At 33.6% G+C, this 72,089-nt stretch overlaps 3 protein-coding genes across 3 annotated transcripts; 1 reads left to right on the forward strand and 2 right to left on the reverse strand.

Annotated features, from left to right (window-relative positions):
- The first annotated feature begins 21,764 nt into the window (after nt 1-21,764).
- LOC105795931 (receptor-like protein 54) lies at nt 21,765-35,221 on the forward strand. The gene is made up of 5 exons (XM_052628922.1): nt 21,765-21,961; nt 29,142-29,213; nt 29,272-29,927; nt 29,969-30,138; nt 34,928-35,221. The coding sequence occupies exons 1-5, from the start codon at nt 21,765-21,767 to the stop codon at nt 35,219-35,221; spliced, it is 1,389 nt and encodes a 462-aa protein (XP_052484882.1).
- A 377-nt stretch (nt 35,222-35,598) lies between these two features.
- Nucleotides 35,599-38,363, reverse strand: LOC105794521 (uncharacterized). Its single transcript, XM_012623717.2, has 4 exons — nt 38,155-38,363; nt 37,936-38,042; nt 36,898-36,932; nt 35,599-35,853 (listed from the first exon to the last, which is right to left on the reverse strand). Exons 1-4 carry the CDS (start codon nt 38,155-38,157, stop codon nt 35,786-35,788), a joined length of 213 nt encoding a protein of 70 aa, XP_012479171.1. The 5' UTR covers nt 38,158-38,363; the 3' UTR covers nt 35,599-35,785.
- A 4,126-nt stretch (nt 38,364-42,489) lies between these two features.
- LOC105794519 (receptor protein kinase-like protein ZAR1) lies at nt 42,490-46,779 on the reverse strand. Its single transcript, XM_012623710.2, has 2 exons — nt 45,140-46,779; nt 42,490-43,447 (listed from the first exon to the last, which is right to left on the reverse strand). Exons 1-2 carry the CDS (start codon nt 46,653-46,655, stop codon nt 42,813-42,815), a joined length of 2,151 nt encoding a protein of 716 aa, XP_012479164.1. The 5' UTR covers nt 46,656-46,779; the 3' UTR covers nt 42,490-42,812.
- Between the last annotated feature and the right edge of the window lie 25,310 nt (nt 46,780-72,089).

Here is a 72,089-nt window from a genome sequence, read left to right on the forward strand (position 1 = left end):
AACACGCAGATCCTAAGAAACGGGTCGGGTAAGTGCGCGGGTCAGGCCAAAACGACGTCGTTTTCTCTCCATTCTCCATTTTCTCTCAGGCCATTGCCTAGAATCCGGCCATCGGCCACCGTGGCAGCCGTTGGTCACCGGCGACGCTGCCGCCGTGCACGGTGGTCGAAAAATTGACCCAAAACATTTTAAACCCCTTTTTTGTGTAGAACACAGATCTAGGGATAAAAATATCGAAAAAGCACTCCGTGCTGCAGATTCAAGATATGCAAGCAAGAAATCCAAGAATATGCCTCGGTTACTTTACTACTTTACTTACTAGTTAGTAGTACTTACTTGAAATTAGAAATAGAATTTTTATTGCTGCTATCTGTGACTCTGTTGTTTGCCGAAATATGGAGAAATAGAATTTTGTATTTTCGTTTTCTTATGAGTTGTGTTGTGAGTTTTGAACTTTGTTTGGAGTTTTTATTCTGTTTATTTGGAGTTCAGTATAGTGTATATATGTTTTTACTTTTTTTTGATTGAAAGCCCTCTGATTTTGCAGGTAGGGGAATATATTCCCTTTTGTTTTATTCTAAAGTACATCACTATTCAATATCTACATCTCTTGATTTTTTTAATTTACGGTAACGGAAAATAACGGGAATAGCGGCCCGTTATTGCCGTAATTGACCATTATTTGTTAAGTTACGGCCGCTATCCACCGTTATCGGTGTGACTCCGTTTCACTCCGTTATTTTCAGCAATTGAGGTTTCGGACGGTGGCGCTACCGCTATATAACAGCCGCTATTCCGAAATCGGTCCGCTATTTAAATCCCTGGTTTAGAGAAAGCTGCAATCAATAGGATTTTCCTAATGCTCCCTTCTCAAAAAGAAGAACGTGAAATTCTTTTTCCTTTCTGTAAGGACCAGGAGATTGGATCTAGTCGTAAGAAGAATGCTTGGCTAATAAATAATTCACTTCTTGGTCTTCAACCCACTCAGTCAATATAAATGCCCTCAATTTGTGCAATGAGATGTGTCTATTTATCTATATCTTGACTCGAAATGGGAGCAGGTTTGAAAAAAAATCTTAAAGTGTTTAGGGTTGGGCCAAGAGGGTCTCTTAACACCTTTTTTTTCTTTCTATTGGAGTTTTTTCTTATTTCATAAATACTTGCCATGGTAAGAAAGAAGGGGGTAACAAGCACACTTGGAGAGCATAGTAGAATAGAGAGTTGTATGCTGCGTTCGGGAAGGATGCATGCTCCTGAAAAGGAATCTATTCATTCTCTCCCAATTGGTTGGACCATAGGTGCGGTGATTTACTTCATGGGCGAGGTTTCTGATTCAAGTCCAGGATGGCCTAACTACACTAAGGAAAAGAATAGAAGAAACATCTGACTCCTTCATGCATGCTCCACTTGGCTCAGGGGATATAGCTTAGTTGGTAGAACTCCACTTTTGCAGTTGGGTTGTTGCGATTACGGGTTGGGTGTTTAATTGTCTAGGCGATAATGATAGTATCTTGTACCTGAGTCAATGACTTATTTTTTTAAGTAATAGGGAAGATGACCGAAACATGCCACTGAAGGACTCTACTGAGACAAAGATGGGTTGTTAAGAATGTAAAAAAGGTAGGATGGGCAGTTGGTCAGATCTAGTATGGATCTTACATGGACGATAGTTGGAGTCGGCAACTCCTCAAGGTTCCCCCATCTAAAATCCCTAGGGAAGAGGATCAAGTTGGCCCTTGCGAACAACTTGATGTATTATCTCCCTTCAACCCTTTGAGCGAAATGCAACAAAAGGAAGGAAAATCCTTGGACTAACCCCATCGTCTCCACCTCGTAGAAATTACGACATCACTCAAAGGACGCCTTCGATATCTAAGGGTTGCGGACCAACCATAGAACCCTGTTCAATAAGTGGAATACATTAGCTACCCGTTCTCGGGTTGGGCAGTAAAGTTCGAAGAAGAGCAATCACTCATTCTTAAGACCAAAGAGTTGGATGGGGGAAAGCTTTCCGTCGTTCCTGGTTCTCTGATAGCAGGATCTTCTAGAACCACAAGACTATTAGTTAGAATGAGATTCTAACTCAGCACCTTTTGAGATTTTGAGAATAGTTGCTCTTTGGACAGCACAATACGATAAAAGTTGTAAGCTGTGTTCGGGGGAAGGAGTTATTGTCTATTGTTGGCCTCTACAGTAGAATCAATTGAGGACCTGAGAGGCGATGATTTACCCTATGGCAGATGTCAACGGTTCAAGTCCACTTATCTCCAACTCGTGAACTTAGCCGAAACAAAGCTATATAATAGTACCTAATATTTCTGATTCGGCAGGTAGTTCAATCTATGATTTATCATTCATGGACGTTGATAAGATCTTTCCATTTCATTTAGCAACACCTTAGGATGGGATAGCCTTAATGTAAAGTAAAGTAAAGTTAAGGGTGAAGTTCAAACGAGGAAAGGCTTACAATTGATACCTAGGCACCCAGAGACGAGGAAAGGCGTAGTAAGCAATGAAATGCTACGGAGAGTTGAAAATAAGCGTAGATTTTGAGATTCCCGAATATGACCTTTCAAATTGCTGTTGAATCCATGGACAGACAAGAGACAACTTGGCAAACTGAAATATCTTAGCAGTCGGAGGAAAAGAAAGCAAAAGCGATTTCTATAGTAGCAACGAGCGAAACGGGAGCAGCCTAAACTGTGAAAATGGGGTTGTGAGAGAGCAATAAAAGCGTCGTACTGCTAGGCGAAGCGGTGAAATGTTTAACCCTAGATGGGGATGGTCTAGTAGCTAAAATCATCACTAGCTTGCGCTCTAACTCGAGTAGCATGAGGTATGTTGGCTCCTATGTGAATCAGCAAGGACCACCTTACAAGGTAAAATACTCTTGGGTAATTGATAGTGAAGTAGTATCATGATGGAAGGGTAAAAAGAACCCCCGTCGGGGAGTAAAATAGAACATGAAACCGTAAGCTCCCAAGCAGTGGTCAGAGCCCAGGGCTCTAACTGCGTGCCTTTTGGAGAACGAGCAGACGTCTCATAGGCAGTGACTTGGTTAAGGGAACCCACCAGAGCCGTAGTGAAAGTAAGTCTTCATAGGGAAATTGTTACTGCTTATGGACCCGAAACTAGGTGAGCTATCCATGATCAGGATAAAGCTTGGGTGAAACTAAGTGGAGGTTCAAATCGACTGATGTTGAAGAATCAACAGATGAGTTGTGGTTAGGGGTGAAATGCGACATGAACCTAGAGCTAGCTAGTTCTCCTTGAAACCCGGATCACCAGCTAAGTCCCCTAAATGACCGCTTAATGATAAAGATGATAGGGATGCAAAGACAGCCAAATGGTTTTCCCAAAAGCAGCCACCCTTGAAAGAGTGCGTAAAATATTTGCTGAAAAATCATCCAAACATCAAAATATACTTATCCAAAAAATAAATTTATTTTTTAAAAATTATTTTTTATAAACTATTTTTTATGAAACAAACGTGAAGTGCATTATCGTTGGCTCCCAACAACACTCAAGAAAGCCAAAGCCTCTTATCAATATCCATAGGTACTCACACAATTAAAATCAGAGATATAACAGCCCCTTTTTTAGTGATGTCAAAAATAGTGGTTTCGGGGCCACCAAATCCGATGAGTAAGTTCGTAAATATTATTATTTAATGTTTACGAGTCAAACATGGTTTTAAAAAGGTTTTTTATGTAGTGATTTTTATTATATAAGCGATTTATTAAGTGCAAGTGATAAGTCCTTAAGGTCAAAGTGGTTTTAGAAAATGAGGAATCGGGACCTTATTTATATAAACCAAGCTATAAATATTTTTATAAATATTTACGGAGTTTCATTAAGGTGGTAGTAAAGTTCCGTCGAAAAATTTTAATGTTTCGATAGTTAATTAATTAAAAGGACTAAATTGTAAAAGATGTAAAATTTGATCACTATTTGATTTCAATGATTAAATGGTTAATTGAATAAAGGAAAAGGGACTTAAATGGTAATTAGACCATTCAAGGAGTTAGTGAACAATTATGGGCATGGATTTGGTGTTTTATTTAATTATTAACCAATGTTAAAATGGTAATTTGGTATATTAAATTAAAATAAAATAAAAACAAAATGTTAAATTCTTATCATCTTTTTATTTTCATCTTCAACAACCTGAATGTCCATAGAAAACCTTAAGCTAGGTTAGGCCATGGAGATTTTCTCATGCATGATCAAGATCGGGTGAAAAATCGAGGAGAATAGAAAATTACTAAAATGCCCATGTACTTTGACATTTATGCAATTTAGCCAGGTAAGTTCGTACGGTTTAGAATTTAATATCAATATGAATTATTGAATAGATTATCATTGAACAACTTATATATTTATTTTTAATTGTGGATATTGAATAATAAATTGATATATATTATTAATTTTGATACTCGGTTTGGATTGAATACAGGATTAGAGTACATTCGTGTTTTGGTGTAATACGAAGGTTTGGAGTGGAGATGGTATTAGAGGAAGATATCTGTATATTACCCAAGTAAACCGAGGTTCAGCATTTGTTGCGAACTCTCGTGTTATACTTTCTGTTTGGTGTGATTTGGGTAGATCAGCTCTTTTGAGCTTCTGTTTAGCTCTTGTGAGCTTCTGTTCAGCTCTTATGAGCTTTTGTTGACGATGTACTCTTATCCATAAGTCGTTCTTAGAATGGAAAATCTCGGTAAGTTAATCTGTTTAATGAATTTGAAATATTTTTTATTTATTGAATATTGATCTGAACATAAATAAATTCATCAGTTGAGATTGTGGTTGATGCTTAGGTTCGTGCTAGCTTATGGTTGCATTATGTCATGTTTAATATTAATGATATACATTGAAATGGTAAGTGGTCAAATGAAAATATGCTTATGTTCATGAAAATGTGGTAAGATTCAAAGGGGTATTTTCTTATAAAATGGTTTATCATGTGATTGACCTCAAATCAGTTATATACATAAAAGCAGTAACTTGTGTATTGATGATGGTGATTAGGCTTATGTCAAGCTTGAGATTATGGTTGATGTTTATGCTCATGTCTGGTATTATACAAATGAAACGGGTAAGGAAAGAGAATGAAACAGTAAGTACATAAATGGGATGTATTATAATGTTATAAAAGGTTTAATGTGATAAATGATGTATTTATATGTGAGCAAATTGCTTATGTAATGTATGAATATACTTATGTCATGGATAAATACACTGAATTGGGAATTAATAATGTTGTTCGGACTTATGATAAGCATTGGGGACGGATTGAAAGTAAGTAAATAGAAAGATATATAATCTTATAAAAGGTTGGTGATTATATATTATGTCTCATGAAATCCTATCATGTTATGAATGGTCAGTAAATATGTGACATTAATGAACTTATTCATTTGTGAGTTGATATTTATGGTTTGATATATCTTGAGATATTGATATAGGTTTATATTTAACCTATAAATTTTATTATTGAAATGGAATTTTTTTTATGCTTAAAGTTTATATGAGCTTACTAAGTATTCATTGCTTACGTAGTTATTTTCCTTTACTTTACAGAATATTGGATGCTCGATCGGGTTGGAAGTTAGTCGGAGATCCATCACACTATCCATCGGCTATATCGGTAGATTTTGATGAGTTTGAGTCATGGTTATAATGGCATGTATAGGCGTCTTTGTTTGATGAAATTAGCCATTATGCTTGGTTTGTATATATGCTATTTTGGGTGATGAAATGGTTGATATGATATCATGTATATTTGGCCTTATAATGGCTGTTATTTTGGTGTTGTGCGATTAAATGATGGAAGTTGGTATGGTAGTTAAAATATGTATGTCATGAGTTGTTCTTGTTATGCTAAAATGTGTATTTGAAATGTTGGTTGGTATTTAATGAGATGGTATATCAAGTTGTTAATGGCTAGTTTTGGTAGCCTTGAATGTATTCGGAATTTGGTAAATTTATTAAGATAGATGATATATGTGGAAATAGTCATAATGATATTTGTTGTGCATGGGATTGGTATGTGAATATTATGGTAAATGTAGTATTTATGTTGTGCAATTGGTTGATTGAATTATGGAGGAATTTAGTAGATGTTTAATCAAATTTGATTGTTGAAATTGAGGTGCCATTTTGGCATATTGGTTGAATGGTTAGATACTATGATATTTTAGTGAATATGCATATGTTAAGTGTGTTTTGAATGCATGAATATAGGTACATTTGAGTTGTGTAAGTGGCTGACTTTGGGTGAGAAAAATGGCTTGGAAATGGCGTATTTTTCGTCTACACGGCCAATGACACGAGCGCGTGTCTTAGCCGTGTCTGACACACGGCCTTGCGACACGGCCATGTGTCATCTGTAGCTTACTAAGGGTTGCAAGTCAGGCTGTTATACGGCCTAGCACACAGGTTGGCACACGGACGTGTGAGGCCATTTCGAGGGGTACACGGCCTAGTACATGGGCGTGTGGCTTGGCCGTGTGACCCAAGTCAGAAAGTTACACGGGCACGAATATAGGGTGGGACACGGCTGTGTGTCCCTATTTCGAATGTCCACACGGCCTGAGACACGGGCGTGTGTCACAACCGTGTTAGTCATACGGCCGTATGACCCCTACAGTTTGAAAATTTTTATCTTTTCCCGAAAAATTCTATATGTTCTCGATTTAGTCTTGATTTGTTTATAATATGTTTTTAGGGCCTCTAGGGCTCGTATAGGGGACAATATGTATGTTATCAATAGAGTTTGCTATGATTGATGTTGTGAAATATATGATTTAAAATTTTTGATTGTTTTGAAATGAAATCACAAGTAATGCTCTGTAACCCTATTCCGACGACGGATACGGGTTAGGAGTGTTACAAGAGACTTGCATAAAAACCTTGGCTATGGTAGAGTGAGTGTTCGATTGAATTGAGTAAAAAAATTCGAGTTAACCGAGTTGACAAGTCCTATTTTATTATCCTAACTCGATTTGAATTTTTTCGAATCGAATTGAGTGAAATGAAATTTGAGTTGAACTGAATCGAGTGAAATTAAAAAAAATAAACATGTCAAATTAAATTTGAAACTATATATATTTGAAAACTTTTTAAAAGCAAAATAGTAATAAAAATATTAGTATGAAAAACTTGAAACATTAATTAACGTATTTAGGTCTCCAAAATTATTATTTTAGAAAAATTTTAAAATTTAACTTTCTTTATATATTCTTTAGATTTTTTAAAATTTTAAAATTTTAAAAATATAAATTTTGGAATTTTTATAAATATTTTAATTTTTTTAAAATTATTTTGAATTTTCTTAAATTTTTGTTGAGAGATAGACCAGTTTTCTCATTTTTAAAATTGGCAGGGATCAAAGGGGTATTTACACCAATCTGTTGTTCGAATTATTCAAGTTATTCGAATTGTAAAATTCAACTCGACTCGAATTTGAAACTTGAATTACTTATTCTAGTTTACTCAAATAACTCGATTCGATTAACTCAAAATTTAATTTTTTTTATTTTTTTCAAATTAAATCGAGTTTTACTCATCTCTACCGAGAAAAGGAAATCCATAGAAGCGAGTTACAATGAGTTATTGTCATATCTTTCAGATTCAACAACATGCAATACCTACATAGGTATGTCTTCCACCCAGTATAGATTAATAGATATTATAATTAGTTAAGTTTAATTTTTATTTAAATACCATTTATATTTAGATTTTGTAATTATTAAATTTTATTTTTACCAAGTTAATATTTATATTCTATTTCGTATTAATTTGCGTTTTTTGACACACTAGTTTAAATATATTTTATGTCAAATTTGAATAAGCATTTAATGTCTAAATTGATTATTAGGTGACAAAAGAACTTAATTGATACAATACTAATACTACGAAGAATCAATATTTTAAAGCTTAGAGTATGTTTGGGTGAGGGATTTGATTTGTATCAATTTTCAAATTTCTAAAATAAATTTACTTATTTAGATAAATATATTGAAGAATTTCAGACTTGTGAGTAAATTAAAGAGGGATTTCAAATTCTTTTTCAAATTCCACCTAAAGAGGTAGTTTTCAAAATTCCTCATATTTTATTTGATTTAATACAAATGGTTCCACTATAAGATAAAAACTTAATTTAGAAATCATTTTTATTTAATTCTAATATATATTTGATAATTTTTAATTTATTAAAATTATTTATAATTTTTACTAAAATGATATTGGTGTTAAATATTTTTATATTATTTTATTTATTTTAATATAACTATTCTTCTTTTATAATTATTTTTGAATTTGTAAAATTCTAGTAACATAAATTTTCCTAAATAAATTATTTATCCAAACAAAATAATTACAAATGTTAGCATTTTATATTGATGGAATTTTAAAATGGCATTTTAAAATCTCAAAATTTTTAAAAAGTTTAATCTAAACACACTCTTAAGGACTAATTTGAAATCTGTGTGGTAGATTGAGGACATTTGGTGAATTACTCCCAACATTTATATCTATTCTCTATTATAATAAAGTTCATCACGTAATTGGTGTGGTCCATCAACCAGGTTCCAACCTAGTTACGAAATAACAAAAACTTTTTTTTTACAAAGTACATTAACAAAAAAAATGACACATGAAGAGATATGAATCAACGATATTATGAATATTAAATCTTTAATTTTACAATTTCAACTAAGGAACCATTTAACTTGTGACATCAATTCAATCAAAATATTATTAATACTAGATTTTATCACACCCATGATGTGGGTGAACGAAAATACTTTATATTAAAAATATATTTATAAAAATATTTTAATAAACGATTATTTGTGGCGTGGCAAAATTTTTTTATATGGATTTGTTAGTCTTGTGTTTGATTTTCAAATAATATTTTTGGTTGTTTTATTTTAAGATTACATACAAATATGAAAAGATGAAAATGACTTTATAATAATATTAATTATCCTTTAAAGTAAGGGTATTTTAGTAATTTCAAAATCGAGTTGGTATACATAGTAAGTATAAATATACAATTGATGGAGGTAATGAAGTGAGTATAGTAAAATTAAAAAAATATATAAAAAATTAGGTCCAATTGAGCCCTCATTGACCCAAAAAAATCAATTTGTCCATTTCGTTAACAGAAATCGTTAGTTGACCAGTTTGATCGTTAACCATGCTGACGTGGCTGATTGAATCCACCAAAAGCTACCACGTGGCAATATGATGATGTGGCATGCTGATGTCAACAAAAAATAGAAATAATTAAAAAAAATTTAAAATGTGCATATAGAGTGAATATAAACAAATTGCTCCAGATTTATTTAAATCTAGACAACCATTTGTTCAAATGAAAATACCTCTATAATAATATTAGTTATCCTTTAAGATAAGGGTATTTTAATAAATTCATGATTGAATTAGTGTCAAGTTGACTTGTAAACACCAACTCAGTCAATCCCTTTATATATAGTAAGTATAAATATACAATTGATGGAGGTATTGAAGTGAACATATTAAAATTAAAATGTATAAAAAAATTAGGCCCAATTGAGTCCTTATGAAAAAAATGCACTCAATTGAGCCCTCATTTACCTAAAAAGAATCAACTCACCCCCTTTTGTTAACGAAAATAGTTAGTTGACCGGTTTGTCCATTAACCATGCTGACGTGGCTGAAGGAAGCCACCAAAAGCTGTCACATAATAGTATGCTGACATGACATGCTGACATTAGCAAAAAATATTTTAATTTTTTTAAAATAATTAAAATATGTATATAGAGTGAATCTGGACAAATGACTCCAGATTCATTTGAATATGGACAACCATTAGTCTAGGTTTATTTTGGACTAGCGCAAAATTTAAAAACTCTAAAAATTATATAAAAATATAATATTAATTATTAAAATTTTCTAAAAAGTATATAAAATTTCAAATATGCAATCCTTATTTTAATTCAATTTTATAATTATATAATTTTATAACTAATATATACACTAAAATAAATAATAATTCTTTGGTGTTTTCTACACACTTAAAGTTTATATATTAGATTTTTTTCATAATTATTAATATATATTTTATAATTATTAACTTTTTTAGTTTTTAACAAATCCAAAATGGATTTAGACAAAAATTTGTCCAGAGTCCTTTTATATGTACTTTTTAATTTAAAAAATATTTTAAATTATTTTTAAAAAAAATATTTTTTGCTGATGCCAGTGTGCCACGTTAATATACTACCAGATGACAATTTTTGGTGGCTTTCGTCAGCTACGCTAGCATGGCTAACAGTCAAAACGGTAAAATAACAGTTTTTGTTAACAGAAGGGGACAATTGATCAATTGGGTGCACTTTTTTCATAATGGCTCAATTGATTTTTTGATTTTCTACTAAAGGTTTTTTCACCATTAAATCAAAATTTTAAAATAAAGCTTGAGTGGTAAATTTAAGATTTTACTAATGTAATTGGTATGAGTTCAAATCACACCATAAGCATTTTTTTAATAAAATGACTAGAGTAAGGCAAATATCTTGACCTTAGTTTCATGAATCTGAGTAAGGCAAATAATTGGGTTGAGGCTGTTAACATGCTTCCTTCCCTGACGACGTTGGACTTGTCGTGGTGTGAACTACAGGATTTCGCGGAGTCTTTGACAATAAACTTTACTTCACTTTCAGTGCTTGATCTTTCTTACAATAATTTCAACACTGCTATACCTTGTTGGTTATTTAATATAACTACTCTTCAATGTGTTAACCTCCAGAGATCTGAAATTAAAGGTTCCCTACCCGAGGTTTCAAGGGGAAGCTTGTGTAATCTTCGTACCTTGGATCTATCATTAAATGCGATTAATGGTAAAATAAAGGGTTTCATAGATGCTTTGGGTGGTTGCGCCAATAATACCTTAGATTATTTAGATTTGAGTTCCAATAATCTCCAAGGAAAGTTGTCTGATTCCTTAGGAAATCTCAAGTATTTAAGCATTCTTCGACTTGCCCAAAACTCATTCTCGGGTTTACTTCCAAGGTCTATAGGAAACTTGTCCAATTTGGTTATGTTGGACCTATCTTTCAATTTCATGAACGGGGCAATTGTAGAAAGTATTGGACAACTGACGAGGATAGCCACTCTTACGCCATGTTTGGTTTGGTGTATTGGCTATGCCAATACACCCCTAATCGGTGGGCCCCACCTAATCCCTCTCTATTCCGTCGTTTGGTTCAACGTATTGCTAATACGCGTGTAATCCATTACTTTCCTAATTGGTGAAAACCACAAATTTCTATTCCCCCTCTTTTGCCCAAATTAGCTACCGCTTCAGCAAACCCTCCATGTTTTACCCTCCCCCGATCCCCTTTGTTTCTCTTCTGTTCCTTCTACCTTCATCCGATTTGCTTCCTTCTTTCTTTGCTTTTCTTTTCTGCCGATTTGCTCCCAGTTTATTTTCTTTTCTTTTCTTCTCTACCGATTTGCTCCCCCCGTTTCTTTTCTTTTCTTTTTCGGCCGATTTGCTCAGTTTCTGCCGATTTGTGTCATCGGTTAGTTTATGCATCCCGACAGAATAATATCCTTTTCTATCGTAGATGAAAACAATATACTTTTGAGGTAAACCTTTTCTATTGTTTTTATCTAATCGGTTTCCCCTTTTCTCATTACAAGTTCTTCTTCATTGTGCCCCGATTTGCTCATTAACAGGTTAGTTTTCCATAGTTATTTTGTTTGTATTGCATGTGCGATTGAAATGTGTTTTGTGTTGTTGGTTAGGCTTAAGAAATGCATATTGTTGATTTTCTATTATTGTTATTATGGATATTGTAGGGAAAATTATGCATGTATGACTTTTCATCAGCATAGGACCGACAATCCTTTGAAAACAATAGTCGGATTAGGTTTAACAGATGATCCTTTGAAATTGTTCTCTCTTCTCTGCTAACCTTCGCTTTCGATTTTTTGTTTGATGATGGATGGTTGTTTTATAGCCGAATTATGAAGTTTGTTTGATCGAATTTCGATAACTTTGAAGTGGTTCCCAGGGTTCGAAGTTGTTCTCTCTTCTCTGCTAATCTTCGATTTTTGTTTGTTCTGTTGTAATTTTCGAGTCCTTTTTTGATCTCCAAAACCGAATGAGATTTCTTCTTTTGTTTGTTTGTTTAAATGGCTGAACTGAGTCGTTTTTGAATTTGGTCCTCTGAAAGTAGCAAAAATAGGTAAGATGAAAATTAGAGATGATAACGAATGTTCAAAATAATTGATAATGTTAAGAATATTGAATTTCATGCTGAGTGCAGATCATAGAAACTAGAAGCTGTTAGATCTGTGTGTAGTGTATAGTTTGGATATATGTGTGAAGATACTGATACTGATACTTCAATATCTTTCAAGTATTCCATTTTTTCTAAAATAATTATACATACACATGGTCAGTTACATAGATATCAAAGACCTTATGATTTCAATCTTGTAGGTAAGTTAAAGTACTTGTACATTACAAATTCATGTTTGAAGAGTTTATAGGCGATAAAGATTTTGTTGGTTTGTTCTGGAAATTGTTTTGATAGTCTGCTAGAAAATGTTATTAGTTTGTTAGTGAGTAGAAGATGAAACTGTTCTGGCAGTTGTTTTGATTGTCTGCTGGAAATTGTTCTTAATTTGTTAGTCAGTAGAATATGAAACTGGAACTTGATTTGTTCTTGATTTGTTAGTCAGTAGAATATGAAAATGGAAATCAAATGTTGTTTGGGAGTTACTTGCAGGACCACTCTGTTTATAATAATTTAATTTTATTAAATGTCAACCAAGTTGTGATTGAGTGATAATGTATAAAATGAGAAATTTAAAACCTTGCTGTAACAGGCATATAGATTGGGACGAGCATAGGATTTCAAGAGCATGTGTTTTGAACATAGGCCATGATAATACAAAGGAAAAAGTCAGCCATTAAAATAAGCAAGTAATTAATTTCATCAAAGAGCATTCAAAATAAGCATTCAAATTGGCTTTCAAAAAAATTGTAAAAGCATTCGCTAAAACTTGTAAAAGCAAGTAATTAATTTCACTAAAATACCTTTCCTTTAATTAATTTTCATGCCCTTCATGATGTTTTAGGGTGAAAGAGTTTGTAATCTATTTCTAAATCTAAATTATCATTATATTTTTCTTTATATGACATTTCACCGACCAAAGTAAGCTAATTGAATGTGATTAATTGCTCTCTTTTTTATTATGGTTTACGTCACTAGCTCTCAAACCATATTCATTTCTTTTACTTTTGTCTCTAATTTTTTTATATTGGTATTTAAATTATTTTTCGATTATTATTTTTAGTCAAAGAATTTAACGAGTTTAAAAATAAATAATCCATTCGATCGGTGAGAATGCACCACGTGTCTATTCTTTTTCTTTTTCATGTCATCTATGAAGTGTTCATATATTGATGGCATGATTATTGACTGATATATATATCTAAATCTAGATCAAAATAAATCATATATAATAAAACTAAATTAAAATAAGACCTAAATGAATGAAAGTCAAAAAAAAAATGTTGCTTAGAAAATATTTTCACATTTGAACCTACCATGTGAAGAAAATCTAATTAAACTTGGGTCTCCAAATTCATATTTATTGAACCCTTTTTACTATTTCTAAGGAAAATTATATATAAATTTGTTTTCAAAGTGGTCAATAATGTGAAATCATAAAATAGCAATTCCTTCAATAATTATAAACCTTAATTATTTTAATCAATAATTAAAATAAGGACTTTAATATTTTATTATTAAATCAAATCCTCATTCTTTATTTTATTTGTTTTAAAATTAGAAAACCTTAATTAAACTAATCATAAATAAATAAACTAATCAATGTTCAAACTTTGAACATGCTTTATTAAACTAATCAATGTTAAAACTTTGAACATGCTTTAATGAACTAATCAATATATTTATACGAAATTAAATGTTATAAAAGTTTTAAAACTTGAAGTATACATATACCAACAATTAATTTTAGGTCAATTATACATACACCAATAATTAATTTTAGGTCAATTATACATGCTTTAATGAACTAATCAATATATTTATACGAAATTAAATGTTATAAAAGTTTTAAAACTTGAATCATACATATACCAACAATTAATTTTAGGTCAATTATACATGCTTTATAATTCCTTTATTGTTTGGGTGATTGATAAAGAAATGAAATTAAAGTTGCAACGATATCATTTAGTAGATACTTTTTTGCTTCATGTGTTCTAAATTTGTATTGTTTATTTTTATTTGATAATGTGTAATTGCAACTTCAATTCATTGATAGTGTATTCCAATTTTAATATGTTGCAGTAATGGCTCATCTGCCTTTAATTGCACAAAGTGTGAGGCGTAAAAGAATTGGTATTGCTGTGACAATATGGTTGGGAATCTGTATAATTGCGATTTGGTTCTTATTTAGAATGGGTGCCAGCCTTAACCTACATAGACCAAGGATTAGGTCCTATACCTTAGATTTTTATGCAAAACGGGATTATGTGAAAAGGCTTGTATATGCTAGTGACGAGACCTGTATTGAACAAGTTAGGATGAATAGAACTGTCTTTTTTAAACTATGTGAGATGTTAGAATCGATAGGGGGATTGAAGTCATCAAGGTTCATGCTTGTTGATGAGCAAGTAGCAATGTTTTTACATATCATTTCCCATCACCTTAAAAATCGAGTTATCAAGCATCACTTTAGAAGGTCCGGGGAAACTGTTAGCAGAGCATTTCATAGTGTTTTAAATGTTGTCATACGCTTACAAGATGTGTTATTTAAAAAGCCGGAGCCAATTACAGCCGATTCTTCTGACACAAGGTGGAAATGGTTTAAGGTATTAGACTGAGTTTTATATATAGCTTGTACAACATTTAGTTGACTTAGATTTAAATTAGTATTCTAACTCAAGGTTTTATATCATGTGATATAGAATTGCTTAGGTGCTCTTGATGGAACCCACATCAAGATTAGGGTGCCAACAGTTGATAAACCTAGATATCGAACGTGAAAAGGCGACATAGCAACAAATATGCTAGGTGTTTGTACACCTAAGATGCAATTTGTTTATGTTCTTCCTGGTTGGGAAGGTTCAGTTGCCGATGGACAGGTGCTTCGAGATGCCATTAGTAGAAGACATGGACTAAAAGTTCCTCATGGTAAAGTGTATAGTTAGAGGAATTTGAATTATTCATTAAGATCAAACTTTGTGTGCTGAATTAATCATTTAAAAAGAAAATTATTTTATAGGTTGTTATTATCTAGTTGATGCTGGATACACAAATTGTAAGGGATTTCTTGCACCATTTAGAGGACAGCGATATCATCTGAACGAGTGGCGTCAGGGTTATCAGCCAAGTTCTCCGCAAGAGTTTTTTAATATGAAACATGCCTCAGCACGTAATATTATTGAAAGATGCTTTGGCTTATTAAAACTTAGATGGGGAATACTTAGGATTCCATCGTTTTATCCTGTAAGGGTGCACAATAGAATTATTATTGCATGTTGTTTGCTCCATAATTTTATTCGAACCCATATGAGTATTGATCCCATTGAAGCGGAGGTGGGAGAAGGATTACCTACTAATGTGGTGGATGACGATGAACCGAATATCACAAATATTCATCCATCAGATGCTTGGGCTACTTGGAGGATGGAACTAGCCAACCAAATGTTCGATGAATGGCAAGCATCTAGAAATTAGTTAGGTTTAGGGACAAATTGAGTTTGAATTAATTTGTTGATATTATTTTATGTATCTAGTTTATGAAACTTTGGTGGTGCTTGATTAAAATTCTGTATTGTACTAAACTTTGTTGAATTATAATTTAATTATCTTTTCATTCAGCATGTGTTATAATTTTAAATTTAGTATTGAGCTTTTGATTCATGATATTGAACTAACGATATAATATTATAAACTGTTCACCTTTTGATTCATGATATTAAAAATAGTAAATAATGTTAATTTGTTTTTTTTCTTAAGATAATTATGTCAGGTGTTCCACAATCACATGCTTCTTCTCAAGCTTCTCGAGGAAGTAAAAGAAAATGGGTTCCAGAAGAAGATGCAGCCTTGGTTTCTTGCATGGTGGACTTGCACAATGTAGGAACATTTAATGCTGATACCGGGTTCAAAGCCAGTTATTTGAACGAGTTGGAAAAAATGCTAGAGAAGGCTTTACCAAGAGCAATGTTGAAGGCGAAACCAAATATTGAATCTCGGATTAGGTGCCTAAAAAGGGAATGGTCAGTCGTCTATGACATGCTTAATGGCCAAAACAATAGCTGTTTTGGTTGGGACGAGCATAGGCAGCTCGTTGTTGTTGAAGATGCAGTTTGGGAATCCTATGTAAAGGTAAAATGTATTTCAAGTATTTATTTGTTTTTTACAAAACTCATAACTAATATGATTTCCTCATTTTTTTAGAGTCACAAAGAAGCCGCTCAGTTCAGACATCGTTCTTTCCCTTACTACAACCAACTTACTGCCATATACGCAAGAGATCGAACAACTGGGAAAGACGCTCAAACAGCTGCTGATGTTCTTGAAGAAATACATGCTGAGGATGTACCTACTACAGATATGAATGAAGAGAGAAACACATTCTATGACTGCGAAGCTGACGTCTCTTTAGACGACATGGATGTTTCTGGTACGGAGCCGCGAGGAGATAGAGACCAAGGGGGTTCCTCATCTTCAAACAAGAGAAAGAAGAAATCTGATGCTCGTGATAATGTGTATTCTTCATTTGATGAGGCTGCCACTTTGTTGGCCGAAAACATCAAGGCCGTTGGCGATCAAATCAGTAGGAGTATTGCCTCCAAGGTGGTAGTTCAGCAGAAGCCAGAAGAATATCAAAAGATGGAAGAGAAAGCTTCAAATTTATATTCAACCTTATGGGAAAGTGAAGGTTTATCCGACGATCAGCGGTATGAAGCTTTGACTAAAATTCCAGATCATCCAACTCAAATGATCGTTTTCTTTAGTTTACCTTCTGCTGCACGATTAGAATGGGTCAGAAGATTTCTTTCTCACCATTAAAAATCGATGTTCAAACTTTTTGATGTTGTAAAACTATATAACATATGGATTATGATGTAGAATTTCATTTTCATCTAACCTTTTCTTAATATAAGTTAATTATGTTTATGCAGAATATAATTCTCAAGTTATATTTTGATTTTAGTAAATTCATATAAGAACATTTTATTATTAAGAATTTTATGAAATTATATATCATTATTAAATTATATTTAATATTAATTATTTTAAATTTTATAAATTCATATAAGAAAAATTATTATCAATAATTTTATGAAATTATATATTATTATTAAATTATATGTAATAATAATTATTTTAAATTATACAAATTCATATAAGATAATTTATTAGTTATAATTATTTTAAATTTTATTAAATCATATATTTTAATTAAAATATATTTAATATTAATCATTTCAAATTATCTTTTATAGTATCATATATTATGATTTGAGTAAATTCATATAAGAATATTAATTATTAAGAATTTTATTAAATTATATATTTTAATTATAATATATTTAATATATTTAATAATAATTATGTTTAAATATGATTAAATTATTTATTAGTGATAATAATAATCTTATTAAAATTTAAATAACAATAACAATAATCATTTACCAAAATAAATTTATGCTAAGGGTATTCTAGTCATTTTAGTTTTTTCCATTATGCTATTACACCTCTATTCCATTCAACCAAACACAAGATTACTATTACGCCTCTATTCCATTACATTCAACCAAACAGTTGATTTGCTATTACACCTCTATTCCATTACACCTCTAATCCAATACAGCGAACCAAACGTGCGCTTAATCTTTATGGAAACATATGGGAAGGGACCATCACCGAGAACCAATTTCGGAACCTCTCGAGATTATCCATTTTTGCTTTGTCATCCATAGGCAAATCCGTGGTCTTCAACTTGAATCCAGATTGGGTTCCTTCTTTCAGTCTATATGAAATCGCTATCAGTAATTGCCAATTAGGTCCTAGGTTTCCAACATGGCTCAGAACTCAAGTCGATGCTTTTGAAATCATACTGTCTGGTGCTGGGATTTCAGACATCATACCTGTTTGGTTTTGGAACCTAACTTCTAGACTTTGGTGGGTGGATCTTTCGGATAACCAGTTTAGGGGAAAACTTCCCGGTTCAGTTAGCTTTGAATTTGATAATATTACTGGAGCATGGGTAGATTTAGGATTTAATCGCTTGGAAGGATCCCTTTATGGCCAAATGTTAGACATCTTTCTTTGAGGAACAATCTTTTCTCTGAACCAATTCCCTCAAACATAGGCTAAAGGATGTCCAAAGTGAGAGATTTGGATTGTAAAAGGCCAATTTAGCCCGGGCTCATAAAAAATAATAAACCCAAAATAATAAAACAAAGTCCAAAATTATATTATTTGGCCCGATCGGGATGGCCTTTACTTGAAAAGGTTGAAAGTCTATCTACAAGCTTGATGCATATGGAAACATAATCTTCAAGGATATGCAATCTTAGATATGATATGTAATCTTAGATATGAAATGCAATCTTAGAAGATATGATTTTGTAATATTAGAGATTTAATTTGTAGATACCTTTTAATCTTAGCCGTTGATGTAATTAATCTGTACCGTTGGATTTGGGGAGGCTCAACTATAAATAGATGCCTCTCCCTTCATTGTAAAGGACGGAAGTGGGGAGTAATAATAATTCTTAAGAGTATTTACTCAAATTTCTCTCTCTCTTGCGTTCTTATTTTGTTGATTTGTGTATAATTTATTTATTGATTTGTATATTGTTGATTTCAAATCTCTTTTCCTTATTATTCATTTTCAAATTCATTATTTTCAAATTTATTTACATTTTATTTGGCCTTATATATTTTTTATTTTATACTATTTGTTTTAAATTCATTGGTCTTTGATTACTGATGTTATTTAATCCTCTATTTGTTATTTTAGTTTTTTATTATTAAATTAATTATTTTAATATTATTAATACTATTATGTGGCATCATTAATCTTGTATCATTATTATTATTTTTATTTTTATTCATGCATGCATAGTTTATATGTAATATATATATATATATTGTTTTATATATAATATCGTATGCTTATATATATTTTATACATATGTTTTTATTTTTATTTTACTTCCTAACTTTTATATACATATATATACTTTTATATTTAGTTTCAATTTTTTTTACTTTTGTATATATGGACATGTATGTATTTATATATTTTCTAATGAATATATATATATATATATATATATATATATATACATACATGTCTATGTTTTTATTTGCTTAAATACAAACTTATATTTTCAACACATATGTTATAATATATATATATGTATATTTATATATTTTCTTTATTTTCATAAATGCATTATATATTTTTGTTATAAATTCTATAGTCCAAAATTTTATATGTAAACCCATGTGTATGTCTTTTATTCTTTATAATTTCATGTATATATTTTGTACCTTTTTTCTCTTTATATTTTTTTTGTTTATTTCCTTCATTTGCTTATTGATTTATGTTTTCATTTATATTTTGTTCATTTGATACTTTACATGTCATTGTTTTTATGTACATTAATTTCGTTTATTTCTATGCCATTGTTGTATTTATTATTGTATTTTACACTTAATGTAGCATTACATCATTTTTTTACTCGATTTTAAAATTTTCAAAATTGAGATAATACTCGTATTTAGGATTTTCAAGGAAATTGAGCCATAACGTATTTGGTTTTAGTTTTCTTCGTTAAATCTAACAATCGAGAATTGCTCATTAATCAAAAAATAAAATGAAAAGCTTGTTGTTGGGAATTTAATATGTTGTATCCTAACGTATTGGATGTGACGTATTAATTTCTTGAGACAAATATTTTTTTTAAAAATAATAATAACAAAGGAAATATTCCAAGTTTAGGATTTTGAGAAATTGTGCCCTAACGTATCGGGCCACGATTTCTTTATAAATCTTAAACAAATGAATATTCTTTTAAATTTTATTACACGAGTATTTCGGACTAATTCATTTTTGAGGAATTAGAATGTCGTGCCCTAACGCATTGGGTGTGACATTTTCTTTCTCCGAAATAATAAGAGTCTTAATAAGTAACGTTTTTTAAGTTTTTATTAAGGATCATATTTTTAAATTTTCGACATGAAGACACTAATTAATTAACTAGGTACCAATTTTGGGCGTTACGAGGGTGCTAATCCTTCCTCGTACGTAACCGACTCCCGGATCCATTTTTCTAAAACTCGTAGGCCAAAGCTATTTTTTTAGGTGGTCCAATCACACCTCAATAAAAGATTGGTGGCGACTCCCAATTTTTGTTTTTTTAAAGTCGACAACTAATTTTTGTTTTTTTCCAAAATAAAAGTTGGTTTCGACAGCTTGGCGACTCCGCTGGGGACTTTTTTAAAAAATAAGAGAGTCGAGCCACAAAGTTGATTAATTTTTGTCTTATGGTCGAGAAAATATTTTTTTTTTAAATCATGAGATCCTTTTGCATTCATTATTTTCTTGTTTAATTGATCTTTGCATTATGCATTACATGAGTTGAATGATTTTACCCTTTTAAGTGGGAGTGAGAAACTATTCCTTCGTGAGGTTTTCACCTCCGTATAGGATAGTGGATCGCTTTTGGAATACATCGGTACCTATGCCTTCGTGAGGTTATCATCTCCGTATAATCATACGGAAAATGTGTTCTCTTGAACTGAACTTGATTTATATGAGCCTATAATGGGTGAAGATCGATGAATCTGTTGGTTCGGGTACCTTACTTTAGAAACCAAACCACATATAGTGAACCTTAGGAACTTGCCCTGGGTAGAGCTATGCCAAACCCCTAGTGGTCACTCGAATAGGTTTTCTATTTATTCTTGCTTTAGCTTTGTACTAACCTGTTTTCTTTTTGGTTGCGATTGAATTGCATTTTCATCATAAAAAAGAGGTCACGTTTAGTTGCTAAATAGAGAGTTTGTCATAAGAAAATGAGTTTCTTGATAAAATGGATGACAATATGGTTGTCCAGATATGGTCCAAGAAAACATGAGAAGAGAAGGAGGATAGTTTAATAGAGGACTACATGACTATGGTTCCGTTGCCCAAGGATTCAAGATGACAAAGGTTATTCGAGAGCCGCTGAACTTTCTTAAAGAGAAGCCAACGAGCATCATGCGGATGAGTAAGCAACGAGTTGCGACCCGGGTCGAGCAAAAAGGAGATAGAAGAGACGTCATTTTTGAAGAGTTCATGAGATTTATCTTAGCGCTCGAATGAAGAAGAGGATCGAATGTTTCTGCCTATAAGGGCAAGGCCATATAAATATCTATTTTATGTAAAGAGATTTGTTTTCTAGTAAAGTTTTCTAAATGGAATTGAATCAGAATCAACGTCTCTTTATGCATTCATTACATGCATTCACATCACATGACATCATACACATTAAAGTCCACTAAAAGAGCCTAATCGATTAAAATTATTCCTCAGTTAACCTGGAAACCAACCAATCTACCAAACACCGCTACAGTACTCGATAAAAAACAAAAGACATGGACCAAAGGATGGAAAGGCTAGAACAGTTCCAAAAAGAAATACAAGGTCAGCTTCAGCAACAAATGAAGGAGCAGCTTGAAAAGATTCAGCAAAATATGTTGGACAAAATGATGGAATCTCAGGGGAATATGATGGCTAAGTTGACTCAGTTACTGACTGAAAGAATTGATAAAGGAAAAAGCTCTGTGCTTAATGTTGAAGAAGGAGACAGTGAGGGACCTGTTTATCCCCCAGGCTTTACCCTTCAGCATGTTGAAGTGTATCCATGCAAATTTTCTATCACCATCAAGCCCCAACAGTTTCAGGACGGTGCTGTAACACCAATAAATTTTCAAGTAGGATCAGGCTCTAACCCCGTAGACAACCTTGTTAATCCTGCTATCCCTGACTTCGACGAAATAGCTGAAAAAGAGAAAATGAAGGATGAACTGCCAAAACAGCTAGAAGAAAAGTATAAATGGCTGGAAGGGAAATTTAGAGCAATGGAAAGTGCTGAGAGCTACTATGGGATTGATGCTAAAGAATTAAGCTTGGTTCCGGATTTCGTACTCCCTTACAAATTCAAAATGCCTGAGTTGAGAAGTATAATGGAACTAGTAGTCCCAAAGCCCATATTACTATGTTTTGTAGGCGGATGACTGGGCATGTTAGTAATGACCAGTTGCCGATACATTGTTTCCAGGATAGCCTCACAGGGGCAGCGTCCAAGTGATACAATCAATTGAGTCGTACCAAGATTAATTCATGGAGAGATTTAGCACAGGCATTCATTAAGCAGTACAATTATGTAACTGTCATGGTACCTGATAGAATCACTTTACAAAACATGGAAAAGAAGCCCGGTGAAAGTTTTAGGCAATACGCACAGAGATAGAGGGAGGTCGCCGTCTAAGTTCAACCACCGCTCCTGGAAAGAGAAATGACAATGCTATTCATAAATACATTGAAAGCTCTATTCATCACACATATGTTAGGGAGTGCCACAAAAAAGATTTTCTGACATAATCATGAATGGTGAAATGATTGAAAGCACCATAAGGAGCGGAAAGATTGATGCTGGAGGAAATAATAGAAGGCAAGCCTCAAAAGAAAAAGAAAATGAGGTGAACAACATGAATACGTACAGGAAATCGATTGCTAATTAGCAGGGTTCATCAAGACAAGAATCATGTGTGAAGCAAGGTACTGAAAAACTCTAGTTCACGCCAATTCCAATGTCGTACAAGGAGCTGTATCAAAGCTTATTCAATGCGCATGTTGTTTCTCCTTTACATGTGAAGTCTCCACAGCCTCCGTATCCCAAATGGTACGATGCAAGTGCACAATGTGATTATCATGCGAAAATTACGGGACACTCAATAGAGAATTGCATTACCTTCAAAAAGCTAGTTGAAAAATTCATCAACATGGGTATTGTCAAGTTGGATGGCTTATTCAATGCAGAAAATTCGCTACCCAATCATGATTGACAATGGGGTGAATGTAATATATGAGGAGATATTGGGAAGTGTTCACATCAATGACATATAGGAAGACACAAATGAAAGGGGGACCTTGTTAGATATCCGCCCTTATAAATCTGGGAGTGTTTTAAGTAATTGAACTGCGGAAGAAATCCCTGTAATTTTTAGAGCTTATTTAGAGTAATGTTTAGAACATTTTTTTGTTTTTAGCCTAAAAATGATAGAAATTCCTTTGTGAAATAAGCTCATGTCTGAACGTCATTATTCTAATAAAATACATCTTTGCATTCATTTTTGAGCCAATATTTTTTCATTCTTTTTGAAATAATTATGCTTTCATTATTTTGGATTTTCTTCCACATCATTCTTTCATTCATAATTATATTGTACAAATAGTTATTCATAAATACATTCTTTTGTATATTCTTTTATATTGGGTCTCCAGATATCAATAACATGAGTGACGCTGCTACAGGCTTAGAATTTCATTTTGAGCGAGGCATGTGTTTAGAGAGATTTCATGACTTTGAAGATGACATAGATTGTAGCCTATTTTCGAACTTGTTAAGGATGGTAGAACAAGTCGCGAAACGGATCTTACCCTACAAAGAATCATTGGGATACATGACTTCTCCTTATATGGGGCATAAAGGTCATTTGGTCGATCTCGCCAAAAGAGTCTGACGGTCATTGATTAATCTTTGTGATCGTCAGTTACTTTACTAAATGAATGGAAGCTGCTTCATATGCCAATGTCACAAAGTCGACAGTTAGCAAATTCGTGAAAAATCATATGTCAGTATGGAACTCCAAAAGGATCATATCTGACAATGTATTAAATTTGAACAACAGCATAATATCAAAAGTTCGCAGTCTGTTCACGATTAATGTCATATCGCCAAAAAAAAATATGGCGCAAAAAAAAACTCTGCCGGGGCAATGCCTTTCTCTTGGGCCCATCGCAGTTTTGCCTATTGAAGACAAAATTCTTTTTGAGTTTTTGAATCCAATTCCGATTGAAGAGGAATGTTCAGAGTTGTCCATCATGGTCAAATGCGTCAAAAGCAAATGATGTAAGTTCACAAAAAAGGTCCATCCTAGAGAATTCCTTGAGAGGGACCTAGTATTGAAGAAGATCCTTTCCATACAAAAAGAACTTCATCCCAAGCTGGGAAGGACCTTATGTGGAAGGCCTTATTTGGAAAAGCGTCGATTTTGATCAAAAAGGATAACAAGGACATGCCTAATCCTATGAGTTCAGATTCAATCAAAAATATTTCAAAATATAAAAAAAAAGTAAAAAAGAGAGAGAGAGAGAGAGAGAGAGAGAAAAGAAGAAAGAAAATGGAGAGGCCAAGGTGAAAACCCGCAAAAGGCGCCTTGAGACCAAAGGGGATTTGAGTTGAAAACCCAAAAAGGACGGCTCAAATATTGATCAGAATGGGGTATGAGGTGGTCAGAGCAGTTTAAATTTTGATCAGATTGGGGCATATGATGATCTTGAATCAACAGGAAAGGGTAGACAACATCTTGGGACATCGACAGAGTACTGTAGATCTCCTAAACACATGTCAAACTCAAAAAGTTTGTATAGAGAAGTTCAAGTTGTGATATCTGGGGCATCCAATTTTTATATTGAATTTGCTATTTTTGGAATACTTCATTCTTTTCCAAGATACACATTCCCAATCAATTTCTTTGTTATCCTTATTTACTATTTTTTGATAATCTATTCCTTTCGAGCTATGCTCAGAACCAATTGTATTCTCATCCATTGTTATACCCTTTTTGCAAGCATGTTGCATTGTAATAATGATTAATGGACTAATAAAAATTTCACAAGGGAAGTTTGGTATATTACTCTAGAAGTTTCTAAATAATATAAGAACCTGAAACAGGACTATTGTTTAAAACGCACCATGTTTAAAGGTTGGAAATCTGAAAAGGAAGAGTCTAAATTAGGACTTTCTCTTTGGATTTTGTTGTTGAAAACATTGATTGAACAAAATGACAAAACTTAAATAAACAAGTAAGCAATGATCACCAGACAGTAGGAAGAGGTTTCCTCGGAGAAGAAAGTCTTTATTTATGCATGAGCATTTAGTACGATAACCTGGGAATGGTGTAAGGGACCAGAGAGATTTAGATCCTATATCTTTGAATTGTGATAGGAGAAGATCGAGAAAAAGCCATATATTCCTACCTTTGGGTTACAGTGGGAGGATAATGATACAAATTTTGCGCCCCAATGAATTGAACTTTGAGGTTTACAGTGGGGGGCAACCTGCCTAAATGTTTTTTCAGAAAAGTCAGCCAAGCAAAAAGGCGTTGTAGCACATCAGTGTTAAAGCCTTAATAAACTTTGAGCAATGACAACCTAAGTGGGATCATTCTCGGAAAAAAAAATTTAAAAATTATGCATTCGTGCAAACACCATTCACACATGTCTAGTTAGGAGCATTTGATTCATTTTATGCCATCCTAATCATTAGGTATATTTAGATTCATTATACAGGTCATGTTCCCTAAAGAGCAGATCAGTGAAGATAACAGATCTGGCCTTCCTGCACCGACAGCGAAGCAGATCGAAGACACTAGCCTTGCCTCCCTGGGTTGCAGCAGAGCAGGTTAAAAATAGCAGATCTTGCCTTCCTGCACCGACAACGAAGCAGATCGAGGACACCAGCCTTGCCTCCACAGGTTGCGTGGGCGCGAGTTAAAATAGCAGATCTTGCCTTCCCTGACTGGCAATGGGCGATCGAGGACACTAGCCCCGCCTCCACGAGTTGCGTGGAGCGAGTTAAAATAGCAGATCTTGCCTTCCTGCACCGACAGCGAAGCAGATCGAAGACACCGGCCTTGCCTCCCTGGGTTGCAGCGGAGCAGGTTAAAAATTGTAGATATTGCCTTCCTGCACCGACAGCGAAGCAGATCGAAGACACTAGCCTTGCCTCATTGGGTTGTAGCGGAGTAAGTTAAAAATAACAGATATTGCCTTCCTACACCGACAGCGAAGCAGATCGAAGACACCAACCTTGCCTCCTTGGGTTGTAGTGGAGCAGGTTAAAAATAGCAGATCTTGCTTTCCTGCACTGACGGCGAAGCAGATCGAAGACACCAGCCTTGCCTCCCTGGGTTGCAGCGGAGCAGGTTAAAAATAGCAGATCTTGCATTCCTGCACCGACAGCGAAGTAAATCGAAGACACCAGCCTTGCCTCCCTAGGTTGCAGCAAAGCAGGTTAAAAATAACAGATCTTGCCTTCCTGCACCGACAGCGAAGCAGATCGATGACCCCAGCCCTATCTCCCTAGACAACAGTGGAATAGGTTGAAGATTGTAAGTCTTATCTCCCTGGTCAGCAGTGGAATAGGTTGAAGATGGCGAATCTTATCTTCCTGAAGTTACAGTGGAGCAAATTAAAGCCAATAATCATATCTCCCAGAAGTTGTAGTGGAGTGGATTAAAATCACATATCTTATCTCTTTGAAGTTGCAGAGAGCAGATCACATCGAGTCTTATCTCCCTGAAGTTGCAGTGGAACAGACTCAAGAAAGCGAGTCTTATCTCCCTGAAGTTGTAGTGGAGCATATTAAAGCCAATAATCATATCTCCCTGAAGTTGCAGTGGAGCGGATTAAAATCACAGATCTTATCTCTCTGAAGTTGTAGAGAGCAGATCGCATCTAGTCTTATCTCCCTGAAGTTACAGTGGAGCAGACTAAGTAAGCAAGCCTTATCCTCCTAAAGTTGTAGTGAGGCAGACTGAAGATGGCGAATCTTATCTCCCTGAAGTTGCAGTGGAGCAGATTAAAGCCAATAATCTTATCTCCCTGAAGTTACAGTAGAGTGGATTAAAATCACAGATCTTATCCCTCTGAAGTTGCAGAGAGCAGATCGCATCGGGTCTTATCTCCCTGAAGTTGCAGTAGAGTAGACCCAAGAAAGCGAGTCTTATCTCCCTGAAGTTGCAGTGGAGCAGACTCAAGAAATCAAGTCTTATCCCCCTGAAATTGCAGTGGGGCAACTAAATAAACAAATCCCATCTCCCTAAAGTTGTAGTGGAGTGGATTAGAATCTCTCTGAAATTACAGTAGAGCAGATCGCATCAAATTCATCTTTAAAGTTGCAGCAGATCAAGTTGAAGCTATAAGTTTTATCTCCCTGGAATTGCAGTGGAGCAGATTAAAGATAGCAAATTTTGAAAAACTACAACGTGCAAATCCTATCTCCCTGGCATTGCAGTGGAGTAGGTTGAAGCACCAGTTCCTATACCTCTAAAGATGCAATAGGAAGGAATGAGGCTATTTGAAGAAGAAGAAGAGCGCTAAAGTTTAGCACGGCCAGGCAAAGTTGGTCATTTCTAAAGTCTTTGCTCCGTTCTCGTTACATGATAATGAACAAAAAGGGGCAGCTGTAATAGGCTAATTTAGCCCGGGCCCATAAAAAATAATAAACCCAAAAATAATAAAACAAAGTCCAAAATTATATCATTTGGCCCGATCGGGATGGCCTTTACTTGAAAAGGTTGAAGGTCTATCTACAAGCTTGATGCATATGGAAACATAATCTTCAAGGATATGCAATCTTAGATATGATATGCAATCTTAGAAGATATGATTTTGTAATCTTAGAGATTTAATTTGTAGATACCTTTTAATATTAGCCGTTGATGTAATTAATCTGTACCGTTGGACTTGGGGAGGCTCAACTATAAATAGATATCTCTCCCTTCATTGTAAAGGACGGAAGTGGGGAGTAATAATAATTCTAAAGAGTATTTACTCAAATTTCTCTCTCTCTTGCGTTCTTATTTTGTTGATTTGTGTATAATTTATTTATTGATTTGTATATTGTTGATTTCAAATCTCTTTTCCTTATTATTCATTTTCAAATTTATTATTTTCAAATTTGTTTACATTTTATTTGGCCTTATATATTTTTTTATTTTATACTCTTTGTTTTAAATTCATTGGTTTTGATTCTTGATGCTATTTAATCCTCTATTTGTTATTTTAGTTTTTTATTATTAAATTAATTATTTTAATATTATTAATACTATTATGTGGCATCATTAATCTTGTATCATTATTATTATTTATTATTATTTTTATTCATGCGCATGCATCGTTTATATGTAATATATATATTGTTTTATATATAGTATACGTATGCTTATATATATTTTATACATATGTTTTTATTTTATTTTACTTCCTAACTTTTATATACATATATATACTTTTATATTTAGTTTCAATTTTTTTTACTTTTGTATATATGTACATGTATGTATTTATATATTTTCTAATGAATATATAAATATATATATATATATATATATATATATATATATACATACATGTCTATGTTTTTATTTGCTTAAATACAAACTTATATTTTCAACACATATATTATAATATTTATATATATATATATATATATATATATATGTATATTTATATATTTTCTTTATTTTCATAAATGCATTATATATATTTTGTTATAAATTCTATAGTCCAAAATTTTATATTAAACCCATGTGTATGTCTTTTATTCTTTATAATTTCATGTATATATTTTGTACCTTTTTTTCTCTTTATATTTTTTTTTTGTTTATTTCCTTCATTTGTTTATTGATTTATGTTTTCATTTATATTTTTGATTAACTAGGTACCAAATTTGGGCCTTACGAGGGTGCTAATCCTTCCTCGTACGTAACCGACTCCCAGATCTATTTTTCTAAAACTCGTAGGCCAAAGCTATTTTTTTAGGTAATCCAATCATAACTCAATAAAAGATTGGTGGCGACTCCAAATATTTATTTTTTTAAAGTCGACAATTAATTTTTTTTTTCCAAAATAAAAGTTGGTTTCGACATGGATCTTTCAAAGCAACTTTCTTAATGGTAGCATCCCTGCTTCAATTAATGAAATGGAAACCTTGAGCTTTCTCGATCTTTCAAGTAATTGTTTATCAGGAACAATTCCCAGAAGCTTGCAGTGCTTGAGAAAATTAGTGATCTTAGATCTGTCAAAAAACAATCTATCAGGTGTTGTTTCCAGCTCTCTTTGAACATTGCCTTCTCTTATCTTTTTGAAATTGAGCAGTAACAATCTCTCTGGTGAGCTTTCTTCAGTCTTGCAGAACTGCTCTAGGTTGTTCTCCATTGATCTCGGAGAAAATCGATTTTCTGGCACCATTCCAGACTTAGTTTCAGCTCATCTGTTCAGTTTAACCTACTTGGGATTACGAGCCAACTTCTTGAGAGGCAACATTCCTGAACAACTCTGTGAATTTCCTTCTCTTCACATCATAGATCTTGCTCAAAACAAGTTATCAGGGACCATCCCCAAATGCTTGGGCAACTTGAAAACTTTTACTTACCTGGGTCCTTATTTCGATGAACTACCCTCAACTCTGCATATAGAATTCCGTGAGCATGTGGAGATTGTCTCAAAAGGTAGACAAACTGAATACACAAAGATAATTCCACTGCTCAATGTCATAGATCTATCGGCCGATGATTTAAAAGGAGAGATACCAGATCATATAACAAAGCTCTCAGCATTGTTCACTCTGAATTTGTCGTGGAACCATTTGAGTGGGAAGATACCGGAGAACATTGGGAACTTACAACGGTTGGAGAGTCTTGATCTCTCACACAACAATCTTTCAGGCCCAATTCCTCCTAGCATGATCTCAATGACTTTCTTGAACTATTTGAATCTGTCGTTCAACAAGTTATGGGGCCAAATCCCAACAGGTAACAGTTCCAAACTTTCAATGATCCTTGTATATATGAAGGAAACCCAGAGCTTTGCGGTCCTCCATTATCAAGCAGTTGTTCAACGCCGACCAATGGAGATGGAGAAGATGAAAATGGAGACTCAGAAAGTGAAGTGGAGAAGTTTGGGTTTTATGTAAGCATGGGAGTGGGATTCGCCATAGGATTTTGGGTTGTTTGTGGGAGTTTGGTAATAAAACAGTCATGGAGACAAATTTATTGATGAAATGAAAGATAGGGTGTATGTGTTCATTGCAGTGATGATAGCTGGTTGCAGGGAGAAGATGAGATGAGAAGCTTGATTTCAGGTGTGCTTTTCGCATTTCACTTTGCTTTTTATCTTTTATTTACATGTCAGTTTCTTTAGTTGTATTCGTAAGCTTGATGAAGTTGGGTGCATATCATATAATCCCAATTTTAGTTACATCATTTTATTTTAAATTTTATTGAATTATTTAGTTTGATTATTAGATGGGTATAACTTACATTAGGATCATCCTAAAATTTAAGGTTTTCAGGCACCAATAAAATTTCGCCACATCCTCAAATTTTTAAGACATGAAATTATTATTATACTGATTATTTTATGGACCTTTCTCACCATATTATTCATGGTCCTTTCCTAATTATTTAATAACATTTCAACAATTGCACCCTAAAATTATGTGTCAATCACATGAAAAAATTGCACAAATTTTTTTTTTTGAATTGTTGCAAAAAAATAAAAAAATATTAACTTATGAGAAAAAAACAAAATGGTTAAAATTTATAAAAAGAAGAAAATGTTTGTTTATAATTTAAAAAGTAATTTATTTAAAGTTAAGGAGAAGATTTTAAATATAGATGAATGTATAATAATATTTTATTATCTTTAAAATTTAATAATGTGACACTATTTTATTAATGTATAAAACTATATTTTAGGATAATCCTAATATAATTTATCCCATTCTTCTAGCAGGCGACAACTCTCCCTTTCCTTCATCTCTATGTGAGTATTTAGTATATTAATAGTGTATTTTTATTCCACAATCAATCTTAAAAATTTGATATGTGTTTTTCTAATATTATATTATACCTTTATAGAACATTTGTCAACTCCTAATCCTATTTGTAAAATCTAAAAACTTTATTGATAATATACCAAATATTTTTCATATATATAATATAAAAATAAAAACTAAAAGGAATGGATGTTATAATAATAATAACATAAATTAATAAAATCCTTAAATAAAAAGAAATAATCTTAAAATTTTGTGTTGTGCCGTCAACTCGAGTTCTAATGTTAAATCTTCGTGTAATCCGCATATTTATTCGTTTCTCGACACACTTTGAATAATAATACTTACATAGAAAATGATCTATTAAGATCTAAATTAAATAAAATTCATGTTTACAATTAATTAAAATAAATAATAAAAACATGTCAATTACAGGCATTATCAAGAATTAAAATAAAGTTGATAGGATGTTGAATATGTAAATGATTTTTTATGTACATGTATGTGAATATGTATGATATTTTTATTTCTATTTTAGGTCGTGTTTTAATTATTATTTTCGTGTTGCACTGCATTGTATTTGAATTCAGTTCAATGATATTTTACATGATTTGTTTTTAATAAAATTGTTTATGTAAGATATTAAAATGTTAAAAAAGTTTTGATTGAATTAAAAATATCATCTATATCTGTTACGTTTCATTGAGATAAATCTTTCTGATGTTCATAGTTGCCATTATCAACAACGTCAGTTCATGGTGCATCTAAAAGATTAGATATGCACATCCATTTACAGCTCGATTTATGTTTCATACTTGATTGGTTTGTAAATTTTTATTTGTTTATTTTTAAGGAATAATATTTGATGTATCAAGTCTCGTGCACCAACATTGACTAATAATATGACACACCATCATTAAATAAAATAAAAAATTATGGAGGACTTATAAATAAACACTAATAATTTTATTTAAACATAATTAAATACCAATTAATTATGTCTTACAAATAAATATCAACAATTCTCATGTTTAGGGTTTAAGGTCTCCAGTTTAGGATTTGGGGTCTTGTGTTTATGATTTTAGTATTCATTTATAATTAATTACTATATTATATTTAAATAAAGTTATTAATATTTATTTGTAAGTCCTCCACTAATTTTTGTTTTATTCAATGATGATACATCATGTTATTGTTTATTGATGGTGCATGAAACTAATGCACGATAATGCATCAAATATTATTTCTATTTTAACTGACATGTCGAAGATTTTGATCTATTTACTCAAAAAATTGTTATTTTAATGTTTAAATAATTCCTATTCACTTGCTTTATGAACCTATTTAAGATTTATACTTAAATCTACACAATTATTATGAATTTAATTTTATAGTTAAAAATTAATTTAATAAAATTTAATTTAAAATTAACTTTAAATATTAAATAATTATAAAAATATATATATTGAAAATTCCTGGGTAAGCGGGGTGAAAATGGTAATATAATAAAAATCATATTATAATACTAGTTTTTTACCGGTGCGAATAGATATATTTTAAATTATTATGATAGAAAATACAACATATATTGTACGTCCAAAATATAAAAAGATCAAATTTATGATCAGATTTATGCGTTATATATTTAATATATTATTTACCTAATGTCATATTTTTATATTGTCGAGAAAGGGTGATATATATTAATTAATTTTTTATGAAATAATATATAAAATATTTAATAACTAAAATTGGTTCAGAAAGTAATAATCGAAAATATTAAAATATATGCAAATAATTTGATTAGATTATATATAATTTGAGGATATTATTTGCTGTATAACACAATTACATAAAGATATTAGTTTAAATACTGTTTTAAGATAAACAAAATGACATTTATACTACTATATATGAAGGGCCTTCCTTTTTGACACCTGGCTTGTTTTTTTATTATTTTTTTTACATTCTTAACAATGGTTAATTTTCAATTTTGTTCCTCCACTTTTTGACACATGGCTTGCTTTTTTTCTTTTTACATTTTAACAACAATGATTAAATTTCAATTTTGGTCCTCTATTTTTAATTATATAAAAATATTCAAATTTCAATTTTAGTCCCTATATTGGAATTTTTTATATAATTTAGTATTTCAACGTTTATAATGTCATTAGTTAGTCGAAATATTTTTATTCTAATTAAAATGCTTACCTAAATTTAAAGAATTGTTAACATCATTAAATTTTTGTTAAACTCTAGTCCATTGTAATGTCATTTTTGTGACATGATTATCGAGTGAGTACATTTAAAAAAATTAGAATGTCACACCAACAAATTTAACGGAAGAATTTTAATGGTGTTAACAACTGAACCTAAATTTTATATTCAAAAATAGAGGAATCAGATTCTTAAAATAAAAATCAAGGATTAAATTTCAAATATACAGAGAGTACGAAACTTGGAACATATATGTAACATCTAAAATTTAACTATTTAGTCCAAAAATAATTAACCCAATATGAAGCGTGAGTCGAAAACCATACTAAATATACATTAAAAGTAGATTTATTTAAAACTATTAAATATATTTATATTTAAAAGTAATTTATAAATATAGAAGCATTTTAGTTAATTTTGTTATGAGGTTTACATTATGAGAGTGAAAGTATAATTTTTAAAGAATATTTATTTGTTAAGTGGAAAGATATGATTTTGTTGTTAAAGAAATATTAAATAAAATAATGTAGATATGTTCAATATGTAAATTAAAATATTGAACTAAACTTGTTTATATATGAAATATGTTTATTAATTTAATGTAAATATATTTCATATTTAATTAAATTAATACTCATAATTGATACATGTTGTTTTATCTTTTATATTATAATTTAGTTATAACTTTCTATATTACTTTCAATTTTTTATTTATAAAATATAATTAATTTTAATTATTACTTACAATAAATCTGTTATATATATTATTTATTTTTATTTTTATTTTATAAAAAAAATAAATGCATTTATTCACCTACAACGTAGAGGAGAAAGAAATCTAAAACCAAACATCAGATGAGGAATAAAAGCATTTTAAAATAGGAGATTTGATATTTATGGAAAATTGATCCACTGCTGACATGATCTAACAAAACAATCATGGCAGTAGTGGACAAAGGTTAGACACATTTGATGCAAAATTCCCATACAATCTCACCTTATATTCCTTGTTTATAGACTGTACTTCAATCCTAACGTGCCTTGCCTGCCAATGTTGCTTGCTTCCTGTTTTAGGTTTCCAGGTTTCCCTAAACAGCCTTTGGGTATCTACAGTACCTAAACGGCAAGTTATATAACCCCTTTCTTTTTGTTATTCATGAGTTGACAAGTAAAAAAGGACGTGTTCATATCATGTACAATTATTCATTTTGTAATTAAATAACTGCAAATTTATAATGAAAAGGAATTACTTTGTGACCCCATGCTTTCATTCAAATTTTATTTTATGTAATTCGTTTTACTTAATTCCTCAATAATTTATATGATATAAGTTATACAAAGATATAAACAATATTGTTGACTAGTATGATAAAACATAGAATTGGTTTAAATCTAATTATTTAATTGAAGTTTAGATGAATTTAAAGTGATGGCTATGTATGAAAAAACTTTCAACTCCTACAATGTCATCAACAACAAAAAGCCGACAATGATTGAAATCCAATTCATAAAGATAACCAAAAGAAACCCCAGCAAGGTAGCATTGCAGCAGATAATAATAATAATAATAATACATGATTCCATCCTACGGAACTTCATAAAAACCATATACTATAAGGTATTGCCATCATTTTCAACTTCTCTTCATGTCCTTATCTTCCTATCCCCTACCCCCAATTCCCATTATATATATATGTGCATGCATAAATGCCAATTTAACTAATCAAATTCTATGCTATGGGTTGCAATTGCAAAAAGATTGATGTAGTAGACGGGACGAGAAGTAGAAGCTTTCGCTACGAAGATTACAATAATCGAAGAGCGTTTTTGCGGAGCTATCCTCTTCAATGGGGTGAAGACGAAGATGAACAAGAAAGAGTGACGGCAACCAAAGAATGCAGTACTGAGAAAAAGCCTATAAAGAAGTTCATGCAATCTGTATATCATTGGAGTGGGGAAAAGGTTGTGGTTTTGAGGAGATTCAAGGATAAGCTAGCTGTTTATGTTGTTGCCTGTCTTCCAATCCGCTTTAAGTCACCTCTATTGCCCTAATTTCTGTTTGATTCTTCTAAATTTCTCTTCTTATCTTTATTCTAAATTCCAGGTTTTGATATCATGCACATCATAGGCATATGTATGGTATAGGTATCCTCTAAACCCTGGGTTTAACTCAATTAATTCGTATACCCATTCTGAAAGTTCAAATCTCACCATTTGCAATCATTAAATGAACTGAAATCGCAAAATCAGCAACACAAGGAGTTTCAGTAAAACAACTGGGAGATGATGAAAAGGAAGACAAGAAGGTTTAACTATATAAACGAAAAGAATCAAATTAGGCAATTGGAGTAGTCCATTCACCATAAATTGTAGGCACACCGCAGGTAATGTTAGATGACAATGCAAAATGCTAACTGAAAAATCATCAATAAAGAACAATCAGCCAAAGAATGCTAGGGTGCTTTTGAAATAAGTTTTTTACATAGTTCTTCCAACAGTGGTAAAACTCTTTTCATCATCCAAACACTTTTAAACATGTTAAATTTCAACAAGAACATTAGCTCACATGGCAAAGATTGGATCCCTCCTCCGAACAGTAGAGGGTGTGCTCCTTGTTCAGAAAAATATTATTGAGACACCCATTGTGAAACATCCTACAGCCACCCAGGGACTTAACCGTTCACCTGATTCAAGAAATATACTAGTTAGTCCCACAAATTGTAATGCATTGCTAATGAAAGGGTAACATCGAATGAGTTTTGGATTTTTTTTTTCACAACCTACATTCCAAAATGGTTCAACTAAAGTTCCACATCATTGGGATCCACTCTAATTCAATCCCAAATACATGCCTAATTTTCTACAAGAAATAACCTTTCAAATGAAAAGGAGTCCAGGACACAAACAACTAAAAGAACCTTTTAATGAAGCAATAATACCAGTTTGCAAATGTAGAGTATATATTTATTTATGGCAAGAATTATGAGCTACAAATGAAATATTTGGCGCACATAAATATTTAAATTAACATGCCCATCTGCACATATATGGTCTTGAACTTAAACGGCAGGTTGCAAATGCAACTCCACTACACAAATAGCTCAAGAGACATCTTATCTCATTATGGATTTCCGACAAACAAAAACTGATATTGTATAACAATCATAGTTCATTCACAACCAATTAAAGCAGTAAACTCACAAGTCAAAGGCATTTAAGTTGGTATAAACAACAAACGGAACAATTCAGGTGCTTCTTCATGCCAATTATTGCAAAACTGGATAGAGCATCAATACAAATAATTGTTCTTATGTGAAAATAACTGCCGAAACCCCATGACTGCTGTTCAACTTTATCGTTATTGTCATCCCTTTCCCTCCCAGTCAAAATATCATTACCATCCTATTCTAATTCACGACTTTATGAGATTTTAATTCTAAAACAAAGCACAAGTTCTCTATACAATATGATTATTTAAAAATGATATAGCTAAATTTTTGTCTTTCACTTTTAGTCTCATTTCCAGAATCATTTTGGAATCATAGATAATTATCATCCTGCATTTTTGAGCCAATCACTATCATATTTATTATCAACTAATTTAAAGGCTTCATACACGATAAACATTATATGTCCAAATAAGATTCAGAACAGGGGGACACTACATGACTATTCCAAATTCTCAATGCAACCAGAAAGAAGTAAACCAAGCAGAAAAGAAGACCCACCTATTCTGGCTGCCTTCCAAAAGAAACCACGGAACCTGTCAAACAAGCATATTACACCAAATTAGCTCCAATTCTCAACACTTCCTACCAATGACTTCTGATTCCAAAGTAGAAGCTATAAATACTAGAAACAAAAATGTTATTATAACCAATTTAGATACCAAAGAGAAAAGACAAAGAGGGCCAAGATTAACTGGAGTTATGCAACTTTAATTAATCTAAGCTCTTCATAGAGAAAGAAATCAAGAAGTTGAAGTTATCTAAGAAGATGCACATGATCAGAAAAAAGAGAAAAAAGCCAAAAAAATTTCTTGTTACGATTGAGAACTCTACTTCAAACTTCACCAATGCTAAACTTACAACTATATCATTGTGACTATATTTGTTGCCTTGCTAGTTGCCACCCAAAACAGTCCATTTAATTTGCAAAATTGCATCAAACAAAATCAAGACATAAGACAATAAATTTGATTGCTCAAAGATGAAAGAAGCCAAAAATCAAAACCAGCCTAGTTAGAAATCATCTGTTTTCCTTCTCTTTCTCTTTTAATTTCTTTTTTGCAATGGATGGAATATACAATAGAGGAAATCTAGCTCCACAAACATTTGGTTACAACATCAACTGCCCCAACATCCCCCATCTCAATACTTTTCAGTTCAACGTAGCTATTCCAAATTACAAATCTAACTCATCTATACGAAAACCGCAAAACTAACTGCATGACTTAATCACAAACAACTTGATTATAGTAGCAATCGCCCCAACATTCCCCATCTCAAAAGTTTCCAGCTCAAAGGCAGTTATTCCAAATTACAAAGCTAAAACAACTACAAAAGCACTACAAAACTAACTGCATGACTTGCAGACATTTAAGAATTATGCCAAGGCACACAATCTAGCATTCAATTGCCAAAATCAGTTCTGATTGAAATGAAAATACAAGCTTAAATCAACTACAAATATAGTAATGAGAACTATTCAACAATAAACCAATAAAACAAATAGAAGAAAATTAGAAAGAGAGCGAGAGGATATACCCAGTTCTCTGTTCAAGGATAGCTGGAAATTGCATCTTCAAGTAAGTGCAGGTGCAGATTCCCAATAGCACTACCGTTAAGAATGAATGGAAATTGAAGAGTGCCGACTGAAAGCGCACATCAGAAAATTAATTTTAACTTTTTACAGATTTCGGAAAATTAAAAGAAGAAAGCGATTTCAGCAAATTCGGAAAAATAGAAAGTTAGGGTTTTTCTTACCATGGTTTTGGGATCTTTCTTTGATTGATTGATTATCCACTTCAAATGCCCAGTAGCAAAAAGAAGGTAAAATTAAAAAAAGAAAATAAAAGGGCTTTGGATCAAAAATCAAAATGCAATTTTTATTGAAAGGCAATGAGGTACCAATTTTCCAGCTAGTGAGGATTCGGGAGTTTTTTTGGAATTATAAATTGGGGCAGCGAGTAAAAAGAAAAAAAAGGAAAGCAAAACTAGAACTACTTCATTAACGAATCACGCTGCGCCACGTCAAAATTCCACATCATGTCCACATAAGTAATCCTTGTTGGAAAATAGTTTCTATGTAATTATATAATATTTTTAATCCATTTTATACCTATTTTTACCCTCAAGTAAGAATCCTAAGTTTCTTCATCATCTTCTGCTCCTTGGTTTTAGTTGAAGGGGGTCGCAATGCTTTAACTGTGTCAGCTCGAGCATGGCTGCTTTGCTTTGAATCGTTTTTGCTCAGTGATTTTAGCAGTCTTCCTTCAACTGAGAGAACTAAATGACATGCAATTAGTGTTGGACAATGGCAGTCTTCCCTCAATTTTAGGGCTCTTACTTGAGGGTAAAAATAGGTAAAATAAAATGGATTAAAAATATTGTATAATTACATGGAAACTATTTTCCAACAAGGATTACTTATGTGGGCATGATGTGGAGTGCTGCTACATCAGATCTCATTAGTGAATTAATGGTTGGGTAATTAAAATATTTAATCATGATAAATATAATAACTTTGGGTGACCGAAATGAAAATATCTAAATAATTCAGTAACCAATTAAAAATTTACCCAAAAAATAAACTATATGCCCACATATTATAAAACTAGAGGAGAAAAGGTAACACTTTTTCTTTTTACTAAACAAGCTTTATACATACCTATATTTAAAGGCCTGGCAACATCATAATATACCATAAGTTGTTGTAATTGCACATTAAAATTTTAAATAATTTATTACTCATAAATTCTTGAGAGTTTGGGTAGACTTGTATGTACACTTGATTTGGATTAAAATTTTATTAGAAAAAACATGTGAGATGAAAACTTAAAGAATGAAAAAGGTACACAATCTTCTATCATAAGTTGTCTCGTTAAAACTTTTATTAAGAAAGTTTAATAAGACAAAACCTTAGTTAAATGAAAAGAATACAACTCTCCTAATAACAACATCACTTAATATCTTTGAGCCGACGCATTCCAATTTTATATGTTTCAACCTTTCAAATGTTGCAATTGGTAATGATTTGATAAATAGATTTGTTAAAGTATCATTAAAACAATTTTGTTGAACTTTTGTATCACATTTCTTCTCAAGGTCATTAGTTAAATTTGTTTCATTGTCTCCTATAATATATCTTCCCTTTAACTGAGTTATACATGTTACATTATCTTCGTATAAGATAACAGACATCTTTTCCTATAGAGGTGAATTGCATATTTTCTGAATATGTTGGGTCAATAGTTTTAACCAAACACAGTCTCAACTTGCATCATGCTTAGTAATTTGTTTCCGCATGATTTGAAAAGGTGGCAACAAGTAATGTTTATTTTGTTAAATGTCATGATATGGTTGCACCTCCAAGTGTAAGTAAATATCTTGTTTGTGATTGAGCTCCATGTGGATCTAATAAATATCCAACATCTACATAGTCAATTAATTGAGATTTTGAATCATTCAAGTAAAATAACCTCATACCAATTGTTCCTCTGAGATATCTAAATACAATTTTAATTACATTCCAATGTTTGTGTGTTGGAGAAGAGTTAAATATTGCTAACAAACTTACATTAAATATTATATCAAGTCGTGTGTTGTTTGCAAGATACGTTAATACCTCAATGACACTAAGATGTGATATTTCATAGAGTTAGAAGACAAAAACAAACTGAGGACAATATTGACCAATTGAGGGGTCCACTAGCTCCCAACAAACGACATTTTGAAGACTTCTCCTGAAGGAATTAGCCTCCCTCAACAAAAAATCACTAGCTCAAGAGGTAACATAGCTGCTCACAAGTGTCTTATATGTTGTAGGGTATGAGCTCAAATCTTACCAAGTGCAATTATTCTCATTTCCTCAGTTGGTGGTTATGTGTCACACATCGTTCATCCTGACAAGGCACTACCACTTTGTTGAACTTGCTGCCTCTTCAAGCAGTCTTAGGCAGTTGGGATCTCGTTAAAGTCAGGAGATAAAACATCAATCAAGAACAATATCGGATGTGTAGAGGGGTTCGCCAACTTCGGACGGACGATACTTCAAAAACTTATCCCAAAAGAGATATAAATCCTTCAACCAAAGAAAATATATTATTTAAATTATTTTAGTATTATATTGCAAATTTGTGCTTCTCAATTTTTTTTTCCTTCAAGGAAATGAATTTTGCAAAATAAAATGGGTAAAATACACATATATAAATTTATGCTTTAGAAAAATTCATTTCACCTTAAAAAAATCATTTTAATCCAAATTTGGTTCATAGTTCTTATTATAAAAATTTCTCATAAATTTGCTCAAAATTGATGACGTGGACTCGTTTAGTGTGTGCTTGATTAGGTGGAAAATGGAGAGATAAAAAGGATGGTGTAAAAAAGTGGAAAGAAAATAAATTTTGAATATGTTTGGTAGTGAATAATAGTAAAAGAAAATAAGAGAAACGAATATTTTTCATCATAATGCATAAAAATCAATCCTTACAAGTTAGAAATATGAGGGTAGAGAAAATCAGAAAGGGGTGTTATTTTCTTTCCCTTCTATTTTTCAACTCTACCAAGCAATGGACAAAAAAATAATAATGGACACTTGGCATCTCGAGAGAACACCAGAAAGATACCTATAAATAGTTTCCCACCTCTTGTCCTCCATATCGTCATTAGCTGCTCAACTTCCCATATAAGTCACCTCCCATTGGACCATCCACCACCAGCAGGAACGTCCCTTACATTAGGTCACCCGCTTTTTAGTGTGAATAAGTGTTCTTGGTTGGGTGGAAAAGTGAAAAGAAAATAGAATTTGGGTGTGCTTGGTTGGGAAGGAAAGTAAGAGGAAAGAAAATAGGAGAAATGATCATTTTTCATCCTAATGCATAAAAATCAATCCATCCAAATTGGAATGACGAGAGAAGAGAAAATGAGAAAGATATGTGTGTTAGTTCAAAATTATGCATTTTCAAATGCTTTATTTTATTTCCTTACATTTTTCAACTATACCAAACAATTGATGGAAATAAAAAGTAAGATTGCGTTCGGTTTTAAGAAATAGAAGTCATTTTCATTTCTTTTTCTTGAAAAATAGAAAATATTGAAGAAAACATGTTTGGTTGAATTTTTAAAAAATGACTTTTCAAAATAAAAAGAAAATATGTGAAAATTAGAAAACAATAAAAGTTGTTTTCATTGTTTTCACTAAAATGTTTTGTAAGAGTGAAAATGATGAAAATAAGGGTTTTAAATTGAGATAATTGAATATGGTTAAAAATATTTTCTTTATTTACCAAACACTTTTTCAATTTTTAAAAGATAGAAAATGAAAACTATTTTTGAAAATGAAAATGTGATTAGAAAATATTTCTAGAAACCAAATGGAGCCTAATATTCTTCTAATTTTTTTATCTCTCCCCCCAAGAACACTTGTAGAAAAGAAAAATTTTATTTTTCATCCTTCTAGTTTTCTACCCTTTCAATTTTTCATCCTTCCAAATTTGTTTCCACTCTATCAAGAAAAACCCTAGTGTGAACACTCCTTTTAGAGGCCATTGGGGTCTACTTGAGCATAATAACCTTGTAGTGCCTCAAAAGGAATAACAGAATGAGCCCTACCACGTGTGTTATCTACACACTCCATAATGACAACCCAATTGGTAATAACCTACAACGTCATCATTATTAGACAAAAAGACTCTTCTTCACACTCACTCACGACACTCAGCCTTTTCAACCTCCTTATTCTCTTCCCTACTTACATCGTTTCTTCTACTATTTGCCTGTTTAGGTGAATCGGCCTCTTTTGCCTCACTATCTCCTCTCTTGTTAATACCCTTCACCAATACTTAATACTCCTATTTTCTTTCCTTTCATTTTTCTCCCTTACCACACACACTCAATTTCTTTTTTCTTTCTTCCACTTTTTCACACAACCAAATACACTTTTAGTGCAATATTGAATCAATTAACAAACTACAAAGCAAGTAAGCATATATAAATAATTTTTTTGCAGCGATATATATATTTGATACAATATTATGTTAAGTCAGTTTACTTTAACTTGTTCATGTAAATTTTAACATCAACAACCTTTCTCTCTCTTCATGACTTATATATTAGGAATAGATTTCATAATGAAAAAAGAATAATTTGATTACAGTCATATGAATATAATGAGAGACATTTAAATTAAAACATATGGTCTCCAGAAAGCTTCAAGAAACCGATGAATATTGAGGAAAATTTGGGCCAAATTCTGAAGACTTTTAAAGGGAACGGATAGTGAATTTTTGACAACAATGCAAAACTTTACCATGGCAAAAAGAAACAGGGAGAGCCCTTTTGCAAAAAACCAGTAAATCTTTGAACTTCCTAAACCATCGACCATGTTGTTTGTCTTCTCGGACAATAATCATCTATGTTGTTAATCATGATCCAATTCTCTCAAGATTATCTGAAACAGTTTTCATCCTTGGTCGAATCTCAGGGTCCGCTTCAGTGCATGCAAGAGCAACCTGAAAAACAGCCAACACTTCTTTCTTGGCATGCACTTCTTGTAATAACATCGGATCAACCATGTCTGACAATGGCTTTTCTTCTTCAAAACCTTTCCTCACCCACCTTACAAGGTCCAGAATTTCCATGGAAGTTGATGTGGTCGGTGATAGCTCCGGAGACTTCCCTGTTAACAGCTCCAGTAATACGACTCCAAATGAATAGACATCCCATTTTTGTGTTGCTCGGTTGCCAGGGACTCGAGCCTCCGGTGCTCGATAACTGTTGGTTCGTTCCGTTTGGATTGATTTGTAAGGGAGTCCACCGATGAAGCCGCCAGATGAAGAATCGGGGTTGTTTCCAGTGATGTTAATGAGCCTGTTGAGGCCGAAATCAGAGATGTAAGATTGGAATTCGTTGTCAAGGAGAATGTTAGATGGCTTGACGTCTCCATGAACAAATTTTCTTGGACTGCATTCATGAAGATAGGCCAAGCCACGGGCTGCTCCCTTTACAATTTTCAGCCTTACTGACCATGAGAGGCTTGTTGATGGCTGACCATTTCTGCCTGTAGAAAACCCAATCTCATTAACCTACTAATGTTACGGAAAGTATCCACTCAAAGACTCTAAACAAGTTGATATCAACAATAATGCAATATCTACCACTTTTAATCCATTTACATTTTAATTTAATTTTAATTTAAAACTGTCACATGTCACAAAATGATTGGTTAAAAAATTCTTTTAACGATACTATTTTGAATAACAGAATATAGTTGAAGTATTACTTCTGACCCAAATTTTTTTTAAAATGATATCATTTAACTATTATTTTATGATTTAAGCCTTAAATTTTGGCACATGTATACACAATTTTGTAAAAGGGTTTTAAATATTTAGATGATTGTATTTATATGTATACATAATAGTTTAAAATTGAAGATGAAAGTGAAGTCACAAGAAGATCCTAGCAGGTCCCATCAATGTGGTTTTTACTTAACAAAACAGGGGGGAGGGGGGGGTGGGGGGGGGACCTTCATTGGGAAGAAAGCTAGCTACCCTTTTATGCTTGAGATAAAAGAGAGTAGAAAATCAAAATGGAAATAGGATCAAAAGCACACTTTTTATTTATATATTTATTTTACTAAAAGTCTGTCTCTGTTTAAAGTGAAGAAGAAAGATAACTATAGAGGAAGATGCCCAGACCAAAGCCACTTTAACTAAAGTCTTAGATTTGAAGTAATATTTTTCTTCTTTTTTGTTACCAAGGTTGTTGTTTTGATCTACAAAGGCTGAAACTATATATTAAAATGGGGACAATCTAAAAGCATGCAAGGGAAGGCTGCACAGCATTTTATGTTTTGATTAAACCCCTAACATAATCCACACTAAAGATCCAGTGAGTCATCTTCTTTGAGTTGTGACACATCATCATCTTGTGATTGAAACTTGAAATGCTGAAAGCCTCAAAATTAATGTCAATGCTCCTTTTTTATTATTTTATCATATGATGATGATGATGCATCGCCAATGGTGAGGGACCTACCTTTTTGGTAGTATTCATTTAAAACCATTCAACCAACCCAACTCTATAAGCAACCCCACAACATTAATTACTAATTCTTTCATATAGAGACCGTTGCTAGAACTTTCATGGCTCTTTAATATTGTGTGTAAATATGATTCTTTTAATTACATAAAATTTAGGGGGAAAATTGATGAGATTAAATTCAAAACCAGTATAACTATTAGTGAAGTAATAAGTTTAAGGATAAAAATGAGGAATAGGGTAACAAGAAATGAATGAAGTGTTGACAAAAGTTTCGGCACTGCAATAACAACGGAAAGGGACTGCACTGCCAAGGCCTAACGAGTCCTCGTGGGTGCGTAATTACAGGCAAAACGGGTCGGCCACTTTGGACCACTTAATTTCTCAAATCATCAACGTCGGATTATGGCTTCCAAAAACTAGTAATTAAGGCAAAACAAGAATAGGAATTCTAAGTTTTGTTTATAAACATAGTAAGGACACGTTTAAAGAAAGACCAACCTAAAATATGAGATTGCAGTAGGGTCATAATCGAGTCTAGTCAAGCTACAAAAGTCTGAGATTTTATTACAAATTAAGTTCACCAAACTGTTCGAATTAGTCATAATATGATTATATCTAGAATAATATGTGATTAAACTGACAGCTGAAAAGAATCGAGAGTTTAACGCTTGCTAGAATAACCCAAGCAGGAAAACAAGAAACTAACCTCTGATGGCGTTAGCCAAATTGCCATTGGAGATGAAATCACTAATGAGAAGCTTTTCATCAGGGGCCCAATAGTAAGCTCTCAGCTTCACCACATTTGGATGCTTCACTTTCCCAATTGCTTGAACTTCAGCTACAAACTCCTTGTACCTTTGCTCTCCACCTTCGCCGCCCAATCTCCGAACAGCCACCGGGATCCCATTTCCCAGCACCACTTTGTACACTATCCCAAGCCCACTCTTACCCAACACATAAGCCGACGCTCTAAGCAACTCGTCCAACTCAAAACTGAACCCTTTATCAATGGCAACTAGCTCGCCTTCCCCTTTCCCCGATTTCTCCCCTTTTTCATTGTCTTCCAATTCCGAGTCATTGTTGCGACACTCATTGATGCATCCAAAAGGACAAACGGAACAAAATTTCCCTTTGTTGTTATCGCCAAACTTGGTTTTCCCAGTGCAACTACAACTATTTGAAGAATCTTTGTTTTTCCAGTAAATATAAACGATAATCAATCCTATCAACGCCACACCACCGGCATCAGCTGCTGAGATTAGTATGATTAAACCAGGGCTGAGCCCCTTTTTCTGGGTTTCGCCCGAATTCGGACCCGAATTTTGTGTCCCTGAAGAACTTGTACTCGAATTGTTACACGACTTTTGAAGGGGAAACCCGCATAAAAGAGGGTTGTTTAGAAATGCGGTTGGTCCTTGATTAGCAAACGATCCCGTTTCAGGTATCTTCCCGCTTAAATTGTTGTTCCTGAGATCGAAACTGACCGTCACCGGTAAGTCGCCCAAGCTTTTCGGGAGATTACCGGATAAGTGATTGTAGGATAAATTGAGAGTGCCCGACAATGAGTTTAACTCTCCGATGGTACTAGGGATCGGTCCCTTGAATTCATTCGAAGAAAGATCGAGTTGGACCAAGTTGTCAAATTCCGGCCAAATTCCGCCGGGAATTTCGCCGGAAAACTTGTTTTGAGCTAGAATCAACCGCTGCAACTGCTTGCAGTTCTTGAGATTCTCAGGCAAGGAACCCGACAGCGAATTGTAGGAGAGATCGAGGTTTTGCAGCCTCGGAAGCTTGCAGATCGAAGGAGGCAGCGAACCGGACAGATTGTTACCGTAAAGAAACAAGCTGTGAAGTGACGTGGCATTGAACAGTTGGTCCGGTATAGAACCATAGAAGAAGTTATTGTGAAGATTCAATCTTCTGAGATAGATTAAATTTCCAAGCTCGGACGGGATATAGCCTCGCAGATTCTTCGCGGAAACGGCGACTCCGACGACACGCGGGTCAGGAAATCCTGAAATGTTCTTGCAAGAAACGCCGGACCAATTACACGGCGTCTCATCGGTCTCATTCCAGTCGGCGAAGACTGAGTGGCCTGAAGGTTGGTCCACGGCAGATTTTAATGAGAGAAGAGAAAGGCCGTCAGGAGAAAGGGAAAAGGCTAGTTTCAAGTGAGGGAAGAGGAAGAGGAAGAAGAGGCCAAAGAGAACCAGCTTCTTCATGATGTATAAAAGACGAGTGTTTTGTTTGGTTTCCCTTGTTCTCGTGACAAATAAAAATGTGGGCTTTAAAGAGACTAGCCAAGAGATTGAGACATGAAAAAAATGATTACAATAAAAATGATTTATATTAGCAGTAAATGAAAAATGTAGGAGGAGTAAATTGTAAGAGTTTATGAATGCTCAAAAACGGAGCTGAGGAGTTGTTTGTAGTAGAAGAAAAGCAAGTTGGTGGAAATGAAAATAGAAAATAAAGAAGGATAAATTGTGTATGGGAAGAGTAAAAGTGTTTAAACTTGTTTTGTTGACCAAAAGATATCCAATTTCTTTTTGGTACTTGGGAAGATGAAATTATATTTGTAAGAAGAAAATGGGAATGTTTAGCTTCCACTTATATTAACAAAAGCGTAATAATAATTATGCAAGCAATCTTGAGTACCTAACTACCCACTTATAATTACTTTATTCTTTACTTGGGATTACCTACTCATGTAATTTTAAATCCCTCAATTCACTTTATCTTTCCTCTCTTTTTTTACTGTGAATGGTAAAAAAATGTAATTTTAACTTGCTTTGTACTAAAATTTACTAATTATTTAGTATTCAAAATTCTATTGGGAATTATGTACTGCCTTTAAAAATAATAAACCATGAAACCATTATTAACAAAAACATATAAAATATATACGATATTAAAATAAAAAATAGTATTAAATTGTGAGCAAAATGTTTTTTTTTTTGGTAAAAAAGCAAACAAAAGGAGTTACATCAAATTAAAATGTTCAACAGCACCGTTGGCTTGCTCTTTTTGTAGCACTTTTAAGACTTCATTAGGGGCGTCTTCATAAACCTATAAACCTGATTCCCACTTTAAACTTAATTTAGTAAAACTATCGGTGACAAGATTATCTTCTCTGGGAATATATTTGATAAACCACTGACTTTCAGTTCTCATAATTCGTTGGACCCTCCTAAGTACAGTGATTCCCGCATCCACCAACATACCATCATGCAAAGCTTAACCACTTCCAGATTATCGATTTGAATGGTTGCTTTGTTAAAACCTTTGCTAAGTAGAATAAGTATGCCATCTAGAATGCCCAATAGTTCAGCCTCGAGAGCTGAGTATTTTCCTAGGCAGTGATTGTACCCCCAAGATATTCAAACACCAGTAGGAGAGTAATTTGAGTAAAATAAATTTTAAACATGTGAATACATTACATTAAGAATCTTAAATGCATTACAATTGTTTATCGTGATGTTGTCATCAATACTTGTGACACAAACTCAATCAACAACATTAATAATATATACAATTAATGGATGTAATAAAGTATGTAAAATATAATTAAAATGTAAATATTATTTTACAATAAAGTTTTAATTTAGCGGTAAAGTTAATGTTTTATTGATGTAAATAGCACACGTTCAAATCCAATCATATGTAAATTTTATTGATTTTTTAAAAAAATAAAAAGATTAAAATACTCTCGAATAATATAACTTATTTTAATTATGGAAGGTCAATTCCGTGACTTCCCTAACTAAGTTGATGCTCAATTGACTCGTAACACCAACTCAATCAAGGGCTTAATTATAGTATACATACAATTGGTGGAAAATATTTGCTTCACAAGTAGGTTGAGATTTTTAGTCGTTGTACTTTTTTTTAGGAACTTAAACTTTTTAGATTTCAAAATTTAGTTCCACTTGTTAACATTGTTGAAATTATTTTGTTAAAATCAGGTTCCTTACATCGTCATTTTTTAGTTACATGGCTATCAAGTGAGTATTTTTTTCATTTTAAAATGTCATATCAATAAATTTAACAAAAAATAGTATTAACAATTGAATCAATTTTAAAATTTAAAAGCAAATATCCTAAATGCCCGAAAACAAAAATATAAGGACTAAATTTTAAATTTGTAAAAATTAAATAAACTTATGATATATTTTACCCAAATAATTATAATATAGTAGAGTAATTTACTCGTAACGTGCAAATAAATAAAATTGATAATACTGGTAATCAACAACATGTTTGTGTGGATTCCTTAATTTCACAATATGAAACCTAATAATAAAATTAGAGTAATAAAAGAAATCCCCTATCAAGGACATATTTAAAAGCTATTTTTATTATTAAGTTTAATTTTTATAATTTAATTTGAATATCATTCTAAATTAAAAAAATCCAAAGTTGACTTTGTACCTATCAAAATTCTTTTAAAATTACATGTGTTTTTATCTGCTTTTATGGTCTAAGTATAATCATATTTGAACTGGTGGTATTCAGATAAAACCTCTTCAATAATATTAACTCCAAAATTGAACTTGATTCAAATAACAAAAAAATAATAAATAAATAAAATTTTTCCTCTTTTCCAACTACTTGTTGGTACCTATCAAAATTTTTAGTTGTAAAGGAAACAAGCTTTGAGGAGCTTCATAGATTTTGCAATGTATCTGAATAAATTTATTTATTTTAAATAGAGACATGCACCAGAGTAAGTAGTTGTGGTTAATACTTTTTTCTCATTATATAAAATTATAAATATATAAATAGGGAGAGATTCATTTACATTGGTATAAAATTTAAGTGGGTTAATATTTTTCAGAAAATTTATATCGATTAATATTTTAACAAATTAACCGTCATATTCCATGCCCCATTCATATAGATCATACACGTCAAGTTTGACATAAATTAAAATTGTCTAACTATTTAATTTATGTAAAAGAAATTCGATAGTTAAATATGATAGAGATATGATCGGATCGATTAAAAAATTACATACATGATAAGTATGAATATATTAAATTCAATGGTTGAAGTGTTAAAATATTAATCATATAAATAGTTATGAAAAAGTGTAAAATTATTTAAAATTTACACCGATATAAATGAATCCGTCCCCATATTATGTTATACATATACTATAGAGTTATATATACTGAAATTATGTTCATGAATAAGTTATAAAATACTTCTATAATATTAAATTAAAATAATTAATACAAGAAGTGAGGTGAAATAACATGGAACAATATGAAATAATTATCAACATGATAGACATTCATACAAAATGAAGAAATAATTTTGCTTCTAGTAAAAGTATTATGAATTTTTTGTATTAAGATGTAAATTGTATTTTATTTTTCTACTATAAAAATAGACAAATCAATCCTTGTACATTAGATCAAAGAGCAAATCGACCATTCTATTAAAAAAATTTATGCATTTTTACTGTTAAAAATTAGTCACTGTACATGTAGCACGTCATATGTCACTATTTAGTTATTTCATCAACCACGTCAAACTTTAACAATACAAATGGATGAAATTTTTAATAAAAAAAAAGAACAATTTACTCTTTAATCAAATATATAGCAACTAATTATTAATTTTTAAATAAAAAATAAATATAATTTAACTATTAATATAAATATTTTCGAAACACTTGTCTATCCGAACAAATCAGTGAGCCCATAAATGGAGAAAACATTAGTGATCGGGTGGAGAGAAGGCGATGAGAAGAGCATGGAAGGGGGACCAACAAAGGCAGTAAGGTACAAACCCCCATAACTTATCACCAACTTGAAGACTCTGGGTTGCTCTCAGATCAATAAAGAAGCCTCCAACTACCAATTTGTTACAGACTTCATGCCTAGTGTTTAGTATTCTTTTCTTAGTCAATTCATCAACCCAATTAAAACATTTTAAACAAAAATCTTTAATATAAGATTAAAATGATAAATATCATCAGATAAACAGTTGTTACATTGCTTGTTGTAAATTTACTAACAACTTACTATGTCATATCCTAAAAATAGGGTTAGAAAATATCGGGATAAATTTTAAAATTTTATTTTAATTTTTAAAAGTATAGGGTAAGAGAATTTAGAATACCTTAAAATTATTTATGTTAAAATAATAATAATAAGAATGAGTTTGTTGGTTCAATGGTAAGGTCTTAAGTTACTTTTAGGTTTTAAGTTCAAAACCTTTGTGCACCTTTCTATATGAATTCTTAAAACTTATTAGGGGAAAAGAGTAGTTTTATAAACAAGAAATCTTCTCAAATCCTATAATTTTTATCTAGTGAAATTTTCAAGAAAAAATAAGTTCTTCCTTTTCTCCACCATTATCAAATCAAATTTTCAAGCAAAAGAATTCAAGGTTTTCAAAACCGTCCCTCTCCTCCCAAGTAGATCGTCAATCTCCTCATCCAATTAAGATTTTTGTGTCTCCAAATCAGGTGTGGGATCTAAACTTAAATCATTAAGTTTAATTAATTAAAGTATTAAGAAGAAAGTAGTTTGTAACGAACACCCCCTGTATTGCGAACCCCCGTTGCGAGCCCTATACATAACATGCAAACTCTAGATACTATGCGAGCTTTATATAACATGCGAACCATGTATATCATGCGAACCCTAGGTATTATGTGAACTCTGTATATCATGCGAACCCTGTGTTTATTGTGAACCTTATGTAAATCAGTTGTGCGAACCTATGAGAATTACTATACGAACCCTTATGCATGAAAATCTTGTAGTATGCGAACCCTCTTGCATGTGCGAGCCCCTATTGCGAACCCATATGCAAAATCATATAGGATTTATTATGCAAACTCCTAGTATATCTACGCAAACCCTACATGAATATCATACGAAATCTACAGGTACAACTATGCGAACCCTATGTGTTATTCATGCCAACCCTACATGTGGTATATGCGAACCCAATTTGTTGATTATGCAAACCATATGTGGGAACCCCTAGGTGCGAACCCATATATGCGAACTCTATATGTGTGAATCCATACGAGCGAACCTATATGTGCAAACCCTACTTATGTATGTGTTAGTCAAACTAAGCATGTTAAATCGCGTGAAGTTACTGTATATGTGATATTGTTTTAAGTTCACTTAAACTAAATGTTTATGTGAAATAGATGTAAAGGAATGTATGAACACATGTCATTAAATGATAGTATGACATATTGAATGTAGCATCGATTGATGATAAATAGCATAATATGCTAAGTATATGTGCATAATTATATGAAATTGGGTATGGAAAACGGAGGAGTTCCATGGGAGATAGTGGCAATTTAAGTCCACATCGAAAGTTAGTACTACACGAAGTAGGCGGCAATGTCATTGTAACACCCCAAACCCGACCCAGATGTTATGGTCGAATCTAGTAATGTTACGATAAAGGGTTTTGAAATTAGAATCATTTCGATAAATCAACCAAGTTTTATAACTATTACTAAAAACGTTATTTAATTAATACATTTGCCAAAACATAATTTACAACAGAAGTATTAAAAATCGTTATATTTGAAAATCTCGTTCGTATTTTCAGAAAAAAAACCTTTGTTTAGTAAAAACCACGTTTTAGCCAACTGTCGCAATTGAATAGTTAATGTGAAAATCCAAATCCAAAATAAAATTGAACAGTCCGGAGAGTTCCTTAATTACAAAACTCCCCGAAATAATCCATAATTAAACAAAAAAAACCACTAATTAAAAATAGTTCACAAACTTGTAGTCATCGTAAGACTCCGCCGCACCGGTCCGCCTAAGTCTGTAGATTACCTGAACAGAACAGACAAATAGTAGTGAGTTTTTACAAACTCAATGTGTAACCAACAGAGATAGACATGCAATACATACGGAAATCTCATATACAGTCAGATACAGATTCGGACTTAAGTCCATTTCAAATGCAGATAACAGAATCAAATATGCAGAACAGATATACAGAATCCTACCCCCATCCCCTACACACCATCTCTGACCATCCCATCACACTATGTGGGGTTAAAAACACCCACTCATCCCTACACACCATATAGTGTCATTACGACACATAACAGATAGTATGCAGTCAAGCTGCCAGAATATAGGCAAAGGTCGCCATACAAATCACTTCCTCCACATATACAATTCCCACTCCAATCATAAATACATAATACAGATACAGAAATACCATGCTTAACATGTTCGCATACAGATAACATATATATAATAGAATAATTAAACATGCATAACGGTGTCCTACTCAGATCAGACTTCAGAATATTAGATCATATAATATAGAGTTTGCTCTTACGAACCCTACGGTAAGCCCACAGTCGATCGGAGCGACTCGTGCGACCTTAGAAAAAATTTCAGAATTATGGGACCACATGTCTGCGTGGGTCGAAACGTCCGTATGACCCACATGCCCAGATTGGCCTGTCCCGTGTGACCCATACGACCTCTTCCAAAACCTACATGCCCGTATGGCCCACACTCCTAACTTGGCCTAGCTCGTATGGTTCACATGGCCATACTCCCACCCATCACATGGTTGTGTCTTGTACAAGGCAGCACCTTTGTCAGACACACGGTTGTGTCTCGCACGGCCAACCACACAGCCAGGTGCATGCCCGTGTGGCTTCGACAGGATACTTTTTTAGCTTTCGCCAAAACTTGATTTTCTGTGTTTTGGGAACACACATGTTTCGGTTCTGATGCAAAAACACATCCGAGCCAACCCGCACCTAAAAACAGAATACCCCACACCTTTTAGCAACCAATTTACGAGTCTAACACAATTTTCATCGCCTTCACCTACGCAACAGATTGTCAGAAATTAACCTCCCTAACTACACTACTATGCTAATTAACAAAGAAAGGAAGCAACCAAGACGAAACACAAACTTACCAAAATGAATAGAACCCACCGGGATTACAAATCAATGTTTGGAACAACTAGTTGACAAACGAAGTAGGGGAAAGAACCGAAAATGAAAAACCAAAGAGAGGAGGAAGAAGAGAGAACAATTAACGTCAGAAACAGAGATACTTGGAAAGAAAGAGAAAGCAATAAAAATTTGAAAAAAAATGAAAAATAAAATATATGACAACATGTCCCCTATTTTTCTCCCACTAACCCACTAACTCACAACTATCTCAGAATTTTAGCTTTACCGAAACTCTATCAGACAACCGAGCAAAAATAAACATCCAAGGTCTCACAGGGAATAGAACAAAGGACCTCCAGCAAACTAACTCCTTACCACTCAAAACAACAAGCTTATTCTGATATGAATTAACAGATAACTTTATATAAGCTCACTCAGTAAGGACAAGGCTTGGCTTTAAAATAACAAAATTTTGGCATAAAGGAGACTTAAACCCAATACCTCACATACACACCCAGAACACTTGGCCACTAAGGCAGATACATATTTATGTCAGATTTCACAAAAACGAACTTAAATTATTTAGGGCGTTACAACTCTACCCCCTAAAAGAAATTTTGGCTCGAACTTTACCTAATTAGAACAGATGATGATACTACTAATGCATCGAGTCATCAGGTTCCCAAGTGGCTTCCTTAGTGTCATGATCCTGCCACAGAACCTTCACTAATGGAATGAACTTCCTCCTCAGAACCTTAATATCTCAATTCAAAATCTGAATCGGATCCTCCTCAAAAGTTAAATCCGGTCTAACCTCGATCTCTTCAACAGAGACAACATGAGATGGATCAGACCGATACCGTCTTAACATTGAGACGTGAAACACATCATGGATACGATTTAACTTTAGAGGTAGCTCTAACTGATAAGCGATAGGTCTCACACATTTTAGAATTTGATGCGGCCCGATAAACCTAGGATTCAACTTGCCCTTAAGACCAAACTTTAGAACTTTCTTCCACGGAGAAACCTTGAGAAAAACGAAGTCACCCATAGAGTACTCAATATCTCTCCTCTTTAGATCCGCATAAGACTTTTATTTATCAGAAACCGCCTTCAGGCGATCCTAAATCAGTCTAACCTTATTTTTAATCTTGGAAACCAACTCAGGACCCAAAATTCGTCGCTCACCCAAATCAGTCCAACATAGCGAAGTATGTCAGTTACAACCATAAAAAGCCTCGTAAAGTGCTATTTGGATGTTAGACTAGAAACTGTTTTTGTAGGTGAACTCAGCTAACGGTAGAAAATCCTTTCAGCTACCTCGAAAATCGATCACACAACTTCGAAGCATATCCTCTAGTATCTAAATCACCCTCTCAGATTAACCATCGGTCTGAGGATGGAACGCAGTACTGAAGTCCAATCTCAAACCCAGAGCTTCATGTAGTTTCTTCTAAAACTGATAAGTGAAGCGAGGATCCCTATTAGAAATTATCAAAATCGGAACCCCATGTAGTCTTAAAAGTTTGGAGATATAGAGCTTCGCTAACTTTTGTAGAGAAAAGTCCGTCTGAATCGGAATAAAATGAGCGGACTTGGTCAACCGATCCATGATGACCCAAATAGAATCCTTCTTAGTGGATGTCAAGGGCAACCCACTAACGAAGTCCATCGTTACTCGTTTCCATTTCCATAAAAGAATCTTAACATGTTGTAGCAAACCCGAAGGCAACTGGTGCTCAGCCTTAACTTACTGGCATGTCAAACAACAAGTAACAAAATTTATAACCTCACGTTTCAAACCCGGCCACCAGTATAGTTCATAGAGATTCTGATACATCTTATTACCACCGGGATGCATAGCATAAGGACTACTATGCTCCTCCCTTAGAATCGACTGTCTCAGATCAGAATTATTCGGTATACAAACTCGACCTCGAAAACATAGAACTCTATCTTTATTCAACCTAAAATTAGATGTATTGCCACTCTCAACCTGACTGAACCGTAGAACCAAAGACTCATCCCTTAACTGCTTATACTGAATCTAATTAATCCAAGTTGGCTTAACTTGCAACTTGGCTAACAGACTTCCATCATCAAACAGACTAAGGCGAGCGAACATTGCTCTCAAATCAGTCATCGCTCTACGACTGAGAGCATCAACCACCACATTGGCCTTACCAAGATGATACTCTATCGTGCAGTCATAATCTTTAAGTAACTCAATCCATCGATGCTGCCTAAGATTCAACTCCTTCTGAGTAAGGAGATACTTGAGGCTCTTGTGATCAGTGTAAATAATACACCTTTCACTATACAGATAGTACCTCCAGATCTTTAACGTAAATACCACAGCAGTTAACTCGAGATCATGCGTTAGATAGTTCTCCTCGTGTGACTTAAGCTGACAGGCCGTATAAGCCACAACCTTACCATCTTGTATTAGTACACATCCCAAGCTGACGTGCAATGCATTACTATACACTACAATCTTTTGACCAGATTCAGGCTGTCTCAGAACTAGATCTTGAGTCAGAAAAGACATGAGCTTCTCAAAGCTCGATTGTTGCGCATCAGACAAGACGAAAGGACCACCCTTGCGCAGAAGTTTAGTCAAAAGAGCTGTAATTAGAGAAAACCCTTTAACAAACTGTCGATAATATCCCGTAAGACCCAAGAAACTACGGATCTCAAATATATTCCTAGGCTGTTCCCAAACAAGCATAGTCTCAATCTTTCTAGGATCAACTCAGATCCCCTCAGTAGGAACCACGTGCTAGAAAAGTTACCTCTCGCAACCAGAACTCACACTTGCTCAACTTAGCGTAGAGATATTTCACTAGGAGTATCTAAAGCACTACTCTAAGATGCTCATCATGCTCATCCTCAGTCTTAGAGTATATCAGAATATCTTCGATGAAGACCACGATGAACTGATCTAGATACAGTTGAAAAACTCAGTTTGTCAGATCTATTAATACAGCCGAAGTATTCGTTAGACCAAAAGGCATAACTAGGAACTCGTAGTGCCCATAACGAGTCATAAATGTTGTCATATGAATATCAATTTCCTTAAATTTTAATTGATGATACCTAGATTTGAGATCTATTTTTGAGAACACTAAGCCTTTTGGAACTGATCAAATAAATTTTTGATACTCGAAAGTGGATACTTATTCTTCACATTTAGTTTATTCAACTGCCGATAGTCAATGCACATTCTCATGGTACCATTATTTTTCTTTACAAATAGAACCGGTGCCCCCACGGAGACACAATAGGACGGAAGAAACCATAATCCAAAAGCTCTTAAAGTTGAGCCTTAAGCTCCGTAAGCTCTTTTGGTGCCATTTGGTAGAGAGCGTTAAACACCAGAACTGTACCCAGTAGAAGCTCAATGCCGAACTTAACTTCTCGATTCGGAGGTAAACCTAGTAACTCCTTAGGAAAGACATCTAAAATTCCCTCACTGTTCTAATATCCTTGATAGAAGAGTCCCCATAAACTGAAACATTGACGTAGGCCAAGTACGCCTTACACCCTTTCCGAACTAATTTCTCTGCCACTAGAGTGGATATTACATTAGACAAGTAATCTCGACGCTCACTGATCACAACCATTTCCTTATCATCTACTGTCCTCATAACAACCCTCTTAGTCACGCAGTCCAGACTAACTTAGTGCTCAACTAACCAGTCCATACCTAAAACTAAATCGATATCCCCAAACGGTAGCTCCATCAAATTTTCCAGAAACATAGCCTCTTGAACTTCTAACGGAACATTCCTATAAAGTCTACTAACCCGAATAGATTGCCCCAACGAATTTAGTACGATGATCTCAGTAGAAGTACACTATACAAATATCCCTAAGTTTTTGGAAACAGTAATAGCTACATAGGAATGTGTAGAACCTATGTCTATCAGAACAGTATATAGAACATCAAAAATAAAGAACGTACCCTTGACCATATCAGGAGAATTTCTATCCTCTCGGCGTCGAGCAGTATAAACTAGTGTAGACTGCCTCCCCTCAGTTTGATTAGCACCTCTTCCCGGTGCTCTCTGTCCTCGGCTCATACTATTACCACCTCTAGTCGGTCCATGGCCCCTAGGTGGCTGCTGAACTGCCCTCTGAGGCTGTACAGAACTCATTCCTTAAGCTTGCATTTGATCAGCATACTGTGGACACTCTCTAATCTGATGCTCCAAAGACCCACACCTCAAACAAGCCCCTAACCTCCTCCAACACTCGTCCGGATGGCGCATACTACAATCACCACATGGCTGAATCCTAGTAAGGGCAATAGGAACCCTACTCTAATAGGACCCTCAGGTCTAGCCCATTTCTTAGGCCTCTGAATAAAACTAGAGGGTTCTAAATCTCTCTTATTCTTGCTTCTCTCACGATCCCTATTCTGGCACTCCACGCGCTTAACCTCTTCGGCGATCTTCGCATTATCCAAAAGAATAATGATCTCACACTCCCTTTACGGAGTAATCAGAAACCCCAAATTGTCCCTCAAACCGTCATAAAAACGGATACATTTCTCATACTCTGTTGCCACCATACCTCGAGCGTAGCGACTCAACCTCAGAAACTCGACCTCATACTCGGCCACAGACCTATCACCTTGCGTGAGATTCATGAACTCACGCCTATGAGCATCAACATAGCTTACCCCCACATACTTTTCCTAGAAAGCAGTCTTAAATTACCCCCAGTTCAAACAATCCAGCTGAGTGCCTCCTCAACCAACAACCACAGCTGATATGCCTCGTCGCGAAGCAAAGAAACTGCACCCTTTAATTTCTACTCAGGAGTGCAGTCGATGTCGTTCATGATCCTCTCAGTGGCCTCCAACAAATACTCAGCCATAGTAGAGGTGACTTCAGTAACACCCCGAAACAACTCAGCTCCATTGGACCGAAGTCGTTCAGTTACCGACCTACGACCTTCAGATCTAGAATGGGGTTCAGTGACCCTCTTCAACACTCTCAACATGGCTTGGGACAGTGCATCGTCCCCAGCATAACAGCTTTGAGACACAGTCTTAATAGCAGGTGAAACCGATGTCTCACTCGTGTATAAATTTGGCATACTACCTAGAGAGGAAGATTCAGCTCGAGCCCTCCTACGGCCCCTATCACGCCCACGAATACCACGACCGCGAGTTCCACGAGCGCTCATCGTATATTTCAAATTTATCTACATTATAAATTTTATGCATCAGTTTTAGTATTTATTAGTAGTTATTTTATGCTTTAAATTATCAGAGGTTCAGACATATTTTAGAGGTTTCAGTTTCTAACTAACTTAGTATAGTTTCAGAAAGTATAAACTACCGTGTTTTCAGATAATTTCTATCTAAATTCAGAGATACTTACAGGATCGGTGCCGGAAACTCGGTGTACCACATACTCACTCAGTGTGATATAAATCTTTTGAAAACCAGTTCTTTTTGAAACATAATTTTGGCACCCAAAATTTAAGGCCCGAGTTTTACAACCCTATTCTGATACTATTAAATGTAACACCCAAACCTGGCCTAAACATTATGGCCGAATCTAGTAATGTTACGATGAAAGGTTTTGAAATCAGAATCATTTCGATAAATCAACCAAGTTTTATAACTATTACTGAAAATGTTATTTAATTAATACATATGCAAAAACATAATTTACAACGGAAGTCTTAGAAATCGTTATATTTGAAAATCTCGTTCGTATTTTTAGAAAAACCTTTGTTTAGTAAAAACCACGTTTTAGCCAACCGTCGCAAATGAAGAGTTAATTTGAAAATTCAAAATAAAACCAAATAGTCCGAAGAGTCCCTTAATTGCAAAACTCCCAGAACTAATCCATAGTTAAACAAAAAACCACTAATTAAAAATAGTTCTTAAACTTGTGGTCACTGTGATACTCCATCACACCGATCCGCCTAATTCTATGGATTACCAAAACAAAACAGACAAACAGTAGTGAGTTTTCGCAAACTTAGTGTGTAACCCAACAGAAATAGACATGCAATACATACGAAAATCTCATTTACAATTAGAAACAGATAACAAAATCAAATATGTAGAACAGATATACAGAATCCTACCCCCATCCTCTACACACTATCTCCGACCATCCAATCACACCATGTGGGGTTGAAAGCACCCATCCATCCCTACACACTATATAGTGTCTGTCGAAACCATTTTTTTTAAAACAAAAAAGTTTTTTTGTCGACAAAAAAAATAAAAATAAAATTGGGAGTGGCCACCGATCTTTTATTGAGGTGTGATCGGATCACCTTGAAAATAATTTTAGGTCTGCGAATTTTGAGAAAACAGGTTCGGGAGTCGATTACGCACGAGGAAGGGTTAGCACCTTCGTGACTCCCAAAATTGGTACCGAATTGATTGTTTAATGTCTTAATGTCAAAATTTTGAAAAGATTTTAAAAATACGATCCTTTTAACTTGAATAAATAAAACACTCTTATTTCATAGATAAAATGTCACACCCAGTGAGTTAGGGCGCAACATTTTTAATCTTCAAAATTAAGGTTATCTTTTAACTTTTAAAACCCATGCATTTGAGAATGATATTTGATTATTCAGGTCAAATGAGAAAATCAAAACCCAATAAGTTAGAGTTCAATTTCACAAAATTCCTAAATATCGAACATTGCCTTTATTCATTTATTAGGAAAAATCCTCGTCTCGGGAGAACAATATGTCATATCCAATGCATTAGGACACCACGTATCGAATTCTCGAGAATGAGCTTTTTATTTATGTTTTAATTAAAAGGGATATTCGGTCTCTGAGATCCCGAGGAAAATATGAATCCAGTAAGTTAGGACAATCTTTTCGAGGATCGCAAATTTCGAGTGTCACGTATTTTTTGAAAAAAAAATTTTGGACAAAAATGCTCTCGATACTTGAATGATATTAAACGTAATCTTTTGAATAAATAATAACATGCAACGCGAAATGGTAATTCGTAAATTGAAATGTACACCAATGAACAATAAGCAATTAATAAACAAAATACCGTATTTATAAGAGCAATAGTTACATGTAAATATCATATTTAAAAGCTAATGAATTGAAAATCAATAATATATGATATATATATACACATATATATGAAAGTATACTGAAAAATAAATACACATGTATGAAAGTTTAGAATAAATCAAAATAAAATTGAAATAAATAATATATAAATAAATTTTAAAGAAAACCAAAATACATAAAAACGATATATGTATTAATTTGAACAAATCATACATATAAAATGATAATCTTAATATAAATAATAATATATATATTCATATATACAAGAGGTTGAAATAAACAAAGAATGTAATAAGATAGGGTTTTAAAAATATAGGAGCAATTTAAATAAGTAAATAAATAGTACATAACAATGAGTTTTAAATGACTAATATAAATTGATTTAAAACCGATAGTATAGGATAATTTTAAAATAATTAATATAAAAATAAAATAATGCACAAAGCAACTTAACATAATAATTTACAAAGAAAATTGAAATGATCATGTAAAAGTTTAAAGTAATATATATATGAGAAATTTTAAAAATAAAACCAATTAAAGATAAACAGAGGAAGAAACAAATTTTCAAATTAACTAATATGTATATGCTAAAAAATAAGAAAAATATGAAAAGCCGTATTTAATCTAAATAATAGGATAATAAGTAGTCAAATAAATTAATAAGTAAAGTTTAAATAAAATAACAGTATAATATAAAAATAAAAATAAAATAATATTAGCATAAAAATATTAAACAGATTGATAAATCATAAACAAATCAATTAAAAGGACTACATTGAAATCAAAACTAAATTACAAGAAAAAACAAAAATAAAACAAAACGGAGGGCCAGAGTATAATGCGCGAATAACATGAGGGCCAAATGGGAAATATTCCCTTCCCTCAAAACGTAGCACTTCGTTGCGAATCAAATCAAAACAAAAATGAAATAAAAGATTAAATTTAAAAAGGAAATAAAAATAAAAAGTATTGAATTGAAATACAGCACAAAACAAGAAGGACTCGGCGCGCAATTACCCCTCCCCCTACCAAACACGCGGATCTAGCCGTAGTTGGACCGGGTCATCGGGTAAGCTCAATACGGTGCCATTTTGAAGCCACCGAATCAGGCCTCAAACGGCACCGTTTTGTGATTCTTATAACATTAAAGAAAAAACCCTAAATACATATTTGGCTATTTTAAAACAGATTTAAAGTAAGAGAAGTGCTTCATTCCCCTCCGCCGTTCGACGCCTCTCCATTTCAATCTCCGGAATCCCTATCCAAGTTTCGACTGTGACGAAGTGGACGGAAATTCCATCGACACCACTCTAAAGGTAAATCTCCCCTCTTTGTCACTCTCCTTTCAACAATTTACAAATGAAAACGAATATATAAAAAAAAACAAAGAAACCGGAAGTAACGCCGGAGAAAAAAAGAAAACACCTCTCGAACCTTTTTTTGATTTCTCTGAATATTTTCTCTGTATACAATATGCGTGTGTTTTTTTTGTATTTAGTCCCCCTTTATACAAAGGCTATCTATTTCTCCTTATAGCTGAAATCCATGAGCCAATGAAAAATAACCCCCCAAATCCCTTTTTTTTTTACATTTTCCTTATTTTTTCCTATTTTTGCTAGTATTTGCTATCAATCTCCTATTGTTGCTCCCTTCTTTGCTGTTGTTTGTGTGTTGCTCGTTTTTTTGCTTGTTTGCTGTGTCCTTTTTCTATTTCTTGGCCTCTGCTGTTCGTTTGTGTGCAGGTACGGCTAGCTGGGAGGAGGACGCGCATGGAGGAAATGCATCCATGCGTTGGCGATACATGTACGAGGCCTGGATCTGGGCAAAGATAGGAGCGGCGGCCTTAGGGTTTTCTTACTAAAAATTTTTCAGTTTGTGGGCTGGGGTGGGTTTGGGTTTAAGTTTGAATGGGCCCTAGTCGATTAGCAATTTGGGTCTGATGTTGGGTAGTTTAGGTATTGGGTTTTTGTTAATTAGACTTTGGGTATGTAATTTTGGTTTTATTTATTTTTAGTGGGCCCGAGTTAAAATTGGGCATTACAGCTGCCCCTCTTTGCTCTTTGTCGTGTAACGGGAATTGAGCAAAGACTTTAAATGGCTAATTTTGCCCGGTCGTGCTGGACCTTGGTGCTCTTCTTCTTTAAGTAGCCATATTCCAACCTACTGCATCTTCAGAGGTGTAGGAATTGCTTCGATCCACTCCACCGTAACGTCGGGGTGATAGGATTAGTAACTCGTAGCTTCTAAAAAGAACAAAATTTGCTATCTCTAATCGGCAAGACTTGATGCGATCTGCTCTACTGCAACTTTAGAGAGATAATATCTATTACTTTAATCCGCTCCACCACAACCTCGGGAAGATAGGATTATCGACTTCAATCTGCTCCACTGCACCCTCAGGGAGATAAGATTTTCTTCTTCATCGCCTTACTTGTGACTTCGGGGATAAGACTTGTTTTCTCGACCGCTCCACCGCAACTTCAGGGGATAAGATCTGCCATTTTCGATCTGCTCATTGCAACTTGTGGAGATAAGACCCTATACGATCCACTCTGTTGCAACTTCAGAGAGATAAGATCTGTTACTTTAATTCGCTCCACTACAACTCCAGGGAGATAGGATTATCGGCTTCAATCTGCTTCACTGTAACTTCAGGGAGATAAGATTTGTTATCTTCGATCTGCCCTACTGCAACTTTAGGGGGATAAGACCTGCTTACTCTGTCTGCTCCGCTGCAACTTCAGGGAGATAAAACCTATTACTTTAATTCGCTCCACTACAACTTTAGGGAGATAGGATTATCGACTTCAATCTGCTCCACTGCATCGTCAGGGAGATAAGATTTGCCCTCTTCGACCTGCTCCGCTATTGCTTAGGGAGACAAGATTTGTAATTTCCAACCTATTCCATTGCTAGCCAGGGAGATAAGGCTTGGTGGCATAAATCTGCTTCCCACTATCTTGGAATGATAAGATTTTCCGTCTTCAATCTGCTCCACTACTGCTTAGGGAGATAAGACCTGTAATTTCCAACCTATTCAACTGCTGCTCAGGGAAATAGGACTTGTGGCTTAAATTTGTTTCCCTACTCCTGGGGAAGATAAGATTCGCCGCTCAGATCTGTTTCCCTACTCCTAGGGAAGATAAGATTCGTAATCTTCAACCTATCCCACTGCTGACTAGGAAGATAGGACTAGTGGCTTAAATCTGTTTCCCTACTTCCAGGGAATATAAGATTCGCTGCTTAGATCTGTTTCCCTACTCCTGGGGAAGATAAGATTTGTAGTCTTCAACCTATCCCACCGCTGACCAGGGAGATAGGACTAGTGGCTTAAATCTGTTTCCCTACTCCTGAAAAAGATAAGATTCGCCGCTTAGATCTGTTTCCCTCCTCCTGGGGAAGATAAGATCTGTAATATTCAACCTATCCCACTGCTGACTAGGGAGATAGGACTAGTGGCTTAAATATGTTTCCCTACTCCTGGGAAAGATAAGATTTGCCGCTTAGATCTGTTTCCCTACTATTGGGGAAGATAAGATCCATAATCTTCATTGATCTGTTCTCTGGGGAACACGACCTGTATAATGAACCTAATTATGCCTAATGATTAGGATGGCATGATCAAAATGAATCAAATGCTCCTAACTAGACATGTGTGAATAGTGTTTGCATGAATGCAGAATTTTATTTTTTTGAGAATGATCCCGCTTAGGTTGTCATTACTCGAAGTTTATTAAGGCTTTGTCACTGAAGTGCTATAACACATTCCTTCTCGATGGACATTTCCTGAAGAAACATTTAGCCAGGTTACCCCCACCGTAAACCTCGAAGTTATATCCACTGAGGCACAAAATTTGTACTATCATTCTCTCACCGTAATCCAATAGTAAAAATATGATTTTTCCTCAATCCTCTTTTATCACAATTAAAGGATATAGCATCTTAATCTTTCTAGTTCCTTACACCATTTCCAAGGTGTCGTACCAAAGACTTATGCGCAGATGAAGGCTCTCTTATCCGAGGTAACCTCTCCCTCTTACCTAGATGATCATTGCTTGCTCGTTTGTGGCATCTTGTCAATCAGTGCATTTGACAACAAAATCCAAAGAGAGAATCTAAATTTAGACTCTTCTTTCTCAAATTTCCAACCTTTAAATTTGGTGTGTTCTAAACAATAGTCCTGTTTCAGGCTCCTATATTATTTAGAAACTTTTCAGAGTAATATGCAAAACTTCCTTTGTGAAATTTTTATTAGTCCATTGATCATTATTCCAATGTAACATGCTTGCAAAAAAAAAGGTCATGGCAATGGATAAGAATAAAGTTGGTTCTAAGCATAGCTCAAAATGAATAAATAAAGAAATTGATTGGGAATGTATATCTTGGAAAAGGAAAAAAAGTATTCCAAGAACAACAAATTCAATATAAATAATATGAGAATTGGGTGCCCCAGATATCGCAGCTTGAACTTCTCTGTACAAACTTTCTGAAGACCATTTTGAGTTTGACATGTGTTTAGGAGATCTATATTGCTTTGTCGATGCCCCAAGATGTCGCCTATCCTTTCCTGTTGATTCAGGCATAGCAAGATCACCGCATGCCCCAATATGATCAAAATTCGAGTTGCTCTGAACACCTCATGCCGTATTTAATCAATATTTGAGCCGCCCTTTGCGGGTTTTCAACTCAAATCCCCTTTGGCCTAAGGTGCGCTTTGCAGGTTTTCCCTTTAGCCTCTCCATTTTTACTTTTTCATTTTTTCATTTTTAATTTTCATTTTTTAATCTTTTTTTTTTGTTTTTTTTACTCAAAGTGCCATTTGCAAGCTTTCACCGAAGTACTTCTTGACCGGATCTGAGTTTATAGGACTAGCAATCTCACTCAGGATCAGTGCTCTTCTGAAAAAAGGTCTTCTTTACAACATAGGGACATTCCCGGTTTGTCATTCATTTCCTTCTAGAATCCTTTCATTGAGGAGGGATCTTTTTCAACATCCAGCCCTCTCGTGGAATTCTCTGAGATGACACTGTTCATTATGGGCTCGTATAATTTGTTTCTGGTACATCCGACCCTGATGAATAGCTTTTAACCCTTTTCCTAGGTCCAATTGATCACGTCGCGATTGGATCCTTCCAACTCTAATACCTAGAGAGGGGGGATTTCAATAGGTAAAACTACATCAATCCCGTAACCCAAAGAGAACAACGTTACTCTGATAGAAATCTTGATAGATGTTCGGCAAGCAAGGAGGGCAAATGGTGATTTCTCATGCCAGTCCTTGTAAGTCTTAGTCATTTTTTAATTCATTGTATTGCAATACAATGACAAACTGAGGTGTCCGATTTTAAATGGATTACAGCTCTCAGCTATTGTGCTATCATTCAAGTTCAATGCATTTTCCAATACCATCCTCTTGGAATTCTATATCGGCATTTGATGACATTGACGTATGAAGTAGCCTCCACTCATTTGATGAAGTAATTAATGATCTCAATAGTAAAGCAATGCCCCTTAGAAACCTTCGATGATGATAATGGTCATGCCCCATTTTGTTCAAAATTTGAGTTGCCCTTTTTGGGTTTTCAACTCAAAACCACCTTTGGTCACAAAGCGCTCTTTGCGAGTTTTCACCTTGGCCTTTCATTTTCTTTTCTTTTTTTTCTCTTTTTCATATTTTTATTTTGACTTTGATTGATTTTTCTTTTTTGCTTTTGACTTTAATTTTTTTCTTGGATCTGAACTCTTAGGATTAGGCAAGTCCTTGTTATCCCTTTCGAAAGATCTTCTTTAATATCAGATTTCTTTTATAGAGCTTTTTGGGGCGAAACTACGACTGAAAACTTTTGATCTTCCTCTTCCATCAGGATAAAATCCAACAACATCTTGAAGGGATAGAAACTCGACTTCAAATGGGCAAAGCTATGCTGAGTCAACAAGAAAGGCATTGCCCCGGCAAAGATTTGCATCGTTCATACTACAAATTTTGACATTGTGCTGTTGCGCAGATTTCTTTATCAGCGTTTAACCCGGGCTATCCTGGTATGATCCTACAAAGATATCTTTAAACTCTATAGGTAACTTAATGAGGTCTCACTTCATCTTTACGGTCAGGTCAATTCTAATTTTTACCAAGCTCACAATTTCTGTTGATTCCTTGTGAGGTAGGATCTGTCTATCCTCTTGTTCAACCATCCTCAACAAATCCGGAGATAAGCTAAAATCTTTGTCATTGTTAAAGTCATGAGATCCCTCTAAGCACATGCCTCGCTTAAAAGGAAAATTTGGGTCCATAGCAGAGTCATTCACGTAATTGATATCTGGGGACCCATAATAAGTACCGAAGAATATACAAAAGAATGTATAAATTCATGAATAATTATTTGTACCATATGATTATGAATGAATGAATAATAAGAAAATCCAAAAGAATGAAAGAATCTGGAATTGTTTATAAAGAATGAAAATATTGGCTCAATAATGATTGCAAAGATGTATTTCATTAAAATAATAACGTTCAGACATGAGCCTATTTCAAAAAGGAAATTTCTATCATTTTTAGGCTAAAAACAACAAAAATGTTCTGAACATTACTCTAAATAAGTTCAAAAAACTACAGGGCTTTCTTCCGCAGTCTACTTGCTTAGAGCACTCCCAGATTTATAAGGGCGGATATCTACCAAGGTCTCTCCTTCAGTGGCTTTTCATCGATGTGAACATTTCCCACTCTTCTTCATGCATCACATTTGCCTCGTCATCAATATAATTGGGTAGAGGATTTTCTCCACTGGAGGCTTCATTGAATTTGACAATGCCTATTTTAACGAGTCTTTCAACTATCTTTTTGTAGGCAATGCAGTTTTCTGTCGAATGCCCCATAATTCCTGCATGATAATCGCATTGTGCGTTCATATTGTACCATTTGGGATAAGGAGGATGTAAAGGGGTTAAGTAATGAGGAGCAACAACATGCGCATCGAAAAAGCTTTGATACAGCTCCTTAAATGACATCAGAATTGGTGTGAACTGGAGCTTCCTAGTACCTGGTTTCACTCCAGATTCTTGCTTAAAAAGGCTCTGATGGCTGGTGGTTTCCGTCTTTGGCCTGCCTACAGTGATTGGTTTTGAGTGGCCCTTGTTATATCCGCCTGCATTATCCCTTTTATTCCCCTTCTTCCTTGGGGCCTTTCTAGTATCTAGGTACTCTACCCTCATCTACTTTATTCCTGCTAGATTAGCAATAGGATTAGCTAAATTGTTCCTCAAATTGGATCCTGGGCCTGTCAGGCAATTCATTGTTGTCGATGTACTAGTCTGATAATATTGGGATCTGATAGTAAAGAGTGCCCCTTGTGGGCGCCCATCTGGCTGGAATTGGACACCTGTCGGAGTACAATCTAAGGAATAGGCAAGATCCTCATTATCAATCCCAAAGTAAACCACCGGGTCTTTCACTTCTTTTGACTTTCCAACTAGCAATCGGTTGAACGGGCTTATCATAGTTCTCTACAATTCTAGCATCTGGTCTCTCATTTCATGTTGAAATTTGGTCAGTTGCTCTTGCATCTGTATTTGCATTCGCTCTAATTTTTCCAACCTTTGTTCCATTCCTCTAGTCTCTGCTTGGATACCGTAAGGGTGTTAGGTTGACTAACTGAAATAAACTTACTCAATTAGACTCTTTTAATGAATTTATATGCATGTAATGTCATGTAATGCAAATGCATGAAATGAATGCCTAAAGAGACATTGATTCTGATTCAATTACATTTAGAAAACTTCACTAGAAGGCAAATTCCTTTACATAAAGCAGATACATGTACGGCCTCGCCCTGATATTCCAAGAAACAACATTGATTTTTTTCTTCATCCGCATGCTTGAGATAATCTTTCCAATTCCTGATAGATGCTACTGCTAGCCCCCTTTTTCTCGATTCTGGTCACAATCCACCATCTACCCGTCTTCATAAGGCTCATCAGCTTCTTTAAGGGGTTGAAATGTCGAAGGCTCTTAGACGATCGCCTTGAATCCTCCGGCCGCGAAGCAAGGTCACGAACTCTTTCATCACCCTTCATGTGTTTCTCAGAATATATTCAGGTAGCCGTATTATTTTCCACTTTATCAAGGAATTCGTATTCCATGATAAGCTTTCTAATTTAGTAATCGAACTTGAATCAATATCTCTTTCCTAAGATGCAAATGTAATGCAATCATAATCAAAACAAAACAAGATGGGTTAGTACAAAATAGAAGCAAACAAGGAAAACAAAAGTACCTAATCGGGTGACTTCTAGGGATTTGGAGTGGCTCTATCTAGGTTAAGTTCCTAAGGTCTTCTACATGTAGTTTGGCTCTAAAGTTAAAGTACCCGAACCAGCAGATTCCTCGATCTTCAACCATTATAGGCTCATACAGACCGAGTTCGGTTCAGGGGAATATATGTGAGACATAGGTACGAATGTATCCCGAAAGTGATCCACTATCCTGCACGGAGGTGAAAACCTCACGAAGGAGTAGCTTCTCACTCCCACTTAAAAGGGTAAGACTAAACAGTCTTTATGCAATATGATGCCAAAGTATAAAACTCAATTTACAGTAATTATACAAACAAATGCAAAGAGAGTATCATAATTTTTCAAATCAATTTTCAATTTTCAACAATAAGACAAAAAACATTCAATTTTACGGTCTGACTCTCTTACTGTCCCCAGCGGAGTCGCCAAGCTGTCGAAACCATTTTTTTTAAAACAAAAAAAGTTGTTGTCGACACAAAAAAATAAAAATAAAATTAGGAGTCGCCACCGATCTTTTATTGAGGTGTGATCGGATCACCTTGAAAATAATTTTAGGTCTGCGAATTTTGAGAAAACAGGTTCGGGAGTCAATTACGCACGAGGAAGGGTTAGCACCCTCGTGACACTCAAAATTGGTACCGAATTGATTGTTTAATGTCTTAATGTCAAAATTTTGAAAAGATTTTAAAAATACGATCCTTTTAACTTGAATAAATAAAACACTCTTATTTCAAAGAAATAAAATGTCACACCCAGTGAGTTAGGGCGCAACATTTTTAATCTTCAAAATTAAGTTTATCTTTTAACTTTTAAAACTCATGCATTTGAGAAGGATATTTGATTATTCGGGTCAAATGAGAAAATCAAAACCCAGTAAGTTAGGGTTCAATTTCACAAAATTCCTAAATATCGAACATTGTCTTTATTCATTTATTAGGAAAAATCCTCGTCTCGAGAGAACAATATGTCATCTCCAATGCGTTAGGACACCACGTATCGAATTCTCAAGAATGAGCTTTTTATTTATGTTTTAATTAAAAGGGATATTTGGTCTCTTAGATCCCGAGGAAGATTGGAATCCAGTAAGTTAGGACATAATCTTTTCGAGGATCGCAAATTCCGAGTGTCACGTATTTTTTGAAAAAAAACTTTTTGGACAAAAATGCTCTCGATACTTGAATGATATTAAACGTAATCTTTTGAATAAATAATAACGTGCAACGCGAAATGGTAATTCGTAAATTGAAATGTACACCAATGAACGATAAGCAATTAATAAACAGAATATCGTATTTATAAGAGCAATAGTTACATGTAAATATCATATTTAAAAGCTAATGAATTAAAATAAATAATATACATATATATATATATATATATATACACATATATATGAAAGTATACAGAAAAATAAATACACATGTATGAAAGTTTAGAATAAATCAAAATAAAATTGAAATCAATACTATATAAATAAATTTTAAAGAAAACTAAAATACAAAAACGATATGTGTATTAATTTGAACAAATCATACATATAAAATGATAATCTTAATATAAATAATATATATATTCATATATACAAGAGGTTGAAATAAACAAAGAATGTAATAATATAGGGTTTTAAAAATATAAGACCAATTTAAATAAGTAAATAAATAGTACATGACAATGAGTTTTAAATGACTAATATAAATTGATTTAAAACCGATAGTATAGGATAATTTTAAAATAATTAATATAAAAATAAAATAATGCACAAAGCAACTTAACATAATAATTTACAAAGAAAATTGAAATAATCATGTAAAAGTTTAAAGTAATATATATATATATATATATATATATATGAGAAATTTTAAAAATAAAACCAGTTAAAGATAAACAGAGGAAGAAACAAATTTTCAAATTAACTAATATGTATATGCTAAAAAATAAGAAAAATATGAAAAGCCGTATTTAATCTAAATAATAGGATAATAAGTAGTCAAATAAATTAAGTAAAGTTTAAATAAAATAACAGTATAATATAAAAATAAAAATAAAAATAATATTAGCATAAAAATATTAAACGGATTGATAAATCATAAACAAATCAATTAAAAGGACTACATTGAAATCAAAACTAAATTACAAGAAAAGAAACAAAAATAAAACAAAACGGAGGGACAGAGTATAATGCGCGAATAACATGAGGGCCAAATGGGAAATATTCCCTTCCCTCAAAACGTAGCACTTCGTTGCGAATCAAATCGAAACGAAAATGAAATAAAAGATTAAATTTAAAAAGGAAATAAAAATAAAAAGTATTGAATTGAAATACAGCGCAAAACAAGAAGGACTCGGCGCGCAATTACCCTTCCCCCTGCCAAACATGCGGATCTAGCCGCAGTTGGACCGGGTCATCGGGTAAGCTCAATACGGTGTCGTTTTGAAGCCACCGAATCAGGCCTCAAACGGCACCGTTTTGTGATTCTTATAACATTAAAGAAAAAACCCTAAATACACATTTGGCTGTTTTAAAACAGATTTAAAGAAAGAGGAGTGCTCTATTCCCCTCCGTCGTTCGACGCCTCTCCATTTCAATCTCTGGAATCCCTGTCCAAGCTCCGACTGCGACGAAGCGGACGGAGATTCCATCGACGCCACTCTAAAGGTAAATCCCCCCTCTTTGTCACTCTCCTTTCAACAATCGACAAATGAAAACGAATATATAAAAAAAACAAAGAAACCGGAAGTAACGCCGGAGAAAAAAAGAAAACACCTCTCAAACCTTTCTTTGATTTCTCTGAATATTTTCTCTGTATACAATATGCGTGTGTTCTTTTTTGTATTTAGTCCTCCTTAATACAAAGGCTATCTGTTTCTCCTTATAGCCGAAATCCATGAGCCAATGAAAAATAACCCCCCGAATCCCTTTTTTTACATTTTCCTTATTTTTTCCTATTTTTGCTAGTATTTGCTGTCAATCTCCTATTGTTGCTCCCTTATTTGCTGTTGTTTGTGTCTTGCTCGTTTTTTTGCTTGTTTGCTGTGTCCTTTTCTATTTCTTGGCCTCTGCTGTTCGTTTGTGTGCAGGTACGGCTAGCTGGGAGGAGGACGCGCATGGAGGAAATGCATGCATGCGTTGGCGATGCACGCGCTAGGCCTGGATCTGGGCAGAGATAGGAGCCGCGGCCTTATGGTTTTCTTACTAAAAATTTTTCAGTTTGTGGGCCAAGGTAGGTTTGGGTTTAAGTTTGAATGGGCCCTAGCGGATTAGCAATTTGGGTCTGATGTTGGGTACTTTAGGTATTGGGTTTCTGTTAATTGGACTTTGGGTATGTAATTTTTGTTTTATTTATTTTTAGTGGGCCCGGGTCAA

This window comes from Gossypium raimondii, chromosome 3 (assembly GCF_025698545.1).
Source record: "Gossypium raimondii isolate GPD5lz chromosome 3, ASM2569854v1, whole genome shotgun sequence".
Lineage (NCBI taxonomy): Eukaryota > Viridiplantae > Streptophyta > Magnoliopsida > Malvales > Malvaceae > Gossypium > Gossypium raimondii.

Coding starts and splice junctions, on each gene's coding strand:
- LOC105795931 (XM_052628922.1), top strand. CDS start 21,765: ATGAAGGAGCAGCTTGAAAAGATTCAGCAAAATATGTTGGACAAAATG. Junction 21,962..29,141: donor ACCCTTCAGCATGTTGAAGT/GTATCCATGCAA, acceptor ATTGTTTATCAG/GAACAATTCCCAGAAGCTTG. Junction 30,139..34,927: donor GGGTTGTTTGTGGGAGTTTG/GTAATAAAACAG, acceptor AATTGCAAAAAG/ATTGATGTAGTAGACGGGAC.
- LOC105794521 (XM_012623717.2), bottom strand. Junction 36,933..37,935: donor ATCCTTGAACAGAGAACTGG/GTATATCCTCTC, acceptor CTTGTTTGACAG/GTTCCGTGGTTTCTTTTGGA. Junction 35,854..36,897: donor TTGGAAGGCAGCCAGAATAG/GTGGGTCTTCTT, acceptor TTCTTGAATCAG/GTGAACGGTTAAGTCCCTGG.
- LOC105794519 (XM_012623710.2), bottom strand. CDS start 46,655: ATGAAGAAGCTGGTTCTCTTTGGCCTCTTCTTCCTCTTCCTCTTCCCT. Junction 43,448..45,139: donor TTTGGCTAACGCCATCAGAG/GTTAGTTTCTTG, acceptor GGTTTTCTACAG/GCAGAAATGGTCAGCCATCA.